Here is a 56,182-nt window from a genome sequence, read left to right on the forward strand (position 1 = left end):
ATGCTTGCCTGTGCATTTTCTTTTTCAGTTGGCTTTCTTGGGCATTGCAAGATCTTGTTAGATTTGGGGTCTCTTTTTTTGCACGTGCCCCTCTGTGAAATGAGAAAAAGTCAAGTAACACACTTAAAAGTGATGCAGGTAGATGCTGGATAGAAGGTGCTGGATCATTCTTCCTGATGAGAGTGAGCAGAGAATCAATGTTGTTACACTGGACGCTGTTTTGCATCCAGTTTGCAATGCTCAACCTGTAAAGAGGGCTATTTAAGGCAACACTTGGTTCAGACTCACTGTCTCCTCAGCCCGCCCTGCCATCTCCACTCCTGTCCCTTGTGCCTTGCTAGGCCCTGTGCTCACTGCAGGAGCTAGCTCCTGCTTCAACCACCACCACACGCACAGCAGGGCTGGAAAGAAGTACACTGTCAGAAGTACTCAGCATCAACACGTACTCCGCCCTCCACTTCATAACGTACTTCTTGCTTTCCCTTCATTGCCAGCTGCTCCTCAGTCATCATTGCTTTCTGACCTGTGTCCGGTTCAGTTAGCATTCATGCCTCACCCAAAGCTCCTTCAGTCCCTTTGGCTCCTGAGAAAATACTTCAAGGCTGTCTGGTCTTCCTGAAACAAGGGACAGAAGTTACCTCGAGGCACAGAGCTGTTGATGTGATGAGAATACCAGCTCAGGCAGACATCTCTGCATATGTTCGTCTTCTACTATATCATGACACCATCCATGTGTCTTTCACGCAGGGGCAACACACAATGCATAAGAATAATCCAGCTGAGATGGATGATAGGCTACATGAGAATTTGCGGCTGTACATACCCAGTGTGTTTCTGTTATTCAGATTGGGGTCTGAACGCGGGAAAAAGCGTTTGCCAAGATACATTATTACTTGTACTTTTAACTGACTGTGAAATAAAAGCATGTGCTACCTATCGGACAGCCAATGGACACAAGATAAACTTCCAGCAACCGCCAAGGATTAATGGGATCCCATAGATAACTACGGGGACAAAAATAGCAAAAGAGTCTGAGAAGAAGCAGTCCTGCTTCGTATGCAAAGCAATCTGCGGTCTTTATTCTCTAGACACAATTACAAAGACCAATTATAGAAATTAAGAAAAGCGATCGAGAGGTTCACATTTTGTGCAGCCCTCGGGTCACTTTGCTGCCTCATGACATCCTCACTCCTCCTCTGCTATCTTCTTGCCATGAAACTCGCGGCTCTTCGCTCGGAGCTTGTTGACCTGCGACTCTGCAATGTCAGCCCGCTCCTCGGCTTCCTCCAGCTCGTGCTGGATCTTGCGGAACTTGGAGAGGCTGACATTGGACAGTTCCTCCTGTGTGGGGAGAAGGGGTTGGTGGTGAGGAGCCCAGGGCAGGGGTTTCACTCCACCTGTGCCTTGGCCTTCTGGGGCTGTGGCTCTTCCCTGGGGGAAGGCACAAATCTCCATCCACCACCCATCACTGCTTACACGTAAGCCTCACCGTGACCTCCTCATCCTCCCTTACTCAGGACCCCTCTGTGAAAAACATCACCGGTCCTGTGCCACTCTTGAAGAGCAATTTTGTCACTTGCATTTGTCATTTGTGTACTTACTCTCCCAGTACTTGCTGCCCAGCCATCAGTGTGATTTTTTAAGGTGAGAAAGACCCTGAAGCCTTCTGCTGATCCTTACTAGCAGAGATTCATGACCTCCAGTTAACTTCAGCCAGTGGATATGGCACCCGGGGCTGTTCAGTCTGACCTCCTGTATACAACAGGCTGCAGACCTTCCCTCCATTCGTCCCTGGCTGCCGCAGGGTGCCCAGAACTCAGCAAGGCCTCGTGACACCATACTCAATGGTGTGGCCAAGACTGCTGTGTCTTGGGAGTTTCTGTCCTGCCCCTTTCCTGCTATTCATAGCCATCTCAATGAGCGTGCTGCCGTACTGGAAGGTGTCTCTGGCCCATCCTTTGAGCAATACTTACAGCCTCCTCAGCTTGTCTCTTGTAGGATTTCACCTTCATTTGCAGCTTGTCCACCAGATCCTGCAGCCTGAGAATATTCTTCCGGTCCTCCTCAGACTGGAGTGGTTGGAAAGCAGGAAAGAGCGTGAATTACTGGTTCTGCACTGGATGAGGTTAACAATTCCCCTTGGGGATGGCGTGCACAAAATCTGACTTGCTGTGAGAAAACTCTGTCAGCTGAGGGAGGCCTCCTGCCTTACCTGGTAGGTCAGCTCCTTCACCCTCCTCTCGTACTTGCGCACGCCCTTCACGGCTTCAGCGCTGCGCTTCTGCTCAGCATCCACCTCCCCTTCCAGCTCCCGCACCTGCAACGAGAAGCCCATCTTTGGAGCTTCCCTGCTGGCTGCTAACGTGGCGTGCTCACTCATGCACAAAGAAAAGCCCCACGCACTCTGGCCTCCAGCTTCTGGATTTGCTTCTTGCCTCCCTTCAGAGCCAGCTGCTCGGCCTCATCCAGACGGTGCTGCAGGTCCTTCACCGTCTGGTCCAGGTTCTTCTTCATCCTCTCCAGGTGGGCGCTGGTGTCCTGCTCCTTCTTCAGCTCTTCTGCCATCATGGCTGCCTGATGAGAGCAAAGGGTCAAAGCCATTGTGGGGCTGGAGACCATCTGAGGGAAAATACACCCACCATCGGCACTGAAGGGAGCCCCCAACTCACATCTGTGATGGCCTTCTTGGCCTTCTCTTCAGCATTGCGGGCTTCCTGGATCGTATCCTCCATTTCACTCTGGATTTGGGTAATGTCTGTCTCCAGCTTCTTCTTGGTGTTGATCAAGCTGGTGTTCTGTGCAACAGGAAAGACGGGATTTGTACTGTCAGACCTAATGCCTCAACACCAAGAGCTAAAAGTGTGAGTATTGTTTCTTGAAAGTCTTTAACACAAAAGTCCTCTTTAGGGCCATAGCTGCAAACCAGACATGGGTGGATGTCTGGAGCAGCCCTATGACGGCGTGGCTCTCAATGTGTTTACACAGCAAACACTCACAAGATGCGTAACAATCACATTCTGTGTTGTGCCTTGTGGATGGGACTAATTTCCAGAGCAGTGCCTGACCTGGGTATGGAGGAGCTGCACTCGTTCAGTGGCATCCAGAAGCTCCTGCTCAGCCACCTTCCTTGACCGCTCCGTCTGCTCCAGGGCTGCCCGCAGCTCCTCAATTTCAGCCTGCAGCAGGTTTGCTCGGCGCTCCACCATGGCCACCTGCTCCTTCAGGTCCTCCTGCGTCCTCAGAGCATCGTCCAAGTGTAGCTGGGTATCCTGTAAAAGGGACAAGAGAAATGGCAAGGTAGCAGTGCGCACTTGTGCACCAGAATTGTAAGGGACCGCGTTTCTCTCCCTGTTGCTTTGCTGAACAGACCTTGAGCACGGCCTGTGTGTTTCTCAGGTTCTTTTGTGCCTCTGCAGCCACGCGGTTGGCATGGCTCAGCTGGATCTCCATTTCATTCAGGTCTCCCTCCATCTTCTTCTTCAGCCGCAGGGCTTCGTTCCTGCTCCTGATCTCAGCGTCCAGGGTGCTCTGCATGGACTCCACAATTCTGAGGTGGTTCCTCTTCATCTGGTCAATCTCCTCATCTTTCTCTGCTATCTTCCTGTCAATCTCAGACTTCACCTGGTTGAGCTCAAGCTGGAGGCGCAGGATCTTCCCCTCTTCATGTTCAAGGGACGCCTGAGAAAGAGTGAACAGGAATACTTTTCATAAGACAAATGTTGACCCCGAAGCCCTGAGTATAAAGGAATGCCACGTTTAGATAATATTGCCACGCTTTTATACAAACGCTCTTTTCCTCCTGTGCCTGGCAATGACTCCGCAGTGTTTACAACGAGACAGAGATCCAAGACATGTAAGAGAGCCATAAGTAATGCTGTGTACCTCAGCTTCCTCCAGCGAGGCCTGGATTTCAGATTTCTCCTGCTCAATCTGCTTCTTGACTTTCTCCAGCTCATGAATGGCCTTGCCTCCCTCTGCAATCTGCTCTGTGAGGTCACCAATCTCCTCTGTGGGAGCAAAGGCCAACGGCACGGTCAGGCACGGAGCAGAACGGGAAGGGCCCTGCCGCACCAAGGTGACGGGCATCTTTGCAGACACGCAGGCACAGACCCCTGTGGAGCGGTGGGTAGTGGTGGACAGTGGGAAAGCCCAGCCAGGAGCGGAGGGCCAGGGACTTACGCTGCAAGTTCTTGTTCTCACGCTTCAGCGTTTCCAGGTGGTCCAGGGACTCCTCGTAGGCATTCTTCATCTTAAAGAGCTCCGTGCTGAGGGAGCGAGCCTCCTTCTGGGAGGTCTCCAGCTCAGCCTGCGTTTCCTCATACTTCTGCTTCCATTCTGCCAGGATCTGAAGGGAAACGGCACGTGAGCGTGGATGTGGCAATCGGGAGGGGACGCTCTGCCCAGGAACCCCAGGGCTGGAGCCCACAAGACCTTGTCAAAGTTCTTCTGCTTCTTATCCAGAGCTGCGCAGGCAGCATTTGATCGCTCCACGTCAATCATCAGGTCCTCCACTTCATTCTGCAGCCTCTGCTTTGTCTTCTCCAGGGAGGCACATTTGGCATTCACAGCTTCAACATGTTCCTCTGCATCCTGCAGGCGCTGGGCCAGCTTCTTCCTGGGAGGAGATAAGTACAGCTCCAGGTCAGAGACCAGAGGGCAGCCCATTTTGTACTTCGGTGAGAGGGCAGCTGGCCACTTCTGGGGGCTCTGAGCCCAGTGCCTTTCACAGTGTTTTTTCTGTTCCAAGACTGCATGCTGCCTACAGGTTCTGTCACTCTGTGTCCTAGCACCTAAGGAGTATTCAGCCTGGTTCCGCATTTCTAGCCCTAAGGGCTACGTTTGTCCTTCCAGTTTGCACTTTTTCCACAGCACGCTTTCCTGTCTCTCCCTCTGACCCCTCTACCACAAAGACAACAGATCCCTGCCTTTGTCCCACCCCTGTCGTAACCCACTCCCAGAGACTCCACTTTCCCTTGACAGCCTCAGTCTTCTCCAGCCGTTTGACATCCCGCTTCCCACGTACTTGGCCTCCTCCAGCTCCTCCGTGCGCTGAATAGCGTCCGTCTCGTATTTGGTTCTCCACTGGGCCACTTCGCTGTTGGCCTTGGACAGGGCGCGCTGCAGCTCCCCCTTGGCTTCCTGCTCCTCCTCGTATTGCTCCCGCAGCAGGTCACAGTCGTGGCGAGCAGACTGCAAGGCGTGGGCCAGCGCGTTCTTGGCCTGGGGAAACAAAGGGATCGGTAACCTGAATACTTGCCTTGAGATGCCTCTTGACAGTAAAGCTGGCAGTGAAATTAGGCTGAAACTCTAACTAGGCAAATGCAAAGCTGGGAGCTGATGAAGCCTTCATCAATGGGTTCTGCAAGATCAGGATGTGTTAGTGACAGGGGCTCTGGGGTCAGTAACCTGCTGTTGCTCTAAACGCTTTGACACACGTGTCTGCATCCTGTCCTAGAGAGTATTGTCAGGATCTCGTGAAAGCCTTGTGGACTACTTCCTCCAGGGTCCAACCCATTACGCTTCCTTCCCTCTCTAGCTTAGGAATGAGGGCATGTGTGTTACTGGTGTTCCCTCCCGTACTACATGTGTTTTGGGGAAAGAATATGAAACCAGTTTGGATTAGACAGGATTCTGCGGATGTTTTGAGGTGATGTAGGTTGCGGACAGCAGGGTGTTTCCAGACCTTTATTTCTTCCTCTAGATGTCTCTTGAGCTCCTCAATCTGCTGCGTAAATCCTTGCTTGCCCCTAGACAGCTGAGAAATCAGAGCATCTTTTTCCTCCACCTGGCGTGAATATTCACCTGGTAAGGGTAAAGAGAAAAAAGGTAGCCCGACTACTATCAATACGACAGTTCCTGCATGTAAGCCCACGTCATCAGGAGTGGCTGGGAGAGGTTATAGCAGGAATCATCTTGCACCCTGTGGGATCCTCACGGCATGCAGGTCCTCACAGTGAAGCTCAGGAATGAGGATGTCTCACCTGATTCTGTCTGCAGACGAGCTCGTTGAGTATTGAGGTCATTGATCATGCGCTGATTCTGTTCCTCCTTAGTTTTAATCTCACTCAGCTGGTCTTCCAGAGTGCGGCACATCTTCTCCAGGTTTGCCTAGAGAGCAAACGGAAGGAAGGAAAGGAGATGAACACCTGGACTCTGCCCTGTGCTGACAGCAAGGACCTTTGTAATGAGAATGTGGCTGGTAGACATAGCCTATGTGCCATACATCGGCCCCGTGAGCATGTGCCACCGCAGTTCAATACCTTGGCTTTGGAGACAGACTCCATGTTACTGGCCAAGTCGTCAATCTCCATCTTGAGCTCACTCTTCTCCTTCTCCAGCTTCTGCTTCACTCGCTGCAGGTTGTCGATCTGCTCCCCAAGCTCAGCGGTGCTGTCCGCGTGCTTCTTGCGCAGGGCCGCAGCCGTGGCTTCGTGCTGCAGCGTGGCCTCCTCCAGGTCGCGACGCATCTTCTGAAATTCTGCCTCACGCTTCTTGTTCATCTCAATCTGAGCGGCGGTAGCCCCTCCGGCTTCTTCCAGGCGCTCGCTGATCTCCTCTAGCTCCCTCGACAGGTCAGCCCGATGCTTCTCGGCTTTTGCCCGAGAGGTTCGCTCTGCCTCAATTTCCTCCTCCAGCTCCTCAATACGAGCCTGGGGAACATTAGGCACCCTTCGCACCCATGCCCTCCTCCTTCCCGACCTGAGACTGGCTGAGAGAGGGGAAGGGCCAGACACTTGCCTGCAGCTCCTTGATCTTCTTCTGTAACTGCATGCCCAGGGCTTGCTCATCCTCAATTTTGCTCTGGATCTGGCTGATTTCAAAGTCTTTCCTTTGGGCAAAGCAAACTGTGTTAGCGTCTGAGCAAAAACCCGCCAAGCGCACCAGCCCCACAGTCTGGTGCCCCACAGCCACGCTTACTTCTTCAGTTTCTCATCCAGCTGCTGCTTGTCGTTCTCCAAATCCATGATGCTGTCCTGGGCCAGCTTCAGGTCTCCTTCGAGTTTCCTCTTTGCTCTCTCAAGGTCCATGCGCAGTTTCTTCTCTTGCTCCAGGGACCCTTCCAGCTGAATAGAAGATAACCATCAGTGCTCTACCAGCCAGTTCTATAATCTGTGCCCGCCCTGTTCTTCTGGACAACCGTGCTTACATCGTCCACTTGCTGCTCCAGCTTGGTCTTGGCTTTGGTCAGCGTATTGACTTTGTCCTCTTCTACCTGCAGGTCATCCAGTGTCTGCTGATGGGCCTCTTGGAGGGCTTTCTTCTCTTTAGTCAGCTTGGCAATGGTCTCGTCCAGGGCCGCCATCTCCTCTGTGAGGTTTTTCACCTGTTGATTGGAAGAAAGTGCCAAATGTCTGTGTAGAAGACTTGACTGCTTGTGCAGTGGCATTTTCCCTTTGCAGTGCTTAGCCAGGAGCTCGTGTATTTGGGCTGCCCCACTGTGGTGCTCCTGGTATGTCCCAAACCTAGCTCTGTTCTGAGGATGCCAGGCTCATCGGGGAGGCATCTGTCCTTTGCCCTTCATGTGACTCCCCATGTTTGTACCTTGTTTTCGGTGGCATGTTTTTCCTTCTCCACTTTGGCCAACGTCAACTCCAGGTCATCAATATCTTTCTTCAGCTCTGAACATTCATCCTCCAGTTTTCTCTTCTTGGCTGTCAGCTCAGCATTGATTTCCTCCTCATCCTCAGCCCTTTCAGTCACCTCCTTAATTTTGGCTTCCAGCTGGATTTTGGTTTTGATGAGCTGGTCACACCTTTCCTCAGCATCAGCCAAGCTATCGGCTTCCTGGTGGGGAGACAGAGATTTTTATGGGTTATAATGTTTTGAAGTATCTCCACCCTGTCTTCTGCGTTACTGAGTAGGCATGTGTTAAAATGGGGGCTGAACCTGACTTCCACTCCAGCAACTGGAAGATCTTGCCTACTGGCCCACTGCAAGCCTTGTCATCTGGAATCATTATCGATTCCAAGGTTTCTGTGTCTCTTAAAAATGCCTCACAGAGAGGGTAGCTATGACAATACCTCACGCACCCACAAGCACGACAGAACAGTGGTCACTTCAGTTACTACTTTCAGCAGGAGCTAGGGCTTGGAGTCCTTTTGCCTGACAGAAACAGTATTCTGAAGCACTCTGACTGTATATTGTCCTTTTCCCAGGGACAAACGGGCGGTGACACTCACCGCCTGCACTTGGAGCTGCAGGTCATTCTTCTCCTGCAGCAGGACCACCATTTTCTCCTCCAGCTCCTTCCTCTTTGCCTCAGACTTTGCAAGCTCTTCCTTGGTTTTCTCAAACTCCTGTTTCATGTTGGCCATCTCCTTCTCAGACTCTGCACTCTTCAGCAAGGGCTTGATCTTGAAGAACAGCTTCATCCAGGGCCAGTGCTTCACGTTCATGAATGCACGAACATTGTACTGGATGCAGAAGATTGAGTCCCTAAAATATTGCATATTTCGTGGGTGGTGAATTTAGATTCAGTTAACTGAGACACAAGAGAACAATATCTGGGTGAAAAATGTCTACCTCCTCTCCACCATTTTCCGATACTCCACTCTCATCAGGAAGCCTCTGCACCTGGCTTGTGTCATGGTCATAATCTCTGCTAGTTTTTCATCTCTCATCTCCTCCAGCAGACCTATCAGTCCAGCTTTGAAGAACACCTTATGAAAGGGAGCATTGTAGCACATCAGTCTCATGTAGTGCATGACAGAGGCACATAGTGTTTGAAAGAAGGACTTGTTTCTACCTTGGTGTGACCAAATCTGTACTGAGTGTGATCCACATCAATGGACCCAAGAAGCTTCTCTGAAGCCTTCTTGCTATCCATGAACTGACCTTCTGGAATTGCACTTGCATTAAGCACTCTGTATCTGTAAATAATAGAACAATAAGAAATAGACGTTACCGAAAGCAGCACTTGAATTGAACCCCACAGCCTTCTCTGCACCAGGTAATTGTCTGACTGGGTAATGTCATGTATTAGAGATAGGCCATTATTTAAAGATAACAGAAGTTTTCATGGGATTTATTTGGAGTTCAAGAGGATCCTCAGAATCCACATAAGGTGAATCATAAACTCTATGTTTTTAGATATGTTCTTTTTGAAGTATAAATTTTCAAATTTGTTTCAATACTGAGGATAGTCAGCTTGGTCTGAATGGGGAGGAAGGCGGAGCGCTGTTACCTTTGTTTGAAGTCAGCATACAGGACTCTGCTGGGGAACCCTTTCCTGCAAATTCTGATCCCTTCCAGCACGCCGTTACACCGCAGCTGATGCAGTACCAGCTCGTGCTCCATGGCACCTAACAAACGCCACCGTTAATGACGTCCCCATTGTTTGATACTCAGGGAAAGCGCTTCTGTGGCTTGAGTTTTCCTCCTATTGCATTTGCTTACCAGGTGTTTTTGTTTCATTTGGGATGATGCATCGTACAAAATGGGGGTGAGTGCTGCGAAGATTTGTCATCAGCTTGTTTAAGTTCTCCTATGAGAATATAAGGTGAATTTTAGGTTAATGTTTGTAAGCACTGCAATGCTTATATGTGATGTGCATATAAAAAATAAATCTTTTGGTTTCTTGTCCTATCAAAAATGCCTATGTTGCAGTATGTTATGCTGGTGTAAAACTGTTTCAATAAATTCAATTCAGAGACTGCTCAGAGAATTACAGGTCTATTTTATAATTAAAACTGTGAAAAGCATGCTCCTGCATTATTTCAGTGAGTATTTTTAATAGTGAGATAGTGACTTCTATCACTTACCCGGAAAAGAGCTGAGACAGTCTGGAAAGAAGAACCCTTCTTCTTGCCACCCTTTTTGCCACCACCACCACCCTCTGCAAACGGAAGAAAAGAAAAAAAAGCATTAAAAGATAGATATTGCATTTTAGAGACTGCAGAACACAAAACATCTTTAAATGTTCAGTGTTTACTGCTTTAATTCTGCACCAACAGTGTCCCACACTGAAAGTACAATTTTCACAGAGCTGACCTGCATCTGCTCCACCATAGTTGGCAAAGAGTAAGGCCAGCGTCTTCAGGGATGATTTCTGGTACAACCCAATGACAGTTTCATTCAGGGGGTCCTTGTTCTTCTCCAGCCAGCCGGTGATGTTATAGTCCACCGTGCCAGCATAATGTATCAGGGAGAAGTGGGCCTCAGCCTTGCCTTTGGTAGGCTTGGGCTTCTGGAAGTTGCTGGACTTGCCCAGGTGCTGGTCGTAGAGTTTGTTCTTGAAAGAGGTGTCAGTTGCCTTGGGGAACATGCACTCCTCTTCCAGGATGGAGAAGATGCCCATGGGCTGGAAGGTACCACAAGAAGTGACAGAGAAAGATGATAATGATGTGAAACATGTGCTATGATCATCAAAGGTACCACTCTGTTGTTGGTAGCACCTCAGCCTGGGTAAGGGCCTAAGTTTCTCAGGAGCTGTTTCTCAGCCAGGGAGCTTCTTTCTGCCTTCCCTTGCCTTCCTGCAACGCCTCTTCATGGAACTGGTAAAAACAGCTGTCTGGTTCAGGTTAGAATTGGGAGTCAAGTTGGAGGGAGAAGTGGTAAACAGAAAAATAGTTGGGCAAGTAGCTACAAGAGGCCTAGCAGTTTTGGGAAACCAGGCAAGATAAAATTTATTTCCCAGGTTTGTGTGTGGAGTTCTGATTTGAGTCTTCAGTGGAAAAAGAAAGGGAGGCTGACTCCAGTTTGTTTTAAAGAAGTCTGTTGGTAGGAGTCGAGGCTATCTTCTCTGTGCTTGAAGGCCAGGTGCTGCAGGATTGATGACACAGATATGCCTTTCCTGATTTCTTTTTGCCAGACTGAACTAAATCTCAGTGCAAAGTTGTTTGTTTAACTGACACTGAATGTCTGGCTGTGAGTTCTTTCTGAGCTGAATCTGACTCAGAAACATCACAGAGTCTGAAAATACATAGTACACTTGCATGGAAAAGGTACCTTCTCAATGAGCTCAATGCAGGCAGCCAGGTCCATCCCAAAGTCAATGAATGTCCACTCAATTCCCTCCTTCTTGTACTCCTCCTGCTCCAGCACGAACATGTGGTGGTTGAAGAACTGTTGCAGTTTCTCGTTGGTGAAGTTGATGCACAGCTGCTCAAAGCTGTTGAACTGCCCAAAGCAAGGAGAGGTTTCTCAAGGTGTGGCAAACACCACAGGGTTTTGGCAGCGTTCTCCTAATGCTGTTTGAAGTTCCCCAGCTGAAACACCACTCCTAACCGTACTGCAACAGCACGTGTACCCGCAGCAGCAGGACTTGTAAAATTTACCATCCTCAAAGGATTTTATTATTATTATTATTACCTTTGGAATCCAGCTAAAAGTAACAGTCCTTTTTTTACTGTGTTACTCAAAAGCAAATCCTTCGGTAAGCTTAGCTGCAGCATTGCGTAGGTGTCTCAGCCCTCTGACCTCCCAGAGAGTGGAAACCTCCTCGGTGTCCTACCCAAGAATTTCTCTGCCCTCAGACCAACAGTCCGGGGGTTTCTCTGCTCTGACAAGAAGTCCTAGCATCAGCACTGCACTCAAAACACAGGAAACATGCTGTGAACTTTCCCATGGCACTTCCCTTCTCTTGGCAGCCCAAGAGCATCCACGGCTTCAGCCCACATCTGCGACCCTTAGCCCTGGAGCTGCCTCTTTGTTTGCCAGACCTAAGGCCTTTGCAAGCTCAAGGGCCTCTGAGAACATTTGTCAGAAAGCAGAACTTTCTTCTACATGCTGACAGCATTGAAATCAAAGTGCTTGTTAGCAAAGCCCTTTGAGGGTGCTACTGTGATGGAGGAGAGGGAAGGGTTTCTAGAAAACTGCACATGAACAGGATAAACTTCTGAATCTTCTTAGGAAGAAGTGTGTTTCTGAATCCTCATGAGCCCTCCCTGCCTCGCCCTTGGCTACGGTGCCACATCCTTGTTCCTTACATCAAAGATCTCAAAGCCAGCGATGTCCAGGACACCAATGAAGTACTGTCTGGGTTGCTTGGTATCCAGCTGTTGGTTGATGCGAACAACCATCCACAAGAACATCTTCTCAAAGACAGCTTTTGCCAGGGCGCCAACTGCGTTGTTCACCTAAAACAAAGAAGCAAGCATCAAAGTTACTTCCTAGGCTCAAAGAAGAATGCTCAAGTACTCTTTCAAGGCATGTATTTTCAAACTCCACATTTTACCTGTGACACATTTTGACCTTTGGTCACATACTCATTCCCAACCTTGACGCGGGGGTAGCAGAGGGCCTTGAGCAGGTCAGCTGAGTTCAGGCCCATCAGGTAGGCAGCCTTGTCAGCCACTAAAGAGGCACGGAGAGAGAGAGAAGCGTTTCTCCTTAGACAATGGCTAAAATTTGGCCAGCGTGAACAACTCTGCTTCTCATATTCTAGAAGTGGAAAAGCACTGGTCTGGTCTCATACAGAAGGCCTGGGTAGGAATGCAAAGTGGCATTTCCCATGATCAGGGAAGCACCTCTGCAGTCAGACAATGACCAAAGATGCTTTTCTGCAGTGTTTGATGTGGTGACTCAGGCCAACAAAGGCCTGTCTCTGGAGGCTAACATGCCATCTCTGCAAACAAAGAAGTTCTTTGAACGAGTCAGACACTGAACTTGCTGGTACCTTCTGTGCCATCGGGCTCTGCCTGCTCCTCTCGTTGTTTCTGCTTGAACTTCAGGTTCCCGTAGTGCATGACAGCCCCTGTCAGCTTGTAGATGGCTGTCTTCTCATCAGCAGTGAAGCCCAGGATGTCAATGGCACTCTGCAGTCAAAACAATGAAGGAAAATGCATGTCCTTAGTAGGCCACCTATGTCACCATCAAAACAAGTGTACAGTAGGTACCTCTTTTCTGTGTCACTTACGTCTGTAGCCATGAGCTCCTCCTGGTCATCAATGCTGGGAACAGTGACCTCACCTTGACTCACAAAGTGGAAATCAAAAGGGTTGGTGGTAATGAGGAGCATGTCTGAAAGCAGGAAGAGGCAAGGCAGACGCTTAGATTTGCCAGCCAGGTAACAGCGGGAACTGCTGCTCAGCAATCATCCCCAAAAAGTCATAAAGACCCTTCCTACCAATTAGCTCCGGCTTCTTGTTGGACATGATCTGATAGAATATGTGGTAGCTTCTTTCTGCTGGGAGCTGGAAAGTGACTCTGGACTTCTCCAGCAGGTCTGTCAAGGAGGGTAGCAAGGGTCAGGCACTGGTACTCACATGGAGCTGGGAATTTAGGAAGGAGTGGGATCAGGCCAGGAGAGCGACTTACAAGTTTCAATGTCAGCAGAAGCCAGTTTGCCTGTGGCCCCAAAGTGGATTCTGATGAATTTGCCCTGTTAAGGAGAAGCAGCGGCATTTCAGCCTGGAGGCGTTTCATTGCTGTCTCCTTCTGTGAGAATGCCACTAGCCCATCACTACTGTTACAACAAGGAGCAATTTCTCCTAAAACAGCTTACAAAGCGTGAGGAGTTGTCGTTCCTCACGGTCTTGGCGTTTCCAAAGGCCTCCAGCAGTGGGTTGGCGCTGATGATTTGATCCTCAAGCGTTCCCTGCAGGATGAGAATTATTGCTGCTTATCCTTTCCAAAAATCACGTCAGGAACAGAGGAAAGCATTGATTCCAGCCAGCACCTGTTACTTTACCTGCATTTTGCCTGACTGCTCCTCTTTCTTCTTATCCCCGCTCGCTGCAATTGTTGCAAAGTACTGGATGACACGCTTCGTGTTCACAGTCTTCCCGGCACCGGATTCTCCGCTGTCAAACCAAAGAGAGACGCAGAGAGCGTGTGGTCAGGCAGGAGGTCCCCTGGCACCGGGCAGCCCCGCAGGGACCCGAGCAGGGGGTGTACGTACGTGATCAGGATCGACTGGTTCTCGCGATCTGTGAAAGAGGACAGCGATGTGAAAAAATAAATGCTGAACTACTTGTTATTCATGAACCTGCTCCAGCATTAGGAGTGGAAGTGGAAAAGAAGCATAGAAACCCCGTTCAAATGACCATTCTATTTTTATTCTATAGTCAGGGACTCTTTTGAACAGTCAACATCATTACTCTGTGATGTTTGGTAATGCCCTTGTAGGATCATAGAACAACTGTAGATGTGTAATGATCAAATCAATCATTGATTCAGTTCTGCATATTGCAGTTTGGTGCACAGACTTCTAGTCCTTTCTGGTCAAGTAACTTTAATGCCTAAGAAGCAATCCCACAAGACAGGAGTATCACCTAACAGCTAATTTGGAAGGAAGGCATTTATCATCGTTTCCAAAGGGTGCATTTTCACTGGGATTCTGGCTCTGGTTATTTCCCAAGAAGTTGCAAATACCAGAATAACACTTAAAATCAGATCATATGCTTTTTCAAACAATGTCTCATGAAGCCAAATCAGCTATAAATTCACCTACACTGCTGTTTTCAAAGAGATTGATTAGATTATTCAGAGCTCTATTAATATTTTCTGTCACATCTTGAGCACATCAGATCTCAATAATAGCTAGGGAAGAATTTTTGTTTCACGTGTCTCAATTCATCCAATCAATTACGCTTCACTGTAAGTTTTTCAGTGCTCTTGTCTACATGGTCTCAATTAGAGTTTTAAAAATCAATAGGGCAGGACTGTGCTTCATGCATAACATCAGCAACTGTTAAAATAAGTTATTTATAGGCTCATGCTGAAGTTTACACATACAAATATTAAAAAAAAAAAACCCCAAATATTTTATTGTCATGAAGATGTTGCCATTGTCTCACCGGTCAGCATGAACTGATAGGCGTTGTCCGAGATGGAGAAGATGTGTGGAGGGGCCTCCTGGCGCTTCTTGCCTCGGTAGGCCAACACCACCTCCGGGTTGTACACCGGCAGCCACTTGTAGGGGTTGACAGTGACGCAGAAGAGCCCCGAGTAGGTCTGCGAGGAAGGGAGACAGCACGTTGGCTCCCACTTGGCCTGGCAGAGCAGTTCCTCCCGGCTGCCCAAAGGCAGGCTGCTGCTGGTACTTACGTAGATCATCCAGGCTGCGTAACGCTCTTTGAGGTTGTACAGCACAGCGGGCTCGTGGAGGTGGGTCATCATGGCCATGTCCTCGATCTTGTCGTACTTGGGAGGGTTCATGGAGAAGATTTGATCTTCCTTCACGGTCAGGGTCTGTCAGATGAAGAGGGAGATGTGTGCATGTCAGCTAAGAGCTGAGACTGCAAACTACATACAGTTTTCAAGCCCTGGTTTTTACTCACTTCTCCTGCTTCAGACTTGACAGTGACCTTCCCTGATTCCCTGCTCTGGATTGTTCCTTTCACAAAGGATTCTTTAGGGTGGACCACGAAGACGGATGTCTTGGCATCAAAAGGCTTGTTCTGGGCCTCAATTCTCTCCTTTTCTGATTTTCGGAGGTAAGGAGCCGCCTCCCCAAAAACAGCCATCTCAGCGTCTGGAGAAGTCATGTCTGCACTTTATTGAAGACAGCTCAGCAGAGAATCTTGTGGGAGAAATAAACGTAGCACCAATAGACCATTAAAATACCTTGCTTATAAGGACACCGTTTAGAAAGTTTTAAAATTAAACATATAGTAAAATTGCTAAAACTGTCAATACTGTCCTTCTTGCTTTTAAATGATTTAATCTTAGAAGAGAAAGTTCTTGTTTTCGACCTTGAATTACACAGAAGTTTTCAAAAATCCCTTCTATGTGTCTCATCTGTTCACTGTACAGATTGTACACTGGTGTTACACATTTTATAGTGTCATATTTGAGAATATTAATTTTGTTAAATGAATCTTATTTTTATGTAAAATTAAAAACCAGTATAGGTAGAAAATAGAAAGGTGCCTTGAAAGCAGATGGAAAATCTTATCTGGAAACAGTTTCAGAAGGAACTATATACTGCATAATATGTGAAAAAGGAGGATGCCTAATTTTAACAGATCACTAGACCCAGCACACTTACCTTCAAACTTTTCTTGGAGACAGGGCAGAGAGCTGCAAAGCCTCTTTTATAGAGTCTGGTTGGCAGATGCTCTAGATTCCTCCTCTTTCTTCGGTCAAAATATTTTTTGGCAAACATTCTTTGGCAAAGCATTGTCTGGCAAACTGAACTAAGGGCATAATTGTCATTTGATTTGGCCAGATATATTTAGAAATGTTTTGTATCTTACCAATGATGTGAATGTATCTCCTATAAATAATTTGACAAGAGACTTCAGGAGAGAATCTCAATTAGTCAAGGCACGTGGAGAACTTGGATGTAGGACTTATGGATTCTATCACTCCTTTTCCAGTGATTTCCTTCTGGAAGCAAGGCAGATTTTTATTGCATTACGGTGCTTCAACTCTTCCAGTTGCATTGTGTGGATAATATTAATGTTCTAAATATGATGTTCTGAAGTTAATGAAGAAATACATTAAGGGCAGTAGATAAACCGTGTGAAAAAAAGCTATAATGTTCTTGTCAAATAATATTAACTCTTACGTTCACCTAATACTTGAAGTAAGAGAAATAAAATCTGTTACAGCCCAAATTTCTACCTACGACATTCTTAGGAGCAGAGATGCAGCCAAGACAAAGAAACAATTCATGCCTAGAGTGTGAAAGATGACTCCTTAGCTACAAAAAGAAATCACTATCTATGCAAGCAAATCTACACTTGTTATTTTGCAGAAACTGAAAAATTCAAAATGCGAATACTAGTGGAATGTTCACGGTTGGTATAATCAATCCTAACTGATACTAGCCAAAAGCCTTACCCAGTCATAAACAAAATGCTTATGGTAACTCATACCTGAAAAGAAAATTATACTGCTTATTTTCAAAACATTTCTGGTTTCCTCATTTCACCTCACACAAAAAAAGAAGCGTTAACATGCCTTAAACAGCTTAAGCCTCTTCCTCACAGGTGAGCCCACTGTCAAGATATATCAAGCAATGTCCCCAACCAAGTCAGGAAGCAGGGCAGGTCCCTGTAGCCCTTCACTGCCTACAACTTCAAAAGAAACCACCCCTCCATCCAAACACAACTCTACACTCAACCACACAGAGCACGCAGTCTGAGATCCTCTGCACTCTGATCCATCCTCAGTCCAGCACTCCCATCGCACCCCAAATATCTTGCACACTGACACATTCACACCATTCCAGCAACAAAAGCTATCAACACAGTGCTGCCTGTATCAAGGCACTAGGGGTGGTAGGCGATCCTGTACAATGCTGATACTCTGAGAAAGGAGGAATTTCCCAATAGTTCTGGAGAGTGACTGATCTAGTGCTAGGAAAAGGGCACTGTCACTTGAGCTGCTTCAAACACTGTCAGATCTAAGCACGCTCTTCTCCTGGTCATTGGCATTTTGGTTATTAAAAGAGCTGAGCGGATAAAGCTCAGGGAATAACACAGGGGCAAGGTTGGAAAAAAGATGCCTGTGATCCAAGCCAATTTCCAGCAGCAAGTACTGGCCTGTGCATGAAGAACTTGTTCAAAGGAGGGCTCTGGCACTGCAGCACTCACTGTTTTGGAGTTCAAACCCAGAGCTCACATGTGGGCTCCCTGCGCAGGGCATGGGGATGCTGATGGAAACACCCTGTGACCTGCCCCAGAGGAGCCCAGCAGCCACCGGTAGGAAACAGTGAGCACAGGGGTGCGCCTGAAGTCCTGCCTCTCTGGGCAACCCCTGACTCCCGTGGACATGCAGAAGTTACAGGACAGAATCATAGGATGTTTTGGGTTGGAAGGGACCTGAAAAAGCTCCTTGGATGTGGCCATCTGGCCAATTCCTTAGTCCATCCATCAAAACCATAACTCTCCAGTTCCGTGGCAAGAATGTTGGGGGACACCGTATCGACGGCCTTACAGAAGTCACAAAGGCACCAGCTGCAATTCCCTTGTACGCTGATGCAGTCACCCCGTTGTAGAAGGTCACAAGGCTAGTCAGGCGTAATTTGCTCTTGGTGAAGCTGTGTCAGCTGTCTCTAATCACCTCCCTGTGTTCCATAAACTTTGACATAACTTCCAGGAAGATATGTTCGACGGTCTTACCAGTGACTGATGTGGGACTGACTGGTTGGTAGTTCCCAGGTTCCTCCTTGTTACTCTAAACAATGAGAATAATTCCAAGGACCAAAATAATTCCAAGAGAATTCCTGTATAAATAGCGTCAGCCTGACTGATTGTGGGCAGAGTCAAGGAGAGGTAATGAGCTCACTTCCATTCAGATTTAGAAGGAAGAATATTCCAAGAGAAGGCCACTTGGAGGGGAGAAGAAAGCTAGGAGATCTCTAAAGGGGAACACAGGAAACTGCAGACAGCAGCTTCTCAAAGAAAGATGCAGAAGGCTGCCCAGCTGCTCAGGCTGCAGAAGGCCTGTAGCACACAACCCGTTCTCCCACCTAACCCCGCACATAGCTGGAACGTGTTGGAGGATGTTGCCCTTTGGCAGAACATTTCTCTGGTCAAATGCTAGCAGCAGACACAAACTGACAGCGTGAATCTATGTGCTGGCTACCTCTTGAAGAAGAAACTGCAGTTGCAACGGAGCTCTATTTGGAACTTCTGTGCTCAGCATGGAAGTTGACCTCTGTCTATTAATAGCTCTGTGTCGATGCCTTAGTTCCCAGGTACACACAATGGAAGTTAACATAGAGCAGATGCAAGTGCGTGGGCTGTGTTTGGTGTGGTGGAGCAAAACATACCTTGAAAGGTGACTGTTAGGAATCAAGTAATAGTCAGGAGGATTATTGAAAGCAAGCAAAGACGACTTTGAAAAAGCATTCCCTGTGGGATTTGCAGCATGCCGGTGCTGTTATCAGCCATGCTCTCTGGATTAGCAGAGCATGCCTGTAGGGATCAGTGCACCCTGTGAATCGCCAGCGTGCTGTGCAACATGGAACATGTAGCTTCAAGCTAGTGTGTAGCAAGGTAGACTTGGCAGAGAGCACTGGCTGCTGAAGCAGGACCTACAGCAGAGGTGACATGCCAGTGTCTCACCAAAGCATCCATAATCCCTTCCTTCCTTCCTCCCTTCCTTCCTCCCTTCCAGATTTTTAAATTTGATTCACAGAGAGTATTTCCTGCTCACAGGTTTAAGGGGACGGTGTCTCCTGTGGGCTTTCAAATGGGGTTGTCAATTATGCTGGAATTATTTGTTAGGCGTGCTGAGCAAGATGTTGTCAGACCGGACAGTTTGACACACAACACCCAGCCTCCACTGCAGCAGTGTGGAGATTCCCTGCTCACCCCACTAAAGGCTGCTGGGGTGACACCTTCCTCTCAGTGAGGCTTGTATTTGGCAAGGTCTGAGCTTAACGCAAGAGATGACAACATTGTTTGAGCTCTAAGCAACAAGATTTGCGGGAAAGTATCTCATACCCTCTCCATCCTGAGCTGCCGTGGCCACTTCACTGCTTTGCCAGGCAGCACAGGTGCACATTGCCTGCCCTCCAGATCAGTCTCTTCAGCTCCCTGAGAAGTGCCTCCAGCTAGACACAGTCTTGCAGAGTGCCTCGTAGGCTCTCAGAGCAGAGCCATCCCACAACTCCACACTGCTGTCTGCTTCACTTCTCACAAAGTGGGTGCTGAGGACTCTGTGCCTGCTCCCAGGCCGAGGAAGGAGTGTGGTTCTCTTTAGGGACTAGAATGGAGCTAGGAGTCAGGAATAGTCAGTCCCTCAGCAGTTCAGGCATGCATCCAGCGTGGAAGAGACCTGATTCTCTGCTCCCAGCTGCCTCCATTTTCTCCTTTTTACCCCAATACTTGCCAGTAGGCAAATGTGTTCACCGTCCAAACGCAGGGCACCACAAAGCCCAGAGCTCCTGCAGATGCTTGCCTGTGCATTTTCTTTTTCAGTTGGCTTTCTTGGGCATTGCAAGATCTTGTTAGATTTGGGGTCTCTTTTTTTGCACGTGCCCCTCTGTGAAATGAGAAAAAGTCAAGTAACACACTTAAAAGTGATGCAGGTAGATGCTGGATAGAAGGTGCTGGATCATTCTTCCTGATGAGAGTGAGCAGAGAATCAATGTTGTTACACTGGACGCTGTTTTGCATCCAGTTTGCAATGCTCAACCTGTAAAGAGGGCTATTTAAGGCAACACTTGGTTCAGACTCACTGTCTCCTCAGCCCGCCCTGCCATCTCCACTCCTGTCCCTTGTGCCTTGCTAGGCCCTGTGCTCACTGCAGGAGCTAGCTCCTGCTTCAACCACCACCACACGCACAGCAGGGCTGGAAAGAAGTACACTGTCAGAAGTACTCAGCATCAACACGTACTCCGCCCTCCACTTCATAACGTACTTCTTGCTTTCCCTTCATTGCCAGCTGCTCCTCAGTCATCATTGCTTTCTGACCTGTGTCCGGTTCAGTTAGCATTCATGCCTCACCCAAAGCTCCTTCAGTCCCTTTGGCTCCTGAGAAAATACTTCAAGGCTGTCTGGTCTTCCTGAAAACAAGGGACAGAAGTTACCTCGAGGCACAGAGCTGTTGATGTGATGAGAATACCAGCTCAGGCAGACATCTCTGCATATGTTCGTCTTCTACTATATCATGACACCATCCATGTGTCTTTCACGCAGGGGCAACACACAATGCATAAGAATAATCCAGCTGAGATGGATGATAGGCTACATGAGAATTTGCGGCTGTACATACCCAGTGTGTTTCTGTTATTCAGATTGGGGTCTGAACGCGGGAAAAAGCGTTTGCCAAGATACATTATTACTTGTACTTTTAACTGACTGTGAAATAAAAGCATGTGCTACCTATCGGACAGCCAATGGACACAAGATAAACTTCCAGCAACCGCCAAGGATTAATGGGATCCCATAGATAACTACGGGGACAAAAATAGCAAAAGAGTCTGAGAAGAAGCAGTCCTGCTTCGTATGCAAAGCAATCTGCGGTCTTTATTCTCTAGACATTGAGGTGGGCACAAAGACTAATTACAGAAGAAAGAGACCAAGAGGTTCACATTTTGTGCAGTCCTCGGGTCACTTTGCTGCCTCATGACATCCTCACTCCTCCTCTGCTATCTTCGTACTGTGAAACTCCCGGCTCTTCACTCGGAGCTTGTTGACCTGCGACTCTGCAATGTCAGCCCGCTCCTCGGCTTCCTCCAGCTCGTGCTGGATCTTGCGGAACTTGGAGAGGCTGACATTGGACAGTTCCTCCTGTGTGGGGAGAGGGAGTTGGTGGTGAGGAGCCCAGGGCAGGGGTTTCACTCCACCTGTGCCTTGGCCTTCTGGGGCTGTGGCTCTTCCCTGGGGGAAGGCACAAATCTCCATCCACCACCCATCACTGCTTACACGTAAGCCTCACCGTGACCTCCTCATCCTCCCTTACTCAGGACCCCACTGTGAAAAACATCACCGGTCCTGTGCCACTCTTGAAGAGCAATTTTGTCACTTGCATTTGTCATTTGTGTACTTATCTGTGTACCCTGTGTACTTGCTGCCCAGCCATCAGTGTGATTTTTTAAGGTGAGAAAGACCCTGAAGCCTTCTGCTGATCCTTACTAGCAGAGATTCATGACCTCCAGTTAACTTCAGCCAGTGGATATGGCACCCGGGGCTGTTCAGTCTGACCTCCTGTATACAACAGGCTGCAGACCTTCCCTCCATTCGTCCCTGGCTGCCGCAGGGTGCCCAGAACTCAGCAAGGCCTCGTGACACCATACTCAATGGTGTGGCCAAGACTGCTGTGTCTTGGGAGTTTCTGTCCTGCCCCTTTCCTGCTATTCATAGCCATCTCAATGAGCGTGCTGCCGTACTGGAAGGTGTCTCTGGCCCATCCTTTGAGCAATACTTACAGCCTCCTCAGCTTGTCTCTTGTAGGATTTCACCTTCATTTGCAGCTTGTCCACCAGATCCTGCAGCCTGAGAATATTCTTCCGGTCCTCCTCAGACTGGAGTGGTTGGAAAGCAGGAAAGAGCGTGAATTACTGGTTCTGCACTGGATGAGGTTAACAATTCCCCTTGGGGATGGCGTGCACAAAATCTGACTTGCTGTGAGAAAACTCTGTCAGCTGAGGGAGGCCTCCTGCCTTACCTGGTAGGTCAGCTCCTTCACCCTCCTCTCGTACTTGCGCACGCCCTTCACGGCTTCAGCGCTGCGCTTCTGCTCAGCATCCACCTCCCCTTCCAGCTCCCGCACCTGCAACGAGAAGCCCATCTTTGGAGCTTCCCTGCTGGCTGCTAACGTGGCGTGCTCACTCATGCACAAAGAAAAGCCCCACGCACTCTGGCCTCCAGCTTCTGGATTTGCTTCTTGCCTCCCTTCAGAGCCAGCTGCTCGGCCTCATCCAGACGGTGCTGCAGGTCCTTCACCGTCTGGTCCAGGTTCTTCTTCATCCTCTCCAGGTGGGCGCTGGTGTCCTGCTCCTTCTTCAGCTCTTCTGCCATCATGGCTGCCTGATGAGAGCAAAGGGTCAAAGCCATCGTGGGGCTGGAGACCATCTGAGGGAAAATACACCCACCATCGGCACTGAAGGGAGCCCCCAACTCACATCTGTGATGGCCTTCTTGGCCTTCTCTTCAGCATTGCGGGCTTCCTGGATCATATCCTCCATTTCACTCTGGATTTGGGTAATGTCTGTCTCCAGCTTCTTCTTGGTGTTGATCAAGCTGGTGTTCTGTGCAACAGGAAAGACGGGATTTGTACTGTCAGACCTAATGCCTCAACACCAAGAGCTAAAAGTGTGAGTATTGTTTCTTGAAAGTCTTTAACACAAAAGTCCTCTTTAGGGCCATAGCTGCAAACCAGACATGGGTGGCTGTCTGGATCAGACCTATGACGGCATGGCTCTCAATGTGTTTACACAGCAAACACTCACAAGATGCGTAACAATCACATTCTGTGTTGTGCCTTGTGGATGGGACTAATTTCCAGAGCAGTGCCTGACCTGGGTATGGAGGAGCTGCACTCGTTCAGTGGCATCCAGAAGCTCCTGCTCAGCCACCTTCCTTGACCGCTCCGTCTGCTCCAGGGCTGCCCGCAGCTCCTCAATTTCAGCCTGCAGCAGGTTTGCTCGGCGCTCCACCATGGCCACCTGCTCCTTCAGGTCCTCCTGCGTCCTCAGAGCATCGTCCAAGTGTAGCTGGGTATCCTGTAAAAGGGACAAGAGAAATGGCAAGGTGGCAGTGCGCACTTGTGCACCAGAATTGTAAGGGAGCACATTTCTCTCCCTGTTGCTTTGCTGAACAGACCTTGAGCACAGCCTGCGTGTTTCTCAGGTTCTTTTGTGCCTCTGCAGCCACGCGGTTGGCATGGCTCAGCTGGATCTCCATTTCATTCAGGTCTCCCTCCATCTTCTTCTTCAGCCGCAGGGCCTCATTCCTGCTCCTGATCTCAGCGTCCAGGGTGCTCTGCAAGGACTCCACAACTCGGAGGTGGTTCCTCTTCATCTGGTCAATCTCCTCATCTTTCTCTGCTATCTTCCTGTCAATCTCAGACTTCACCTGGTTGAGCTCAAGCTGGAGGCGCAGGATCTTCCCCTCTTCATGTTCAAGGGACGCCTGAGGAAGAGTGAACAGGAATACTTTTCATAAGAGAAATGCTGACCCCGAAGCCCTGAGTATAAAGGAATGCCACGTTTAGATATTATTGGCACGCTTTTATACAAACGCTCTTTTCCTCCTGTGCCTGGCAATGACTCCGCAGTGTTTACAACGAGACAGAGATCCAAGACATGTAAGAGAGCCATAAGTAATGCTGTGTACCTCAGCTTCCTCCAGCGAGGCCTGGATTTCAGATTTCTCCTGCTCAATCTGCTTCTTGGCTTTCTCCAGCTCATGAATGGCCTTGCCTCCCTCTGCAATCTGCTCTGTGAGGTCACCAATCTCCTCTGTGGGAGCAAAGGCCAATGGCACGGTCAGGCACGGAGCAGAACGGGAAGGGCCCTGCCGCACCAAGGTGACGGGCATCTTTGCAGACACGCAGGCACAGACCCCTGTGGAGCGGTGGGTAGTGGTGGACAGTGGGAAAGCCCAGCCAGGAGCAGAGGGCCAGGGACTTACGCTGCAAGTTCTTGTTCTCACGCTTCAGCGTTTCCAGGTGGTCCAGGGACTCCTCGTAGGCATTCTTCATCTTAAAGAGCTCCGTGCTGAGGGAGCGAGCCTCCTTCTGGGAGGCCTCCAGCTCAGCCTGCGTTTCCTCATACTTCTGCTTCCATTCTGCCAGGATCTGAAGGGAAACGGCACGTGAGCGTGGATGTGGCAATCGGGAGGGGACGCTCTGCCCAGGAACCCCAGGGCTGGAGCGCACAAGACCTTGTCAAAGTTCCTCTGCTTCTTATCCAGAGCTGCGCAGGCAGCATTTGATCGCTCCACGTCAATCATCAGGTCCTCCACTTCATTCTGCAGCCTCTGCTTTGTCTTCTCCAGGGAGGCACATTTGGCATTCACAGCTTCAACGTGTTCCTCTGCATCCTGCAGGCGCTGGGCCAGCTTCTTCCTGGGAGGAGATAAGTACAGCTCCAGGTCAGAGACCAGAGGGCAGCCCATTTTGTACTTCGGTGAGAGGGCAGCTGGCCACTTCTGGGGGCTCTGAGCCCAGTGCCTTTCACAGTGTTTTTTCTGTTCCAAGACTGCATGCTGCCTACAGGTTCTGTCACTCTGTGTCCTAGCACCTAAGGAGTATTCAGCCTGGTTCCGCATTTCTAGCCCTAAGGGCTACGTTTGTCCTTCCAGTTTGCACTTTTTCCACAGCACGCTTTCCTGTCTCTCCCTCTGACCCCTCTACCACAAAGACAACAGATCCCTGCCTTTGTCCCACCCCTGTCGTAACCCACTCCCAGAGACTCCACTTTCCCTTGACAGCCTCAGTCTTCTCCAGCCGTTTGACATCCCGCTTCCCACGTACTTGGCCTCCTCCAGCTCCTCCGTGCGCTGAATAGCGTCCGTCTCGTATTTGGTTCTCCACTGGGCCACTTCGCTGTTGGCCTTGGACAGGGCGCGCTGCAGCTCCCCCTTGGCTTCCTGCTCCTCCTCGTATTGCTCCCGCAGCAGGTCACAGTCGTGGCGAGCAGACTGCAAGGCGTGGGCCAGCGCGTTCTTGGCCTGGGGAAACAAAGGGATCGGTAACCTGAATACTTGCCTTGAGACGCCTCTTGACAGTAAAACTGGCAGTGAAATTAGGCTGAAACTCTAACTAGGCAAATGCAAAGCTGGGAGCTGATGAAGCCTTCGTCAATGGGTTCTGCAAGATCAGGATGTGTTAGTGACAGGGGCTCTGGGGTCAGTAACCTGCTGTTGCTCTAAATGCTTTGACACACGTGTCTGCATCCTGTCCTAGAGTATTGTCAGGATCTCGTGAAAGCCTTGTGGACTACTTCCTCCAGGGTCCAAACCATTACGCTTCCTTCCCTCTCTAGCTTAGGAGTGAGGGCATGTGTGTTACTGGTGTTCCCTCCCGTACTACATGTGTTTTGGGGAAAGAATACGAAACCAGTTTGGATTGGACAGGATTCTGCGGATGTTTTGAGGTGATGTAGGTTGCGGACAGCAGGGTGTTTCCAGACCTTTATTTCTTCCTCTAGATGTCTCTTGAGCTCCTCAATCTGCTGCGTAAATCCTTGCTTGCCCCTAGACAGCTGAGAAATCAGAGCATCTTTTTCCTCCACCTGGCGTGAATATTCACCTGGTAAGGGTAAAGAGAAAAAAGGTAGCCCGACTACTATCAATACGATGGTTCCTGCATGTAAGCCCACGTCATCAGGAGTGGCTGGGAGAGGTTATAGCAGGAATCATCTTGCACCCTGTGGGATCCTCACGGCATGCAGGTCCTCACAGTGAAGCTCGGGAATGAGGATGTCTCACCTGATTCTGTCTGCAGACGAGCTCGTTGAGTATTGAGGTCATTGATCATGCGCTGATTCTGTTCCTCCTTAGTTTTAATCTCACTCAGCTGGTCTTCCAGAGTGCGGCACATCTTCTCCAGGTTTGCCTAGAGAGCAAACGGAAGGAAGGAAAGGAGATGAACACCTGGACTCTGCCCTGTGCTGACAGCAAGGACCTTTGTAATGAGAATGTGGCTGGTAGACATAGCCTATGTGCCATACATCGGCCCCGTGAGCATGTGCCACCGCAGTTCAATACCTTGGCTTTGGAGACAGACTCCATGTTACTGGCCAAGTCGTCAATCTCCATCTTGAGCTCACTCTTCTCCTTCTCCAGCTTCTGCTTCACTCGCTGCAGGTTGTCGATCTGCTCCCCAAGCTCAGCGGTGCTGTCCGCGTGCTTCTTGCGCAGGGCCGCAGCCGTGGCTTCGTGCTGCAGCGTGGCCTCCTCCAGGTCGCGACGCATCTTCTGAAATTCTGCCTCACGCTTCTTGTTCATCTCAATCTGAGCGGCGGTAGCCCCTCCGGCTTCTTCCAGGCGCTCGCTGATCTCCTCTAGCTCCCTCGACAGGTCAGCCCGATGCTTCTCGGCTTTTGCCCGAGAGGTTCGCTCTGCCTCAATTTCCTCCTCCAGCTCCTCAATACGAGCCTGGGGAACATTAGGCACCCTTCGCACCCATGCCCTCCTCCTTCCCGACCTGAGACTGGCTGAGAGAGGGGAAGGGCCAGACACTTGCCTGCAGCTCCTTGATCTTCTTCTGTAACTGCATGCCCAGGGCTTGCTCATCCTCAATTTTGCTCTGGATCTGGCTGATTTCAAAGTCTTTCCTTTGGGCAAAGCAAACTGTGTTAGCGTCTGAGCAAAACCCGCCAAGCGCATCAGCCCCACAGTCTGGTGCCCCACAGCCACGCTTACTTCTTCAGTTTCTCATCCAGCTGCTGCTTGTCGTTCTCCAAATCCATGATGCTGTCCTGGGCCAGCTTCAGGTCTCCTTCGAGTTTCCTCTTAGCTCTCTCAAGGTCCATGCGCAGTTTCTTCTCTTGCTCCAGGGACCCTTCCAGCTGAATAGAAGATAACCATCAGTGCTCTACCAGCCAGTTCTATAATCTGTGCCCGCCCTGTTCTTCTGGACAACCGTGCTTACATCGTCCACTTGCTGCTCCAGCTTGGTCTTGGCTTTGGTCAGCGTATTGACTTTGTCCTCCTCTGCCTGCAGGTCATCCAGTGTCTGCTGATGGGCCTCTTGGAGGGCTTTCTTCTCTTTAGTCAGCTTGGCAATGGTCTCGTCCAGGGCCGCCATCTCCTCTGTGAGGTTTTTCACCTGTTGATTGGAAGAAAGTGCCAAATGTCTGTGTAGAAGACTTGACTGCTTGTGCAGTGGCATTTTCCCTTTGCAGTGCTTAGCCAGGAGCTCGTGTATTTGGGCTGCCCCACTGTGGTGCTCCTGGTATGTCCCAAACCTAGCTCTGTTCTGAGGATGCCAGGCTCATCGGGGAGGCATCTGTCCTTTGCCCTTCATGTGACTCCCCATGTTTGTACCTTGTTTTCGGTGGCATGTTTTTCCTTCTCCACTTTGGCCAACGTCAACTCCAGGTCATCAATATCTTTCTTCAGCTCTGAACATTCATCCTCCAGTTTTCTCTTCTTGGCTGTCAGCTCAGCATTGATTTCCTCCTCATCCTCAGCCCTTTCAGTCACCTCCTTAATTTTGGCTTCCAGCTGGATTTTGGTTTTGATGAGCTGGTCACACCTTTCCTCAGCATCAGCCAAGCTATCGGCTTCCTGGTGGGGAGACAGAGATTTTTATGGGTTATAATGTTTTGAAGTATCTCCACCCTGTCTTCTGCGTTACTGAGTAGGCATGTGTTAAAATGGGGGCTGAACCTGACTTCCACTCCAGCAACTGGAAGATCTTGCCTACTGGCCCACTGCAAGCCTTGTCATCTGGAATCATTATCGATTCCAAGGTTTCTGTGTCTCTTAAAAATGCCTCACAGAGAGGGTAGCTATGACAATACCTCACGCACCCACAAGCACGACAGAACAGTGGTCACTTCAGTTACTACTTTCAGCAGGAGCTAGGGCTTGGAGTCCTTTTGCCTGACAGAAACAGTATTCTGAAGCACTCTGACTGTATATTGTCCTTTTCCCAGGGACAAACGGGCGGTGACACTCACCGCCTGCACTTGGAGCTGCAGGTCATTCTTCTCCTGCAGCAGGACCACCATTTTCTCCTCCAGCTCCTTCCTCTTTGCCTCAGACTTTGCGAGCTCTTCCTTGGTTTTCTCAAACTCCTGTTTCATGTTGGCCATCTCCTTCTCAGACTCTGCACTCTTCAGCAAGGGCTTGATCTTGAAGAACAGCTTCATCCAGGGCCAGTGCTTCACGTTCATGAATGCACGAACATTGTACTGGATGCAGAAGATGGCATCCCTGAAATAAAATTCACATGGCTATTGCATATTTCGTGGGTGGTGAATGTAGTCTCAATTAGCCAAGACACAAAGGACACAATATCTGGGTGAAAAATGTCTACCTCCTCTCCACCATTTTCCGATACTCCACTCTCATCAGGAAGCCTCTGCACCTGGCTTGTGTCCTGGTCATAATCTCTGCTAGTTTTTCATCTCTCATCTCCTCCAGCAGACCTATCAGTCCAGCTTTGAAGAACACCTTATGAAAGGGAGCATTGTAGCACATCAGTCTCATGTAGTGCATGACAGAGGCACATAGTGTTTGAAAGAAGGACTTGTTTCTACCTTGGTGTGACCAAATCTGTACTGAGTGTGATCCACATCAATGGACCCAAGAAGCTTCTCTGAAGCCTTCTTGCTATCCATGAACTGACCTTCTGGAATAGCGCTTATGTTAAGCACTCTGTATCTGTAGGAGAAAGTAGAACATGAAGATATCTCCATTGAGAAAACCTCCACTGCAAGTGAACCTCTCAGTCTTCTCAAGTCTGAGTGGGTACGGTCATGCTTTAGAGATAGTCCATTTTTTCAAGGCAGTGTAAGTGAAGATTTCATGTTGTTACCTCAGAGCCCAAGGAAATCCTGATCATCAGCCATGTCATATCATCATGAACTGGCAGTGAAATATTTTTATATTACTGTTCATTTCCTTCTTAAAATATTTGTGTTAGGATACCCGGTGTTTTCTAAGCAACAGCTCTCGGCTGGTCATTTTCAGCAACAATTGACTACGTCATTGATAGGGACAGATCTTACTGAAGACAGTTCACAGGCATTTTTAGGACATGGGGTGGAAACATGTATTGTTCAAATATGGTGTGGATGTGTGAAGGAAATTTTTGTGGTATGTCACCGTTTACAGAGGTAAACTAATGTGATTTGATTACAGTGTATGTAGTATACTCTGTAGTAAATCTGATGTTTAAGCCGTTTAGGACATAGAAGGTATAGAACAGGAAAAGAATGGGGAGGAAGGCGGAGCACTGTTACCTTTGTTTGAAGTCAGCATACAGGACTCTGCTGGGGAACCCTTTCCTGCAAATTCTGATCCCTTCCAGCACGCCGTTACACCGCAGCTGATGCAGTACCAGCTCGTGCTCCATGGCACCTAACAAACGCCACCGTTAATGACGTCCCCATTGTTTGATACTCAGGGAAAGCGCTTCTGTGGCTTGAGTTTTCCTCCTATTGCATTCGCTTACCAGGTGTTTTTGTTTCATTTGGGATGATGCATCGTACAAAATGGGGGTGAGTGCTGCGAAGATTTGTCATCAGCTTGTTTAAGTTCTCCTATGAGAATATAAGGTGAAGTTTAGGTCAACAAATTAAAGATCTGCATCCCTGCAGCTGCAACTGCTTCATCAATGGAAAGGAATTAATTATTTGTCAGATTTAAACCAGATTACAAAATTTCCATATTAATGTAGAAAAGCTATGTCTTCATCCATTTTTCAATGTTGAATACTACTATTAAAAGGAAATACAATTTGGTTACTGTGTCATCATAATTTACTATTTACAAGAACTGGGATATAAGTCATTTGATACCCTGAGGCTCATGCTTTTGAAAATTATGAACAATTCCCTATGCTTGCTCTCGTTATTCAGTGTCTTGGTTAGGTTTTTTTATGTGACAATCTTAAAGCCAACCTTTCTGTTTTTCAGAAATGCACTGTTACTTAAGAATCATGCATGGAGCAGTATTGAAAATATTCAGAAGTCAAAAATCTTTGTTTGGCAAAACGTTCTGAACTAGGTGCAACAGCAGAAAGAAATTTGCCTATTTCAATGTCATATTCAGCTTAAAAAATAGAAAGGTATGAAATAAAGTCTGAATGGCAACATCCTCAACCATTTCAAAGAGTTTTCATTTTGATATATTAATAAGACAATATCATTCAATGTTGCAAAAGAGAAGAAACTTATCCATCAATTAAATGGAAATAAAATTTACCTATAGTACACGAACTTCTTCACTTTCTTGATATAGGACTTCAAGGGTCATAATATCACTTTTCATGTTTTAAATTCCCTTTCTTAAAGTAAAAAGGGTCAAAGTGAGGAAACTGGTACGTACCCGGAAAAGAGCTGAGACAGTCTGGAAAGAAGAACCCTTCTTCTTGCCACCCTTTTTGCCACCACCACCCTCTATAAATGAAAGGAGGGGGAAACAATATTAAAATACTGAAGCTGAACACTGAACTAAAGAAGAGAAAACAATTTTTTAACATTCAGGTTTTCCTGTTTAATTTCCTGTCAACAGTGTCCCACACTGAAAATACAGTTTTCACAGAGCTGACCTGCATCTGCTCCACCATAGTTGGCAAAGAGTAAGGCCAGTGTCTTCACAGAGGATTTCTGGTACAACCCAATGACAGTTTCATTCAGGGGGTCCTTGTTCTTCTCCAGCCAGCCAGTGATGTTGTAGTCCACCGTGCCAGCATAATGTATCAGGGAGAAGTGGGCCTCAGCCTTGCCTTTGGTAGGCTTGGGCTTCTGGAAGTTGCTGGACTTGCCCAGATGCTGGTCGTAGAGCTTGTTCTTGAAAGAGGTGTCAGTTGCCTTGGGGAACATGCACTCCTCTTCCAGGATGGAGAAGATGCCCATGGGCTGGAAAACATTAGAATAGACAAGATGGAGAAACACATTCCTGAGTTGGAAAGAGGCTTGTCTTGGGGCAGAAAGATGTGAAACAAATCATAATATAAGATTGCTTCTCTTCTTTTCTGGACAATATGTCTCAGAAAATTTACTGACGTTTCTAATTTTTTGTTGTTGGTGTTTCACCTTTACTTTTGGAACTACTTTTAACCATTTGCTGGCAACATTATAAATTACAGAAATACAGAGCACTTTAATAATTGAAATTTACCATTTTAACCCAGACATAAACAAACTCTTTATGTATCCCTCAATAACTACAGGATTCCAGTACTAGTGCACCTGAACAGGAAGGGTACCTTCTCAATGAGCTCAATGCAGGCAGCCAGGTCCATCCCAAAGTCAATGAATGTCCACTCAATTCCTTCCTTCTTGTACTCCTCCTGCTCCAGCACGAACATGTGGTGGTTGAAGAACTGTTGCAGTTTCTCGTTGGTGAAGTTGATACACAGCTGCTCAAAGCTGTTGAACTGCCAGGCACAGAAAGACATGCAATGTTGTCAGGGTTTAGCCATCACAACAAGAATTTTCCCTGTGTATTTCTGATCCTTCTTTTGTCTTTTCAGACAAGCACAAGGCTCCTTCCCTATCTGTTCTCCCAGAAAACCCTCAGTGCGACTGTACTTGCCCTCTGAAGAGAGAAAAGACCTGTAAGTCATTGTAATGTAGAGGGTGGTTTTTTTTCATTTTTTATCATTCCATATAATATGGATACTTTAATTACGATAACTAATCCTTATCCCTTTGGAAACCCTTAATTCTGAAGCAAATTTAGTAATTTCAGCACACTATCTCCTAGAAGAACAAATTTATTACTAAACTCTGCCTCTCCAAACACCCTGATCATGAATACAGCCTCAATTTGATACTCAAATGTTTTTTGTTCTTAAGAGAGTGGCTCTAGATATTTCCATGAGCTGGTATGGAAGCTTTTGGGGTTCTTTCACAAACTGCACAAGCATTTCCTAATCTCTTTCAATAATTTTCACCAACAGTGTGAACATTTCTAATGTCTGTCACTATTTTCCACACCCTTGGCCCATATAATTTTGTCAAAGATTACTTCCTTTTTCTTTGTTTTAACTAAGTTTAATATTCTTGTATGCTGTGCTGTTAGTTTCTTTCCTGTCAAGATCTAACTTGAAAAGGCCAACTTCTTTCATAGTGAGATCTCTTGATCATTGTACCTTTTACAAAAAAAAATGACTCTTAATTAAAAGAAGTCATAATTTTCTTAACACCCACTGCCCCTTCCATGAAGCTGTTGTGAAATCCCTGCTCCTTACATCAAAGATCTCAAAGCCAGCGATGTCCAGGACACCAATGAAGTACTGTCTGGGTTGTTTGGTATCCAGTTGTTGGTTGATGCGAACAACCATCCACAAGAACATCCTCTCATAGACAGCCTTTGCCAGAGCACCAACTGCATTGTTCACCTAAAGCAAAGGGGAAACACAGAAGTTACTGCACAGAGAAATTTTAAGGAATTTTAACTGTCTGAAGAGATATTCTGAGGAAAAACCATTTATTCCTAATAACCAATTATTTTACCTGCTCCACAGTTTGACCTTTGGTCACAAATTCATTCCCAACTTTCACCCGAGGATAACAAAGAGCTTTGAGCAGGTCAGCTGAGTTCAGGCCCATCAGGTAGGCAGCCTTGTCAGCAACTGAAAGACAAGAAAGGCAAAGAAAATATTGATCATTGGATAAGGACTGGAATTTTATCAATGGGTGTATGTCCCAGAAATTACACCAATGTTCAAAATTCTTGACTGCAAGTCTTTTAATCTAGTATCACAGCAAGTATATTGAATACAGGAAAGCTGTGAAAGCCAATATTGACATTTTTTTGAAAGTAGTTACAAGTATGAAAGGTTTCCTTGAGTACCTTAACTAAATTCATAAACTGTAACAACAATCTCAAAAAAGAGATTAGGAAACATAAACAACAAAAATTTAAAAATACATAAGGATTAAAACTTGGCATCTTAGACAATATCTAAGAAAGCTTACAATTTTTATTTACATATAGATAGGCCACGGTCTGAGCTGCCAATAGAAGTATGCACATACCAGAGTTGATGCTAGAGCCTATGTCTGAAACCAGGGAAGCTTCCTCTTTAAAAGAGCTTGTTAAAACCCTCTACATGATAAATGGAAAGATCCATGAAATTAGCCCAGCAAAAAGCTAACTGAAGGAGTAACAGTAAGATAGGCAGGGGTCAGAGAATTAGATTTGGAACTTCAAGGACCCTGAAAGAAACATTATTCAGTTTTCACTTGATTAAGCTATAGCTTTCATCCTGTCTACAAGCAATATTTCCCAAAACTGATTTCTTTATTAAAGAGTCAGTTGCTAAGGACCTTCTGTGCCATCGGGCTCTGCCTGCTCCTCACGCTGCTTCTGCTTGAACTTCAGGTTCCCGTAGTGCATGACAGCCCCTGTCAGCTTGTAGATGGCTGTCTTCTCATCAGCAGTGAAGCCCAGGATGTCAATGGCACTCTGCAGTCAAAACAATGAAGGAAAATGCATGTCCTTAGTAGGCCACCTATGTCACCATCAAAACAAGTGTACAGTAGGTACCTCTTTTCTGTGTCACTTACGTCTGTAGCCATGAGCTCCTCCTGGTCATCAATGCTGGGAACAGTGACCTCACCTTGACTCACAAAGTGGAAATCAAAAGGGTTGGTGGTAATGAGGAGCATGTCTGAAAGCAGGAAGAGGCAAGGCAGACGCTTAGTTTTGCCAGCCAGGTAACAACGGGAACTGCTGCTCAGCAATCATCCCCAAAAAAGTCATAAAGACCCTTCCTACCAATTAGCTCCGGCTTCTTGTTGGACGTGACCTGATAGAATATGTGGTAGCTTCTTTCTGCTGGGAGCTGGAAAGTGACTCTGGACTTCTCCAGCAGGTCTGTCAAGGAGGGTAGCAAGGGTCAGGCACTGGTACTCACATGGAGCTGGGAATTTAGGAAGGAGAGGGATCAGGCCAGGAGAGCGACTTACAAGTTTCAATGTCAGCAGAAGCCAGTTTGCCTGTGGCCCCAAAGTGGATTCTGATGAATTTGCCCTGTTAAGGAGAAGCAGCGGCATTTCAGCCTGGAGGCGTTTCATTGCTGTCTCCTTCTGTGAGAATGCCACTAGCCCATCACTACTGTTACAACAAGGAGCAATTTCTCCTAAAACAGCTTACAAAGCGTGAGGAGTTGTCGTTCCTCACGGTCTTGGCGTTTCCAAAGGCCTCCAGCAGTGGGTTGGCGCTGATGATTTGATCCTCAAGCGTTCCCTGCAGGATGAGAATTATTGCTGCTTATCCTTTCCAAAAATCACGTCAGGAACAGAGGAAAGCATTGATTCCAGCCAGCACCTGTTACTTTACCTGCATTTTGCCTGACTGCTCCTCTTTCTTCTTATCCCCGCTCGCTGCAATTGTTGCAAAGTACTGGATGACACGCTTTGTGTTCACAGTCTTCCCGGCACCGGATTCTCCGCTGTCAAACCAAAGAGAGACGCAGAGAGCGTGTGGTCAGGCAGGAGGTCCCCTGGCACCGGGCAGCCCCGCAGGGACCCGAGCAGGGGGTGTACGTACGTGATCAGGATCGACTGGTTCTCACGATCTGCAAAAAAGTGGAAAGATTTTTCTTAGTGGTGCTCAATTGCAAAGAAATCAAAATCTGTGAGCAAAACTAACTGTGTACTGAAGCTTTGTTAAGAGTTTAGGAATTCTAGATAGCCAATTTCCAGTTAAATCACCTTGAAAATGTGGCATTTAATCCATTTCGTAAATTTTTTAAGTTCCCCAAATAAAAAAAGTGAACTGTTATTTGGATATGTGTGTAAGATTAAATATGCTAGCTTCTTTTTAAGATAATTCTCTTTCAATCAAGATTGATATTTTTGTATATATGAATGAACCAAACCCAAATATCATTAATATAATTTTATAATTTCAATATGATTAAAGTGACTAAAACATGTAACGTAAAATGAATTGGCACTTTCTGGTGACTCAAGAGCCGTCTGAGATAAGACTATAGGTCCTCCTGATTTCAGGGATTTTTTGAGCCAGGCACAGTATAATTGTATGCAGTGGTCTGGGTAGACTTTGCATGAAATGGTCTCCTAATTTTAGTCATTGAAATAGACCTTTAGGACATGTGATTTCTATTAATAAAAGTATCCAGGACTTCAGTATCTTGTATGCAATTTGTGATTCCCTTTGCTTTTTAAAAAGTTTGAACTGATAGTTGTTTTGATGCATCCTAGCAGTTCAAATTTTAGGCAGAAAGTAAGAATGAATTCTGATTCTGCTTTCTGTACAACCCTTAATATCTGTGCAAATTAGATTTCACAAATTTCTGTGATATATTCCCTCAGTTTTCTCTTCTCTATCATCAGTGTCCTTACCTACTTGTTATTCGTACCAAATTTATTTCATGCCTAATCATGGTTTTTTGTCCTTTGGTGAACATTTCCATGTTCACTATATCCTTTTTTAATGTGAAAAAATAGAACTGGTGCATTAGTTAAGATGTCAGTGTTCCACTTTTTAACAAAATGTGGTATCATGGATCTACTGCACTTTTTGTTCTCTTTTTGTCCTGTCCCACCAGTCCCCCCAGTAATTACTAACATTCATTTTCTTTTCTTCTACCTTAATGAGCATTGAGCCAAAATTTCTGTAGCATTTTTCACTGTAAGTCTGAGATCTTATTCTTGAGAAGTAATACCTGTTTCTTAGCTAGCCGTTCTGCCAATCTTCCATTTTCCATTGTATCTCCTGCCTTTTAGGCTCTCTCTGCCTCATCTGACAATCCTTTATAATTTGCAGTTTTAAGGCAGTAAAAAAGCTCTGATAGTGCACTTATTTGCATTTGGAACTTCAATTTACAGTGATTTTTTTCTTACTTTCTTATATGGATGTTAAGTTAGTAAGTTTGATTCCATGCCTTTTATTAAAATAGAGCACCAACACGACTTTAGCATTGATAACTCTGCTTTCCATCAGACCTTTTACTCAGCAATTAAAAAACCTAATTTCTGGACTTCCTTCTATGACATTCTCACATGTGCTGTTTATCTCATTTCAAGATGGGCATTCTAGTTTACTCAGCTGACATATATAATGTAAATATAATTTCATCTGTTCAAAGATTACCTGCACAGAAAAGATTTTTCCTGAAGTGTACACCACAATATCATTTGAAGGGTTATCAAGCAACTCACCATTTAACATGAACTGATAGGCGTTGTCCGAGATGGAGAAGATGTGTGGAGGGGCCTCCTGGCGCTTCTTGCCTCGGTAGGCCAACACCACCTCCGGGTTGTACACCGGCAGCCACTTGTAGGGGTTGACAGTGACGCAGAAGAGCCCCGAGTAGGTCTGCGAGGAAGGGAGACAGCACGTTGGCTCCCACTTGGCCTGGCAGAGCAGTTCCTCCCGGCTGCCCAAAGGCAGGCTGCTGCTGGTACTTACGTAGATCATCCAGGCTGCGTAACGCTCTTTGAGGTTGTACAGCACAGCGGGCTCGTGGAGGTGGGTCATCATGGCCATGTCCTCGATCTTGTCGTACTTGGGAGGGTTCATGGAGAAGATTTGATCTTCCTTCACGGTCAGGGTCTGTCAGAAGGAGACAAAAGATCTGTGTGCGTCAGCTGAAAGCTCAGAGTGGGAATCAAATGCTGATCTGAATCTTGAATTTTGCTCACCTCTCCAGCTTCAGTCTGGACAGTGACCTTCCCTGATTCCCTGCTCTGGATTGTTCCTTTCACAAAGGATTCTTTAGGGTGGACCACGAAGACGGATGTCTTGGCATCAAAAGGCTTGTTCTGGGCCTCAATTCTCTCCTTTTCCGATTTTCGGAGATAAGGAGCTGCCTCCCCAAAAACAGCCATCTCAGCGTCTGGAGAAGTCATGTCTGCGCTTTACTGAAGACAGCTCAACAAAAGTCTGAAGGGGGAAAAAATACCTTCAATCAATTAGACAATAGTTTTCTGTGCCGGTGATGAAATACCTTACCGTTTCTATCTTCCCTGTATTTAACTAATATGTCATTTTCAATAACACCTTTTGAAAGCTAGTTTTGATTTGAACACCTAAGTACTTACATCCTACTTGAGACTAAGACAGCATTCTAAATAATTTTAGTCTTTTATCTATGAACAGAGTTTTTAAGAACAATTATAATGTTGCAGTATTATCATACTGTTGGGTGTTTTTTCGTTTTATATTGGTATACTGAAGAACTAAACATAAAGCAAATCTTTCTCTTCTGTTGCCCTTAATTATCAGCAATATGTCTCCAAGAAGGCCTTTCATTACCCATGATCAGTGGAAAGTGAATTTACTTACTTTCACACTGTATACATCCTATCAGGCTCCATACAATCTTTTCTGTGAGGGGTAGGAATACAAAAAATAGGGAACAAATATGGTAAAATTACCTCAAGGTAACTGGACTAACAGTTAATAACTTGCTGTGCTGCCTGTCATGACATTAGAGGTTCTAAAGCACTCACTAGTGTATTTACAATTCGGTGACTTCCTTCTTATATTGCATAGTATTTCAGACATAAATTTTGAGTTGGAAATAAAAAGATGTCATAGAAAACAGATTGAAAATTCCCGGTATTAGAACCCTCCCTTCTGCTTATCAGAAGCAATCAGAATGCAATGAGACATGCAAAATTAAAAGAAATTGCTTAGCCTCTGCAATCCTACAGAACCCATACACTTACCTTGAAACTTTCAGGAGAGCAGGGCAAAATTGTCCCAAGGAGGTTTTATAGAGTCTGGTATGCAGATGCTCTGGATTCTTCCACTTTCTTCGGTCAAAACATTTTTGGCCAACCTTCTTTGGCAAAGCATTGTTTGGCAGACTTACCTAAAGACATAATTGTCATTTGATTTGACTAGATATAATTAGAAATTTTTTATATCTTACCAACTATGTGGCTATATAGACTATAAATAAATTGACAAGACAATTAAGGAGGGAATCTCGATCAGTTAAGGCACTTAAAGAACTTGGATGCAGGACTTACGGATTATGCTGACATATTTCTGGGTGACTTTCTGATCCATCCAAGACAGATTGTTTGGTGCACAGTGCTGCAACAATTCAAACTATACAATGCAGGTAGTAGCATTCATCTTCTTCACATGATGCTGTAAATAAATACATGAAATGCATGAAATAAATGAAATAAATATAAAGAAATACATGAAAAATAACAGTATACCGAAACCTACAACTTGTTGTGACTAAAACCAAGGTGTTTTGCTTGAAAATAGAAAACCAGAAACCTACTGTAGCTTAGATTCCTGCAGGAACAATGTATCGACTCCTGAAATGCATAAAGCACTCGAGGTGATTTCTGGGATCTTCAGATAAACCCAGAAGCTGATGGATATAAGGATACTAGAAAGAAAAAAGTGTATTATATTTAAAAGATATTAGATTTCCCAGAAAGGTGAGGTAACTAAAGACATTCTGCACATCCCTATTAACGATCAAGGAGTTGCAAATTGTTGTGCAATCTACTATTCAATATATGAGAACAACAGGCAAAAAATGCCTTCTGATTTTAACAGCTACTAATCACAGCATCCCCACGTCTGCCAAAAAGGAAGTGTTTTCAGTCGAGCAAAAAGATGAAATTCCTGATTTACAGAGTTCAACCAGGGGAAATACATAACAACTTTTACTTGAGCTGCTTTAAATTGTGTTCAGATCTAAACACATTCTTCCCCTGGTCATTGGCATTTTGGTTATTGAAAGAGCTCAGTGGGTAACAGGTGCATGGATCTGATGTTATATCCAGCATCAGGCAAAGTCCTGTGCTTGTAAAGCCCGTTCCAAGGAGCTCCTGCTTTGCTGGAGCCCAGACCCAGAGCTCGCCGCCAGGCTCCATGCTCAGGGCTTGGCGAGGCTGATGGAAACACCCTGTGCTGTGCCCAGGATGAGCCCAGAGCCAGCCACCAGGTAATGGTGAGCGCGTGGGTGCATCTGAAGCCCTGCCTCTCTGGGGTCAGTCACCAAGGGGTGCTGGTGAGGGCACCTCCCTCCAGCGGGACCCAGAGCGCAACTTGTGCCGCCAGCATGGGGCCAGCAGGCTTTGCTCTGAGGGGCTCTTGTGACCGAGTACCCAGGGTGCTGGGGTGCCACGTGGTGCCCAGCAGCCCAGTGGTTACCTGTCCTGGCTGAGGGCAGGACAGAGATGTCCCGGCAGCTCAAAGCCTGGGGTTAAGAAGACGATGCAAGAAAAGCAAGGGACGGCTGAGGGCTCTTCCAGGGCATGAGGGATGGGGCTCTTCTCCCATCATTCTGGGGACTGAAAATTTTTGACTCCCCAGTGGCCAATGACAAAGCCAGTCTTCTCAGTAGAGCTCTTCTGGGGTTTTGCTGTTGTGTTGTCTCAGATGTGGACCCAGCTGCATCACAGGCAGGAGTGACGCACACGGCCAGGCAGCTCTGGGTGTGCAGTCAGCTGAGGGAAGGTCTGGTTTGAAAGGGAAGTAGCTCATGAGTTGAAATGTCTCCAGATGCTGGCAGTCACTCAGCAGTGATTTTAGGATGGAGGACTTGGGTGTAACATCTGCTCTGCCAACACAAGCCAGTGTTATAAACTAAAATATTTTTTGAAAATGCTCCTATACTCAGATAATAGTAATATTTCCTGTGTGAATCAGCCTATAAAATGGAAGAAGAGGAACTGTTGCTCATTTGCCCATGTCCATAACTCCTCCCCTACTGCCTGAACAGCACAGTAGGTCAGCCAATGGATATTTTGATCAGCCAGTCAATAGGTCTGTGAAGTACCAAAGACAGTATAACTAGCTCCAAGATCTCTATGGGACTAAAGGACCGACCATGCAAGTAACGTGGTCTATCTGGTTAAGCAAAGAAGCCCACAGAGAATGAACAGACATGTTTTAAAGTCCAGGCTGTCAGATGGGGAATGCTGAGACTGCATGGTTGACTCTCCTGGTGGTGTGTATAAGCAGATCCAAAACTTTCAGTAGTGTCTTGGAGAATTGACTCTGTTACTGAAAGTACTACATCTTGAACCAATTAATGTTACTTTCACATCCTGCCTTAGCTTGCAGAAGAACTTCAGAAAGGCTGACCTTAAAATAAAGTAACATAGCAGAGTTCCCAAACAGACAATTAGGAATTCACAGCCATCCATCTTGGTTCCTAAGTTTCCTGTAAAAGAAGTAGTTTCTTTTCATGACTGAGCTTAATCTTGTTCACTATGAAGTATGACTATGAGTACTTCACTATGCATTTTTTAAATGAAGAGATCAAGACTGTCCATGTTTTGCCTAGATAAGAGCTGACCAGCAAAAGAAGTATAATTGAAAATGGTTACATGTGTGCCAGAGGATGAAAAACAACTGGAAATATTTGGATTTTTTTTAATACTTGAATTCTTGCTCCAAAATATCTAAGAAGTATTACTGGGGATGAAAGGAAGCACGTAGGAAGATCCCTCTGAGTCCCTCTACAAGCAAGGAAAGTATCTCTTCTCTCCTGCAAGATCTTGAGCAATGTTGGAACAATCACCAGTACTTAAGAGATTATTTTCAGGGACTGTAGCTAGCTGTGAGCAGAAGACTCATGGATTATGGTTGCTATTTTACATCATGTAGGAGCTTCACACTGTGTGCATATAAATTGTCTGGCACCTATGTGTTGCAAATAAATAAATCCATCTGATTTGTGGTTTAAACTTATGATAAGCACTAGAAGTTGAACATGCATCGAGTGAGATGGCTGTAACATCAGTGTAAGGCTAAGGAACGAACCAGACATAGGGTGGTGTAAGAGCATCTGATATCTGTTTGAATGAGTTGAAATGAACACATATCAACAAATTCTTCAGCCCTTCCATCTGTGTCTTGACAGAAATTTTCAGGAATTCACTGAGATAACTGTGTTCCTGACACACACACCCATAAGGGGATATTTCCCATCTATTCTTCTTGCTCTGGGATTGAAGGTTGTGAACTCCACCTTCACAGGAAAACAAGGCCTATAATAATCTGGTTAGGAGAGAAAGAAACCTTGCTTACATGGGAGCACTGGAAGCCGGGTTGGCTTAGATGTGTGCATCCAGTAAACGGACTGCTGCCACCAGCAGATCTAGAAAGCTGTTAAAATTAAGTGTTTGAGACCCTTCATAGGTCCTGCATAGGCTGGAACCAATCTCTAGTAGCATGCAGTGTGCATATAGGTGCAGGTTACTGCTCAAAAAGGAACACATTTTTATTAAATGGCATCTCACCTTTCAGCTGAGCCCTTTTTACTGTTTGTTCTCTCAAGCTTTGCTTTGTAGCTGAGAGTTTAAAATATCATAAGAAATTGGTATTAAATCACACTTAAGGAGATTCCTAAAAGTTTACAGAAGTCATCCTATCATTGCAGTCTTAGGGGTTTGTCTTTTTCCTTTAATATTCTAATTACAAAGGTTCTTCAAAAGTGTACCTATCTTTGAGCTGTCCTTACAGACTATACCTGGTGCACTTGTCAGTTTTTTCATTAGTTGGGCTGTACAATTAAGATGATTACTAATTTATGAGGCACATCAAGGATACAGGTGTTCAACAGGGCTGAACAGTAAACGGTTCAGTGCTTGGCATTAAACAATTCAATGCCAATAAAATGAGTGACAGTGTAGTAAGTCCTGCTGGAGCAAACAGTAATCAAAACATTTTGCTAAGTGTGAAGATAAATAATACATATTTAACATTTCATTTGAAATCTAAGATAATTTTCTTTTTCCAGTTCCCATCAACAAAAAATCCCCTGCTTTTCCACAGATGCTATTAAATAGAATATATTTTAAGCAAGCAAAAATGATTTATAGCAATGGCAGCTGTGACAGAACATGTGATGTCAATCACAAGATAGACATGAATTCCCAGTACAGGTTTAGAAAAGAAAGACCTTTGCCCCTTGGATTAGATTTGAAGATGTTGCAAAAGGAAAAGAAATCAGAAGACAATACTTGTAAAAAAAGACTAAGAGGAAAAAATGTTCTTTGCTGCTTTGCCAGTGAGAATGTGTATGATTACCATTTGTAACCATATCCTCTAATGGTTCTTTCTAGAGACTAATAATTATATTAATGAAAGTTTGCAGATAGCCTATCCTTGAAAGCACATGTTCCACAGGACAGGAAACCCCTGCAAAGAAAATCATAGTGTTTAATCTCCTAGCCACTCATATGAGCATTTGTGAAAGTTTCTGTGCTGCACAGCATCTGCTTTGCTGCCTTTCTGAAATACTTACAGTGTATCATAAAGGGCAGCTATTTCAATGATAGCTCTTGGTAAATGATCTGCTGAAAAAAGCTGCCTTAACACAAAAAGAAAAATTAAATAGGTCCTGCCTACCACTAATTTTCTCCCAGTCCTGTTACTGTCTCTGCAGGGCTGGACTCCACTGCAGCTGAAAGCAAAGCACGGCACAATCAGAAAGAGGTGAGGCAGAGCAAGAGCAGACCCTGGATACAGAATGTCCTTCTCAGCAATGCAGCATGGGCAAGGTGCTGTGGTGCTGACATTTCCCATAAAGAAGAGACTCAGGCACACTGAAAATAGAACCGTCTTCAGAAAGATCAGGCAGTTGCCTCACTCTCTGCCAGCCCTTAAGACACAACTTCACCTCCACCAGGCTCTGTGTTAGCAGACAGGGAGTGAGAATACTTACCAACACATCACAGTGAAAGAGAGAATAAGCACATAAACACAGATTTCCAGCTAGGCAGAACCTCATGAGCTTTGCTTATAGATTTGCACTGTGAACTGGAGACGAGTTTATGACATTCCAGTGTGGAAGGAAATTTCACAGCCAGGAAGTGTGATAACTTCTTCATAACTCTTATCCATGAGTTTCTATGTGATCGTTAGTGGAAGAAACCTTACGGCCCTTGTTCAGGTGTCAGAAACTCCTGCCAAAAACAAACCTAGGAAAAATGTGGTCACAGGCCCCAGACCTTTATATAGTACTCATCCATTGTGGTTTACAACTTGAAATAAATGATTGAAGAGGAACACTGCTGATTTCTTACATTTGGCTGGGAAGGCCTTTGCATTTCTTGAGGTTGAATCCTACTTTAAACAGGTTGCCATGCCCTGTGGCAGCCAGCAGATTCCAATACAGTAGAGAACAGAGTGTGAGGTCCCATTTCTTCTTTCATTACAGTGCAGCAGTGAAATTCTGTGCAATTTATGATTTTTATATGCTCATCAAATACCATTGGCAGTCTCACTGGCTTCCACATTTTCACTAGGTTTCCCAGTGTAGTCCCAACAATTTCAGACATGTCTTGGGAAGATTTGTTTATCCACTAGGCCGTCTGCTCAGGTGGGTGTAGCTGAGGAAATCCTAGTTTATAGATTCATTCCAGTCATAAAGAAACCTCTACAAATTAGGTAGCATCATGCCTTGTACTGAGAAATTGTGACTTCTGAGTTCTGTCATGCGACTTTTCCTGCAAATTGGCTGCTATGGCATTTATTTCTTACTGATTGTATCTTTGGAAAGAATTCATTCAAGTCAGTAAGCTTTAGTAGGTTCTAACATAACATTGATGGTACTTACATGATGAACATATCCTCTGATCTACACCTTGCAATATCTTACTGCTTACGCAGGGTTGTGGCATGGGAAAGATGCAGGCAGACATTCAGGGGCATAACTGGATGCATTGCAGAGTGAAATTGGGTATAGGTAAGTTCATTTCTACTGCCACTAGATGGAAGATTCAAAGCATGATTAACATTTCTTTTTCAGTTTCAAAAAGCAAAAATCCCAAGAAGAGCTGTGTCCCTTGGAGATGAAAGTTGAGAATTGTGATGAAACCCTGTCCCTTTTCACGTGGATTTGCATGACTGCTGCAGTCCCACACTTGTTACACAAACAATGCCTTTGAGTGCAGTTAGTTCCGTATTAACATCATGGGGGAGTGCAGTCTCACCTGGCACGAAATTGCTCTGTCACCTAATTTCATTGCAATGAAATCAAAAAGCTGTTCAAGGAAATGAAAAACCCTTGCTGAAGCTCAGCCTTCCTTTCTGTGAAATGCCTTTCTTCCACTGGCTTTCTGCGTAACATTTTCTCATTGCAATGTTTCTTTGTGACTCCCTCACTGTGAGGCTGGGCTCCATGAGCTTTCTGCAGAGCAAATGCAGCCAACAGTGTTTTCCTACCAGTCTATAACTACATTAATTGTCATATATGTATACAAACAGAACCATATTCAGACCGTGTTTGTGGAAGGCTGTCATCCACTTTGTGTGGTTGGAAACGTCAAGAACAAGTCAGTAAGAAACACCTCATTGCATGGTTTGATGTCATCTCATACCACTATCAGAATACACAACTTCCAGAAAATCCTGCTGAAGGTGCAAGTGGCCACCTTCTGCACTGGGCTACCCAGGTACAACTCTAGGACTCCAAGCTGTCTGCAAGTGAGATGTTGGGACATCTGTATCAAAGATGACCTCCTCTGCAGATGTCCATTGCAGGTGACAGCTGTCCCTAGGGTTAACAGACTTGCCTGTCTGGGTAGGAAGGCATCGCATCCAGGAGGAAGGAATGGAAAAGCTGAGGTAGAGCATAATGAAGGAAAACAGGCATTTTGCCTGCCTAGCTCTTTGCTCTCAAGGAGTAACCTCCTCTCCTCCCACTCCAAACAGTTTGATTTAGGCCTTGATCCTGCTGACACGTGACAGAAATCCTGCATCCCTCGTCTTGTCACAGTGGATCTGAGAGAAGCAATGTCAGAACAACCCTGACTTCTGAACAGCACAGGGCACCATCGATTGGCAGCTCACAATTCATTCTGTCCCCACTTCTCTGGAGAGCCATGCTATCATGGGCACTGTCTGGACTGTATCTCATGCTCATTCTATTCAGGTGTGCCCATTGCAGGAAACAGCTAAGTTTTCATAGCAGAAATACACAGCAAGTATAAGGTCTGTGTTAAACACTGTTAAATTCCATTGCTACAAGTGCTCAAAACATATTAGTGTTCTAATACACACATAAAAACGACACTGGAAGGTTTGTCACTACAAAATTGTAACACCTGATCTTCACAGGTGCCTTTCATGTTAAGATGTTCCTTCTTTTCACAGGTTAATTGCAGTTCTTCCCTATACATGGCATTATAAATTTATGCCACTGATTTTGTATTGTGTCCCTTTTACTAAAACAATCTAATAAAAAAATAACTTTAAGACTTTGCTGAGGTGTCAGAGGTACTCTGACACAGACTCTGTTAACAGCGGAGGAGAAAGCACCTGGGGAGCTGGAAGAAGAGCCTTGTTAGGCCAGCAGCTACAGATGAGAGGCCTAGATCTTTCATTACAAACCCCCCTCCAAAAAACAAACAAAAAAACCCAACCAACCAAACAAACCCAAACAACAACAACAAAAATTAATAAAAACGTCAGAGTGAGAAAGCACATAATAAAAAAAATCTCCTTGCCCTTTGTGTTCTACTGGAGGAGGTTTTTTTCTCCAGTGTTGGTTTTAGCTGTGGAATTTTTAATTGTCTGGGTTCAGCAAGCTCTGCAAACCTTTCCAGCCTGTTAGACATCCTTTCAGCTGATACTTTTAAGACCTGATTGTGTGCCTGCTCCCTGCTGTTCTAAGCATTCTGCTGCAAGCCCCTATGTTCCAATGTTTCTTGCACCTCTGTTCTCCCCTTCACTCTGGAAGTTACCTCTCATCTTCCGTTGTGTTTAACTGCTGTCAGGTAAGGTCCAGTCCTCCCTTCAGAGGTCTTCACCTGACCCACAGTGAAGCAGACGGCACAAGGCTTTCCCATGTCCTTCCCAGTCACAGCCTTTTAACAAAATACCACTCTGTTGATGGCAGGGTTGAAGAGAACTAATCAAACCCTACTGTTAATCTGAGGATAGCAGCATACCAGCTTTTCAATGGGAATCCCAATATTTCATCAGTTTCAAGTTTTTGGCAATAGATTAGTCACATACAGCCTGTAGCTTCCAGAAATCAAACACAGAAGTGGGCATTACAATCAGACTTCATAAGTAAAATCTTTAGACTATTCACTCTATAAGATCTTTCAAAGGCATCTAATTGAAACATCATCTGTCGCTCTTTCTTCATCATATCCTATGATTATTTTTAGACCCCAAAGTGGTCATCCTGCACTGTAGTTCTGTTAGGCAGGAACTTACCATTTGAGAAGGTTATTCGATTTCCTTTGAAGGAAACAAGAGGCCTATGAGCCAGTGTAAGACATTAACCACAGAACAATTTGAATAAATAGCAAGACAAAAGCATACAGTACTGCTCTGTTATACACAGGGGGATGATCAGCTTCCATTATGACCAGAGATCCTGGGTTACGTTTTACACGTCCCTGTTGCTTTACTCTGGATCACACTTCCTCTAAAGGTGGATAGTTAGTTCTCCACAGATCAACTAATGTTTCGTTCTCTTCTGTGAAGCGGGTAAAACACAGAGTTCAGTCACTGGCTCTTGACAAAATACTGGTCATCTGTTCAGAAAATCAAGTGATTTCCAGATGACCTGTGAATAGATTGAAATGAGATGTGTGAGATACTTCCTTGAGAAATCTGTACTTCACAGTGCAAAATACCCTTTCTCCAATCTTTTTATACAATTCCTTTGTGTCCCAAACACTTCCAGATCTGAGACCTCTCTCTGTAGAGTAAAGCAAAGACTCCCAAGATTTGAATGTTTTAAATCATTCTCTCCATTCAGGTTATAGAAAGAGCTTAGTTTCAGTACACTGTACCCAGGAAAAAAACTCACCTAACCCCAACCCTACTGCTGGAGTACATGCACATTTCTTCTTGTTGCCAAAACAGGTTATTTAACACATGGATTTAGGAAATTGACTTAACACCCACAGGGTTATTAGAATAATTTATCTTGGGAATAGGAGTGCTAGGATACGACAAGTCTTTAGCTGAAGGAATTGAATTATCAACATGCATAATGCTGAAATGCTCACAAAACACAAAGATAAGCAGCCAAGTTCTTTTTAAAAAATGAAAGATGTTCAGTATTTTTTGCTGCTTACTGTTAGTTTTTACACTAATCTTGAAGAAAATTCCTGGTGGGATTTGCAGCTTGCAAATGCTGTTCTCAGTTATGCTGTTAATATTTATAAAACATTCCAAGAGTGATCTTTGTGCCTGTGGATCCTTAATGAACAGACTGATAAGGAATGTGTAGCCTCATACTGAAGATCCCTGGGTAAAATAAGTCCTACCAGGAATGCTGGCATGAGACAAGGAGAAATGCCAGAACGCTAATTCTCTGGTGCAAAGCTGTTCATTCTGACACTTCTGCTAAGATGTGGCTGGGCACTGGATCCTGGGGATGGTAAGGGCACTTTTCACATTAAAAGTTCCTTTTATTCTACTGAAAGGTGGGTGTTGTGTTGAATTAAATGAAATATAAGAGCTTTCTTTGTTCCTGGCATAGTATATCCAGTCTGCGTAATTGTTTGTGGTTTATCAGGGTACGATGCGTCTTTCAGGGATTTCAGCTAACATTCCAGATGAGCAATGCTAAAAAGGATGGAGTAGGAAAGGAGTTGGGGATTTTTTGTAGGGAAAAGCTAATGATAAGCCTAACAGATAAAAGACTAACTATCCTGATTATATGTAAGATATGCTGGGCCAGTTTGTGGCTTGGCTATTACAAAAACAGAAGTGAGCTAGCCTTTGTCTCTGTCGCTGTTGAGAACCTCCTTGTATCTCAGGCTATCTATGAAGGGACTAAGTTGGCCTTGCTACCTTCTGAACCTTATAATTTGTTTGGAGACTAATATCTGCAATGCTTGAAACAGTTATTTGATCTCACAGCAGAGAAAAAGAAGCAACTTCTACTTGTGAAGTTTCAGTGATAGATTCTGAACCCAGGACTGTCTTTACCTTGCTATGATGGCACCTAAGTAGCTGCTGACTGAGTAAAAGTAACAGTCTTGCAAAGAAAAGTAATGAGGGAGGGCAAAATCAACTAGACATTAGAGGCAGTTAACACAAAGCACTTTTAGATGTAAAGAGCGACAGTGCTTGAGCATGCATGAGATTTCTATGGTTACCCAAATTCCTCCTATCTCCACAGCAAATGTCAGAGAAAGATACATGAGCAGTAGGCCTGGCCAAGGAGGTGACATTCAGGATGCCCTTTCCATCACGTGTCAAAGCAGCTGAACAGCTTCAGTTACAGAACAGGTGAGTGGAGAGGACAGGCTCTGATGGCAATGGAACAGAAAGGGAAAGGCAAAAGGAGTTGGAGAATGCCACGACAGAAGAAATGAGGACAGCAATATAAACTAAAACTGCCAGATACTTGATTGATTAGCTTGTTTCTTGGTCGATAGTACACCTGAGAGAGAAGGAGGGAGAGGCTACATTATGGAGACAGATTAGTTCAGAATTTCACAACTAGATTTTTATTGCTATAAGCAGATGTTACAATAACATCCAATTTCTTTGCCTGCTCTCTTCATAAAACAAGACAGACTTCTGAACACTAAACCTATTCAAACTACACAAGGCATTCTCAAGTGCAGAAGGAGTTTGCAGTACTGATATCATGGGAAACATTTTCTATTGGCAATTCCCACACTGGAAAAAAAGAGGTTTCTCAACATTTGCTTTCGGTTTGGAGAATGACAGGGTAACATCGCTCACGGGAAGACAGGATATATTGGTGTCAATGCAAAATTAGCTTGCTTTAATATTAGCCTAACAAGCTAAATGTGCAATGACCACTTCCTCTGGTCACTGCCATGCCAGGCAGCTCAGGTCAGTCTCTTCAGCTCCCTGACAAACCCCTCCAGCCGGTCGTATATTGCGGAAGCAGGGTGCCTCGTAGCCTCTCCCAGCAGAGCCGTCCCGTGACCCCACACTGCTGTCTGGCTCACATCTTAGCTAAGCTTCGACTTTACCTCTTTGGGTTTCCATTTCAAAGCCTTCCCGTGTGCTGGGCTGTATCTCTCCCAGCAGCACCGCGCTGATGTTGGGGCCCGGGGAGTGCCGATGCTGTGGGAGGTGTAAGAGCACTGTCATGAGACCTGAGCTGCAAAGTGCGGGAGCTGGGCAATTTCCTCCTTGCCTGGAGTGCAATGGGGAGCTCACAGTGTGAACTGTTGAATTTTACTTTAGGGACAAAGAGCATCTGACAGGAAATGTTTTCAACCACTTGTGCTACTATTGCTGGAGCACTGCTTTTGAGCTCCAGAGATCCCCTGCCAGTCCTCTGCCGGCCATGTAGGACAGAAGCTCTAGCTGAGCCCATTAACTGCATCTATTTTAAACCGTTCTCCGAGAGGTCTTTCTTGATGGCCATTATGGACCAACAGGGACCTTTGCACCAGTAGTTATCAGATGACAGACAGCTTAGCTCTAAAAATAGTCCATCACTGCAAAGCAACCCCTGACCTCCACACAGAGCAGATAACCGCAAGTCAAGAAAAAGAAAACTTGTGTTTCTCACCAGTGTTCTACGTGTATCCTAATACTGTAAATATACGGGATCCTCAATAAAGCTGCACTGTAATTCAAGCACAAGACAGTGTGTAGGGCTAGAATAATCTATCTAAAGATGGCTTTAGGATGAGCATAACCTCACAGAGAGGATTAGTTCAGACTGAAAGTTAGAGCAAGCTGACAGGATTCTAAAAAAAACTATGCAACAAACCATCCTATAATAGTGATGAGAGTTTAAAATCCTGAGGAATCTAATACTTTTCAAGTAAGGCAGAACATATACTTAAGGTATTTCTAATCTATGGTAAATATTTTTGTGATTTTGTTTTCCTCAAAATATATTTTACAAAGTCAAGATACTCTTTTCCTTATTCACATAATTAGCAGTCCAACCCACTGAAATGTGAATTGTTTCCTACTAGACAAACTTTCTACGTCTGCAGCCATAACATCCAAACAACACCACAGAGGAAAAAATCGCCTAGAAACCTTCAAAAATATAAAACAGGCCCTTTTTGTCCCCAGTGTTAACTTGTGATGTGTTACAGTCCGCACTTCCTTTCCTCCTGAGTTCAACAGCCATAAACCATGCACTTTTCTGTCTCTTCTAACCTTCCCAGAAGTACTTTGTTTCTCTTCATTAAGTTTCCTTCTGACAGTTTGAGACACTTTCTCCAGTTTTCCTGAGCTACTTCTAGTCCTGATGCCATTTCGCCCTGCCAAAGTGCTTGGGTGCCCCTCTCCCACAAACTCTCAGGCCTTTCACAAAGCCTGCACTGGACCAACCATGTGAGGTAACCACATCAGGTGGTCAGGATCATCATGGTGCAGTTCAAATAGCAGCTCCTGTGACAGCTATAAGGTGCAGTTACCAAGTACGACACCGAGTATGTCTGCTTCAAAAGCCAGCAGAAATCCCAGGACAGGATGCCCAAGCATTTCTCACTGATCATCTTGTATTTTATCCCAGAGGTTCTTGGCCCTGGAGACCCAGGTCCCTGGCAGGCTCGTGCTGCTGGGACAGCCTCAGCAGCTGGGACAGCCTCAGCAGCTGGATCACAAAGGAAATGTCACATTCCAGCCACAGACTCCTCCTTGGGGAGGGGATCCACAGAGCCAAGGGCATGAAGCACAGCTCACCTCAATAAGGCAAGTATCTGTCCCCGACCTTCCAAAGTCCTCTCTTCCTGCAGTCATGGATAGCTCGTTGCCATGTGCCAGGGCAGAAGCAGAGAGGAGGCTTCACCCCTGTCAGCAAGAGGGAGGAGAGGGTCTTAAGGCACTGCAACCCGAGGGCACTTCTGCACCTGTAGCCTCGGCTGCAGAGAAGCTCCCAGGCTGGACCATCCCCTTTGGGATATTGGGGGTGGCTGTTGCCCGGCCCCTTCCTCACCTGGGGCCCACGCATGCCGCCACGATGCAATCAGCATTAATTGCACGGGGAGCCTTCGAGCATGTCTTTATTAATACCAAGTGTGAAACAGGAAAATGCTATTGAAGCAAACCTGCCTCTTGTCCCACACCTTGTGTGCCAGGGGCACATCTAATGTGCTCCTACCTCAGGCAGGCATTCAGCTCTTGGGACTCCCACCACTTAGCCCACGAACCAGGTCCTCAGCGCTCACTGTCCTGCCTCAGCCATCTTCCCCTATCATGCCGCTCTACTCACTATGGGAGGTTGAGCCTGTTTCAAGTGTGTGCTGCTGACTGAACCTGCCTCTCACAGCAGCCCTGTCTCTGAGGGAGCTTGTCCTGCTGCCATACCCCAGAGGGAAAGGGGAACGTGATGTGTGACCGCTCTCGCCCCAACCCCAGGCTTCCTCTGCACGAGGGAACCTCAGGACAGGAGAGAGCAGCAAGGGAGATGAGGAGCAGGGCTTCTTCCCACTGGAGCCCCGCTCTGCTTCTGCGTTTGAACAGTGAAGGTCTAGGTGGGCTTTGCCTGGGCCCACAGGGCCATTGTCACATCCACTTCACGGGGCAGAATATTGGGGGGGGGGGGGGGTGTCTCTTTTGAGACAGCATAAAGGTAGGCTATGGGGATGACTCCTCTACACCTCAGGCTGCAAAGGGCTTTCTTTGTCACCCTTGCTGGCCTAGAGCCTCGTCTGTGGAGGCTGGATCTCGCATGGCCATCCTGCGCTGAGTGAGGGTGGCCCAGCTCTCCTGGTACCTGCCTATGAAGCCTCAGCCAGGTCGCAGCTGTCAAAAGAGCAGCTGTATCACTCTCCTCAGGCTGCTCTACCACGCGTGTGGTGGAGTTGGCATGGCCATTGATGCTGCGTGATGTCCTCCTGGAAATCACACGCTTTGAGCACCTCTGTGGTGCCTTTGTGGGCAGAGGGCCCAGCAAAAATAGGGCCCTGCATGATGACCTGTCAAGTGTCAGGGGCTGCTTCTGTCAGCTCAGGCTCTTTTCTTTCGGCACTGGTGACCTAACATCTCCAGGCCTTCCTTGGCCCATTCCACCTGCCTTTGTTCTGTTCCAGTGGGGAACACGGGGACTGGCAGACCCGCCGGGTGGGACTCTAACTCGTTTGGTGCAATTTGATCATAATATGTGGGCCAGGAAGTTTCAGCAGCTGCAGCAGCACCATTTTTGAGTGAGACCTAGCTGCTGGTCTGTAGCAGAGCAGCCACCCGAGGAAGGGCCGCCCTGACGGCGCCATGCTGACACCCCGTGGCAATGGGTGCCCTGAGCCGCGGGCCCAGGCAGCTGCTGCCGGGCTGAGCTCCCTGCGACTGACAGGAGCCGGCTGGAGCCCTGCGGCCTGTGCCCGCTGCACCTGACCCCTGCTAATAACGCCATCGCTGTTCTGCCAAGGGTCCCTACGAGATCTTGCCTGTCCCTTGAGAGTCAAGTGGCGAGACACAAGCGGAGGATAAGGCTGATGGGGCCTGTGTCCTCTGAACTTGTGTCCGAGTGACGCGGCAAAAGGCACAGCCGCTGTGCCGGCCGATGGCTCTGGGCCTTGCTTCCCTCTGCCTGATGTCTGTGGTGACAGAACCAGGCAGCGACGCCGGCTGCACTGAGCTCTCTGAAGGGCTAAGGGGGTCAGGCTGCAGGCAGAGATGGGTCTCCATAGCCATCGTGAGATAGCCACCAGCCTGGCCAGGGGCTCTCTTGTAGCCCCGAGGCTCCAGTGGCCCTTGAGGTGTCCGTGCTGTACAGCCCTACTATCTGCCCTCAGTGAGGGCTGTGAAAGCGCAGCCTGAGCAAAGGCCGTGGCTTCTGCAGTGCTGCTGAACCCTAGCGCAAGCCCTGCTTCTGTCTGCGTTCTCAGCCAGGCACGGACTCAAGGGGAGGCCGTTGTAAAATCAGGCGCTTTCAGAGCTGCAGCACACCCTGCCTTTTCGTTCGCTGTTTTACAGGGGAAGTGATGCCCCACGTGCCCCAAGCTGAGCCCCAAATGGCCGCTGGAAGCACCTGGGTGGCTGCTGTGTTCCCCGGGGCACAGCACGTCCCAGGAGGGCACGGCGAGCACCCGGGTGCTGGTCTAGCACAGCCTCATTGCACCGACTGCAGAGGGGCCGCTTTGATTTATATTCTTACCGGGGAGAGCACAATCAGGCCTGCTTCTGATCTTTAGCATTGCAGCTGGGAAAGGAGCTGTGCTGGAGCAAGTCCCTCTGCGGTAAGAATAGTATCTGCCGTCTTAGGACACAACCCAGTTGTCCAGCTCCTACATGGCAGCACGTCGTGCTGAGATATAGAAGGCAACCTACCCGCTGAGGAATGTCTTCGAGTGCTATTAGTGGAAGCGTATCATCCACACCAACAGGCGTGACCCCGCACAGGAGCCTTGCAAGAGCGGGGCTATTTTGAGCTTTTGACACCGAGGATGAAGGGAGACAAATGACGGGCTGATCCTCTTGGCATGGGCCACCTCCACAGCTCTCTGTGGCCTTGTCTCCTCCTTGGGGCATGACCCTCGTGAAGGCTGGTGGGTGATTTGGTGGGACGTCAGAGCCCAGGAGGGAGCTGTGCATTTGCCGGGGGCGCAAGGCCAGGCCTCAGTCCCCTCAGCGCTGCCCAGACGTGCTTATGGCAAGTCCTGCCTGAGGGTGTGCACCTGTCCCCGAGCTTCGGGCACACGGCTGCCTGCTTTATTCGCAAGCACAGCCTCGAGAGCCAGAGCGATGCCAGGGGATGTGTAACTGCGCACAAGTGAAACACGCAGGAGGCTCGCAGAAGAAACAGTTGCCTTTGCAAACCACAGCCTAAAGAAGGCTATGGCAGGCTCGTCAGGCACAGTTATACCCGTGATGCGAGAGCTGCTTCTTCAGTGCCTTGCCTCTCCTTTCCCACCGATGCTCTGTGACGGTGGTTTTGTACAAATCATCAAAGAGACTATCCCCAGATGTCACACTCACCAGTGTGGCCAGGAGCCATCATCCTGCTTACTCTTCTTCATGCGCGCCGCCTTCTCTCTTCCTTAGGCCTGGCTTTGCTGGCTGCATTCCTTCATTCTGATGACACATCCTCAAGCTTCCATGCTGGAGGCATTGTGAGGCAAAGGATGGTGCAGGGCCTGTAAAACAGGGTTTCAGAGAGCCTCAGAGGCTTATGCATGTACAAGCCATTACAGCTAACAGGGATACTCGTGGATGTTGTGTGCCACCTAGACTTTACCCAGCCCCACCTGAAGCTTTGAAAACACCTGAAGGAAGTGGAGCCAGAGATTCTCAAGCTACCCAAGAGGAGCAGTCAGCTCCTAGGTGAGTTTGGGGAGGCAAGGTTCACTGCGAGAGACCCTGGCTGTGGTGGAACACTGTCCAGCAAGGAGAAATACTGCAGCGGGTGAGGAGGGATAAACAAGGATGGAGAGTCTGCTACGGAGCCATGGGGAAAAGTTGTGCAGTGTCATGAGAAGAGAGGACTAGTCTGGCATAACTGCAGGGTGTTGGGTGGCTTTCTTAAGGTCCTTGTGATTGAAAACTGAGGTCTGCTCCTACAGAACCCTCTCCCATTGCTCTCTTCAGACAGCACTGACAGAGGTTCTGCTTGGCAACGCTCGCCAGCGACACTGGAAGCAGGCTGGACATCCTTGTGAGAGCTCGTGTGCTGGTGAGGCTGCACTTGGGAGCCAGGTAAGGTGAGAGCCCTTTGGATATTGCTGTCACAGGCGTACAGCCATGGAGCTGTCAGTTGCAACTTCCCAGCAGCGTGAGCATCTATCGGGAGACAAAGCCTCTGGCACTGACTTCTGCGAGCTTAGACCAAGCAGACAGTGCCAGTCCTTACCATTTCCCATCACCCCAAGGAGCTCCCCTTGAAAACACTGTAAGCAAACCAAAGTGGAAAGCATTCAGGGGCTCCCTGCCTCAGGCTTGGGCACAATCCTTTCCTGCAGAGCCTGTGTCCCTTCAGCCCACAACACTAGCCCCACTCCCATCCCTGTGGACTTGTGAGATTCAATGCTCTGTGGAGGACCCACCTCTCCTTTTGAATACTAGCGCTTGTACGGTAGACAGAGGTGGAAAGCTGAGGGCTGTCACGAGCTTTCAACATCAATATACACCCTGGGCTCTGCTCCTGAGTTGTCTTCTTCTGGTTTCCTTTTAGTGCCAGCTGCACATCACTCCTCAGCTGCTTCTAATGTGGTTCTCATTCACTCCACATCGATCTGCATCAAGGGCTCCTGGAGCCTGGGCTCAGCTGGGGTGACTGACAGCAAACGCTTCACACCCGGGCAGAGCTGCAACAGTGGGAGCATTTGTGTAAGTTGAAATTGCTGAGAGGATTTCCAATTAATTTAGTAGCCCCCAGTTAGCGCTAACCTGTGCCTGATTCACTGCATACACAGCCCTGCAGTATTTGAGGTGTCTGAGAAAATCCTCCAAGGCTGTGTGGTCTCCCTGAAAATACGGGACAGATGTTACTCTTGGAAGCCAAGAGATGTTGTTTCTGTGACAAAAATCAGCTTAGGCAAACATCTGCGGGTTTATCTTTAACATACCTTGGCACTGGCCACGTGTCTTTCGTCCAAACTAGAGGCAAGGCTTAACGCATCAGAATAATCCAGCTGAGGCAGCTGGTAGAGCACATGAGACTTCACAGCTGCACGTGCCCACTGTGCCTCTGCTGTTCAGATCAGGGTCTGAATGAAGGAAAAAGCGTTTGACTATTCCCCACACACACCTTCTTCCCTCATGCCCTTCCCAAAAATATATTGTCTGTTCAGGCTGTAGGTAGGCCAAAAGTGACGTGTGAGGTGCAGGTGTGTGAGGAAGGAATGGAGGGGTGCACCCATCCGTTCTCTTCTTTTCTCTTGCCTGAGGCAACACCACGTGCAGGCTCCTGTGCGAGAGGTGACAAGGCTGACCTTTGAGGTGATGTGTTGAGGAGTGTTGGTGCCACGCGGTGTGTGAGAAATGGGCTCTAAGGGGCAGCCCTTCCAGCACGTGGCCGCAGGCAGGGCTCAGCATTTGTCCACTGCAGAGAAACTAGAAGCAGGTGGTGGCAGCAGCAGCTGAGGGAATCTAGGGTGAGAGAGATGGCACAAATTAGGGTGCTATCAATGTGTCATAACTGCATTTTCTGTGCCAAAAATCATCTCTGCCAAGGAACTGACAGTCCTTCACAGTGCGGTGCACTGTAACTACTGATAACTCACTCAGAGACTTGATGTTTAGGGTTTGTGACTGCCAGGATCACAAGCAAAAGCAGGGAAAGGAAAAAGAAAAGGGATCACCCTCCCTTGCCTCTCACATGGGAACTCAACTCTGCTGAA

The 56,182-nt window shown here is 46.8% G+C and overlaps 2 protein-coding genes and 1 long non-coding RNA gene across 3 annotated transcripts; all 3 read right to left on the reverse strand.

Moving 5' to 3' along the window:
- Positions 1 to 1,144: 1,144 nt before the first annotated feature.
- Positions 1,145 to 15,428, reverse strand: LOC119157822 (myosin heavy chain, skeletal muscle, adult-like). Its single transcript, XM_037409127.1, has 38 exons — positions 15,222 to 15,428; positions 14,989 to 15,132; positions 14,739 to 14,895; positions 13,841 to 13,868; positions 13,631 to 13,742; positions 13,445 to 13,537; positions 13,258 to 13,321; positions 13,067 to 13,165; positions 12,857 to 12,960; positions 12,617 to 12,755; positions 12,176 to 12,294; positions 11,928 to 12,077; positions 10,948 to 11,118; positions 9,991 to 10,300; positions 9,762 to 9,835; positions 9,397 to 9,484; positions 9,185 to 9,302; positions 8,747 to 8,870; positions 8,524 to 8,660; positions 8,181 to 8,436; positions 7,543 to 7,785; positions 7,148 to 7,324; positions 6,919 to 7,064; positions 6,739 to 6,829; positions 6,261 to 6,650; positions 5,982 to 6,108; positions 5,684 to 5,802; positions 5,024 to 5,220; positions 4,432 to 4,615; positions 4,180 to 4,345; positions 3,883 to 4,007; positions 3,370 to 3,678; positions 3,066 to 3,269; positions 2,670 to 2,795; positions 2,404 to 2,574; positions 2,213 to 2,317; positions 1,974 to 2,069; positions 1,145 to 1,341 (listed from the first exon to the last, which is right to left on the reverse strand). Exons 1-38 carry the CDS (start codon positions 15,426 to 15,428, stop codon positions 1,186 to 1,188), a joined length of 5,826 nt encoding a protein of 1,941 aa, XP_037265024.1. The 3' UTR covers positions 1,145 to 1,185.
- A 5,410-nt stretch (positions 15,429 to 20,838) lies between these two features.
- On the reverse strand, positions 20,839 to 36,850 carry LOC119157835 (myosin heavy chain, skeletal muscle, adult-like). Its single transcript, XM_037409152.1, has 38 exons — positions 36,644 to 36,850; positions 36,411 to 36,554; positions 36,161 to 36,317; positions 34,524 to 34,551; positions 34,314 to 34,425; positions 34,128 to 34,220; positions 33,941 to 34,004; positions 33,750 to 33,848; positions 33,539 to 33,642; positions 33,299 to 33,437; positions 32,483 to 32,601; positions 32,218 to 32,367; positions 31,231 to 31,401; positions 30,571 to 30,880; positions 30,348 to 30,418; positions 29,473 to 29,560; positions 29,261 to 29,378; positions 28,556 to 28,679; positions 28,333 to 28,469; positions 27,974 to 28,229; positions 27,336 to 27,578; positions 26,941 to 27,117; positions 26,712 to 26,857; positions 26,533 to 26,623; positions 26,055 to 26,444; positions 25,776 to 25,902; positions 25,478 to 25,596; positions 24,820 to 25,016; positions 24,228 to 24,411; positions 23,976 to 24,141; positions 23,679 to 23,803; positions 23,166 to 23,474; positions 22,862 to 23,065; positions 22,466 to 22,591; positions 22,200 to 22,370; positions 22,009 to 22,113; positions 21,770 to 21,865; positions 20,839 to 21,131 (listed from the first exon to the last, which is right to left on the reverse strand). The coding sequence occupies exons 1-38, from the start codon at positions 36,848 to 36,850 to the stop codon at positions 20,976 to 20,978; spliced, it is 5,823 nt and encodes a 1,940-aa protein (XP_037265049.1). The 3' UTR covers positions 20,839 to 20,975.
- Positions 36,851 to 50,588: 13,738 nt separating this feature from the next.
- On the reverse strand, positions 50,589 to 55,403 carry LOC119157837. Its single transcript, XR_005107682.1, has 4 exons — positions 55,230 to 55,403; positions 54,887 to 55,147; positions 53,823 to 53,980; positions 50,589 to 50,696 (listed from the first exon to the last, which is right to left on the reverse strand). It is a non-coding gene; the product is annotated as an uncharacterized LOC119157837 (long non-coding RNA).
- Positions 55,404 to 56,182: the final 779 nt, after the last annotated feature.

Source organism: Falco rusticolus, chromosome 1, assembly GCF_015220075.1.
Source record: "Falco rusticolus isolate bFalRus1 chromosome 1, bFalRus1.pri, whole genome shotgun sequence".
NCBI lineage: Eukaryota > Metazoa > Chordata > Aves > Falconiformes > Falconidae > Falco > Falco rusticolus.

Coding starts and splice junctions, on each gene's coding strand:
- LOC119157822 (XM_037409127.1), bottom strand. CDS start 15,428: ATGACTTCTCCAGACGCTGAGATGGCTGTTTTTGGGGAGGCGGCTCCT. Junction 12,295..12,616: donor AGAGCCCGATGGCACAGAAG/GTACCAGCAAGT, acceptor GTGCCTCTTTAG/TGGCTGACAAGGCTGCCTAC. Junction 6,109..6,260: donor AGTCTGTCTCCAAAGCCAAG/GTATTGAACTGC, acceptor TTTGCTCTCTAG/GCAAACCTGGAGAAGATGTG.
- LOC119157835 (XM_037409152.1), bottom strand. CDS start 36,850: ATGACTTCTCCAGACGCTGAGATGGCTGTTTTTGGGGAGGCAGCTCCT. Junction 33,849..33,940: donor TTCTGCTGACATTGAAACTT/GTAAGTCGCTCT, acceptor CCTCCTTGACAG/ACCTGCTGGAGAAGTCCAGA. Junction 26,858..26,940: donor TGGAGCAGCAAGTGGACGAT/GTAAGCACGGTT, acceptor TCTTCTATTCAG/CTGGAAGGGTCCCTGGAGCA.